Here is a 71,915-nt window from a genome sequence, read left to right on the forward strand (position 1 = left end):
TGGTGTATCTGAAGGCAGCTATAGTGTACTCATAAACATAAAGTAAATAAATCTTTTTAAAAATATATTTCTTGCCAGGCTGTGGTGGTGCACACCTTTAATCCCAGCACTTGGGAGGCAGAGGCAGGCGGATTTCTGAGTTCGAGGCCAGCCTGGTTTACCGAGTGAGTTCCAGGACATCCAGGACTACACAGAGAACCCTGTCCCTGAAAGTGGAGTTACAGGCAGTTATGCTCTACCATTGTAAGTGCTGGAAAACCAAACCATTTGTAAGAGCAACAAAGGCATTTACAGCTCAGTCATGTCTCAACTCTCAGCTATGGAAAGCACGGCTGGGCTACTGAGCTACATCCCAGCCCACAATTTAACCATTATAAATAGTATTTGTATAACCCTGCCACAGTGGTTAAAGATTTAACTGTTCCATAACACCACCTACAATAGTACTTCTCCTTTTACCAGATAGGTTAATAAACATATGGTGGCATAACCATACAACAGAATCCTTCTCAGCAATAAAAAGAAACAATGGCCAAGGAAGTAGTTTATTGGAAGAGTACCTACAATTGATGAGGGGGTGGGATCAATCCTGAGCACTTCCAAAAAGTAAAACTAAGTCAATAAAAAGCCAAGCATGGGGTAGGGGGTTACAGAGATGGCTGAGCAGTTAAAAGCCCTGGCTCCAGGCTCTCAGGCTGGAGAGATGGCTCAGGAGACATGGCTCAGTGGTTAAGAGCACTGTACTGCTCTTCCAGAGATCCTGAGTTCAATTCCCAGCAACCACATGGTGGCTCACAACCATCTGTAATGGGATCTGATGCCCTCTTTTGGTGTGTCTGAAGACAGCTACAGTGTACTCATACATAAATCTTTAAAACAACAACAACAAAAAAGAGCGCCGGGTAGTGTGCACACCTTTAATCCCAGCACTTGGGAGGCAGAGGCAGGTGGATTTCTGAGTTCAAGGCCAGCCTGGTCTACAGAGTGAGTTCCAGGACAGCCAGGGCTACACAGAGAAACCCTGTCTCGAAAAACAAACAAACAAACAAACAAAAAAAAAAAAAAAAAAAAGAGTGTACACTGTTCCTGCAGAGGACCTGAGTTTGATTGTCAGCATCTAAGATTTATGGGTAAGTATGTGCCCTGTTCTGAATTTCACAGGTGTTCACTCACACACATAGACTCACAGACACACATCTATACATATAATTTAAAAATAAATAAAAATAAGAACAAAATAAAAATAAGTGAACTGTCACTACTGTTGGAGAAGTGCCACAGTGGATCAGAGAGCTTGCTGCAGGATCATGAAAACTGGAGTTTCCATCCCAGCACCCATGGAACAAACCTGGCATTGTGTGTATGGCTGGAATGTCAGCTTTGAGCCCTGCAGAGACAGGAGGACAATGGAGCCTGGCCTCCAGCCTAACTGAGAAACCATGAGGCCAGGTTCATGGCTACTCACAACCATGAGTAACTTCAGGCCCAGGGGATCTGATGCCCTCTTTTGGCTTCCATAGGCACTGCATGAATGGGGGTGCACAAACATACATCCAGGCAAAAGATCCATATACATCATGTGTGTGTGTGTGTTATAACATGTGGTACATGTTTATCTGGGGCTAATCGGATATAGTGGCACACACCTGTAATCATAGCACTTAGGAAGTAGAGGTGAAAGGTCTGAAGTTCAAGATTATTCTTCACAGTATGTTTCAGGCTAGCCTGGGCTACATGAAACCTTATCTCAAAATTAATTAATTAATTAACCATTACATCTGGGTTCTTCTAACCAGAGTTCCTCGGGCATCTTCAGATAGTAGTTAACCCAGTTGTGAGTGGTTCCTCTCTGCAGATTAGGCTGCAATTTCCTTCTGTTGACATGGGCAGTTACACCTCTTTCATCTGCCTCCCAATTTCCAACCATCTCCAGGCCTCTCTGGTAGTCTTCTGTGCCCTTTCATTCACCGGTGTTTCTCCTATTCCTTATTCTAACGTTAAATTCCTTTACTATTATTTGACAGATTTTTGGAAAGTAGGAAAAAAAAAAAAAGACAGCCAACTCCAAAAGGACCCTAAGATCTAGATTAGGGGTTACTTACTTCCTCTAAGAAATTGTTCCTGAAATCTCTGCACAGCTAATTTACCTCAGTCACAATTCTGTGGTTTAAACTTAAGGTTTCTGAGCTTCCATTGTACCTGACGCATTATGTTCACATCTCCACTTATGTGTGTGCTGTCGTGGATGGACTGTGAAAGCAAGCAGAGGGCCCCCTACTGGTTTTGTTCCCAGTTGCTCTCTAAACATTTTATGGGTAAGTATGTGCTATGTGTGCTTTTGCACAGTCATATGATCCAGCCTTTACAAGTAAGCACTTTGACATTGTCCTTTCCTGATGGCCAGTTTAAAAGAGAAGCAGTAGTTTAGAGATGTTTACTTTGGGTGGTTGGTTTTCTGTTTGTTTGTTTTTTCTTTTGTCACAGGGTCTATGTAGTCCTGGCTGTCCTGGAACTCGCTCTGTAGACCAGGCTGGCATCAAACTCACAGAGATCTGCTTACTTCCCGAGTGCTAGAATGAAAGGCATGCACCACCACCAGACTTACTGTTATTATTCTTAATTATGTGTATGAGTGTGTGTCTGTGTGTAGTATGTGCAAATGTCTGAGAAGGCCGGCGGCATCAAATCCTTCTGCAAGTAACGAGGGGCTGGGAGCTACCCTACACATAGGCACTGGGAACCAAACTCAGTTCCTTTGCAGAGCAGTATGCACTCTGCACTGCTGGGCAACTCTGGAGTTCCTCTTTTTAGTTGTTTTTGTGCAGTGCTGAGGGGGTGGGGACATGTCAAACCAAACGGAGGGCCTTGCACATCCTAGGTGAGTCCTGTCACCAAATTGCTCCCATGCTCAGAGATATTTAAACAGTATTCTGTTACAGTGCTCTTCCTCTCACCATAGTCGCCGCTCTTCATAACCCTTTCTCTTGTCCTTTTGGTGTCAATGCAGTCCCCTGATTGTCCCACTTACATGGGGAAGGCTAATTCCATCTGTTCCTCTGGACTCTCCTAATCTGTGCCCTGTTCCATAGCCAGCGGGCATCTGCCCTTGCTGCTCCTGGACTCTCTTCCTCTCCTGTCCCTCTAGCAACAAGATGATTCACTCTTTAGAAATTTGCTCTGTAAGGTTGAAAATGGCAGGGCCTTCCAGGTGTGGAGGCACAGACCTTTAGACCCTGCCAACACAGGGCAATCTCTGAGTTCATGGCCAGTCTGATCTACAGAGTGAGTTCCAGAACTGCCAACGTTATTATGGAGGGAAGAAGGAAGGGGCAGAGGAAGAGAGAAAAAGGAGGCAGACAGACAGATAGACAGACGGACAGTCTCTGCCTCAAAAACAAACAAAAGCAGGGTCCAAGAGTGGGTAAAGGTGCTTGCTGACAAGACTGATAGCCTGGACTTCATTCCTTGAACTCATAGGGTGGAAAGAGAAAAACTGACTTCTGCAAGTTTTCCTCTTATTTTCACACATGACATATATAGAATGTGTGTGTGTGTGTGTGTGTGTATGTATAAACAAATAAGCAAATAAATTAATATAAAATAAAATTATAAAGTTCAAATAGCAATGCACTCCCTAATCTCATGTCTGTGCAGAGGGGTTTCTCAAGATTTCATTCAGGTGCTATTTTTCATGTTCTCTCTCTCTCTCTCTCTCTCTCTCTCTCTCTCTCTCTCTCTCTCTCTCTCTGTGTGTGTGTGTGTGTGTGTGTGTGTGTGTGTGTGTGTAGTGAGGATATCCTACATACAAATTTTTGCCTTCCATCCCTATATTAAGAAAACAGAGGCCGGGCAGTGGTGGTGCATGCCTTTAATCCCAGCACTTGGGAGGCAGAAGGAGGTGAATTTCTGAGTTTGAGGCCAGCCTGGTCTACAGAGTGAGTTCCAGAACAGTCAGGACTACTCAGAGAAACCCTGTTTAGAAAAAACAAAAACAAACAAACAAACAAACAAAAACAAAAAAAAAAAGGAAAGAAAAGAAAATAGAGGCTGGAGAGATGGCTTAGTGGTTAAGGGCACTGTCTGCTCTTCCAGAGGATTGTGGTTCAATTCCCAGCAACCACATGTCAGCTCACAGGTGTCTGTGACAACAGTTCTAGGGGAATCTGACACCTTCACACAGATGTGATTGCAGATAAAACACCAATGCACATAAAATAAATTTTTAAAAAAATTAAAAGAAGGAAGGAAGAAAGGAAGGAAGAAAATAAGACAATGTTGGCTAGATTTGGCAACTAACACCTGTAACTTCAAGTGACAGTGGCAGGAGGATTGTCTCAAGTTCAAGGCCAGCCTGGTCTACATATTAAGTTCCAGGTCAGCCAAGGCTATATGACTTAGAGGAAAAAAAATCCCAAACACAAACATTTAAATAGCCCTGGTTTTTGCCAAGTTTATTGCCAAAGCCCTACTATTCTTTTGGATCGTTTAACTAAATTTTCCTTTCTTTTTAACTGTCAAATCTCACTCGTGGCCACCATCCTAATTCAAGCCCCTCTTATCATTATCATAATTATATTAATGCCATGGGCTTTTTCTTATTTACCCTACCCTTCATCTATCATACCTATTCATTTTACTGAATAAAAATTGAGGATTTAGTGTATGCCAAGCTCTTCATTATCTTACATTAGATAAAATGGATCCTTGTCCTACTTATCATTTATTTCCTAAAATATTGGTTTCTAAATGACAATGCACATTCCTCCCCCATGCCCTTCTGTGTTTGTATTTGCTGGTGTAGGTATTGAACCTAGAGCCTTAGACATACTAGGTGGGGTGGTTTGAATAAGAACAGTCCCCACAGGCTCAATTATGTCAGTGTTTACTTCCTAGTTAGTGATACTGTTTGAGAAGGGTTAGGAGGTGTGACCTTGTTAGAGGTGGTATGTCACAGGAGGTGGGCTTTGAAATTTCAAAAGCTCACTCCAGGCCCAGTGTCTCTCTCTGCCTGCAATTTATGGACCAGATATGAGTTCTCAGCCACAGTTCCAGTCCTATCACGGCCTCCCTGCTGCCACATTTCCCTGCCATGATGATCATGGACTAGCCCTCTGAAAGTATAAGGAAGCCCTTTTAAAATGCTTTCTTTTATAAGAATTGCCTTAGTCATGATGTCTCTATGGCAACAGAACAGTAATTAAGACACTAAGCAAACACTCTATCTCTGAGCTACATTAGTAGCATGACTCTTGGCTGTTTGAAATATGATCTTAGTGGGTAGTTCAGACTGGCCTTGCTCTATCTATCTAGCTTTCTATCTATCTCTCCCAGGCTGGCCCCAATTGATCCCGCTACTCCAGCATTCTGAGCTCTGGAATTACATGTTTACACAAACATGCCTGGCTAAGGCAATACTCATCCCGAACTCTGAGGTTCTGAGGTTCTTGCTCCTTTTTTTTTTTTTTCCTTCAAGACAGAGTTTCTCTATATAGCCCTAGATAGCCCTGGCTATTCTGGAATTCTCTCTTTGTAGACCAGGATGGTCTCGAACTCAAGAGATCCACCTGCCTCTACCTCCTGAGTGATGGGATCAAGGGCATGTACCATTACTGCCTGGCTGGCCCTTTCGCACTAAAACACGATTTTTATTTGATTTTACAAGTGTTTTGCCTGCATGCATGTATGTGCACTATGTGTATACTCGGTACCCTCAAAAGCCAGAAAAGACGATCGGATTCCCCATGACTGGAGTCATAGACAGTCCTAAGTTACCATGTCAGTGCTGGGAACTGAACCTGGCTCCTCTGGAAGAACAGCTGGTGCTCTTAAACACTGAGCCATCTCTTCAGTCTTCACCTTCAAATATAGTATTCTGTTCTATTTTCCCAGCAACACTCGTCTGTATATTTATTAGAGTGTCTTTCTATTCCTAGCCTCAAGTTTGTTCTTTTCCATTTTGTCCTATCTGGGATAGCACTGTTCTTTCCTACTTAATTCATTTAGCAGATACCAACTATTTACTACAGGCCAGGCTATGTTATCTTTAGGATAAAACCAGCTCTCCTGGCCACTCTCTCCATTTTCTTTCCAGAGGGCTTTCTTCTATTTTCTTTGCTTTCTTATTTTATTTGTTTGTTTGTTTGTTTTTAAGACAAGGTTTCTCTGTGTAGCCCTGGCCATTGTGAAAGTCAGTCTTTAGACAAGGCTGGCCTCAAACTCAAAAGATTTGCCTGTCTCTGGCTGGGATTAAAGGTGTTTGTCACCATTGCCCAGCTGCTCTCCTTACTTTCAAGTGTTCTTTTATTTCCTCTTTTCTCCTCTCTCCCTTCCCCTCCCCGATTTGACAGCATTTTGTATCACTCACGTTGCCCCAAGACTCACTAAGTAACAACCAGATTACTATTCTGAGTCCCAGATCTTCCAAAGAGATGAGATTACAGGGTATGCCCCTACGTTTACCCCAAACGTAGGAAGAATAGTCTGGCCCAGAACATCTTCGATCTGGCCTGTCATACAGATTCATTGCATAATCCTGAGACAATCCTGTACCGTGTCTGGTCCTGCTGAAGACAACTTACATACCTTGGGCTCATTTAAGGACTCAAATGAAACCAGTTTTTGTATGGCTTTTCAACAGATCATTTTAACCGTTTTAAATAGTTTGGGGAAAAAATACAAAGGCCATGTTGTGAAATGTGAACATTATTATGCCATATCTAAAATTCAGTGTTCAAAGGTTTATTTTTACATCCTTGTTGTCCAGTCTGCCCTCTAGCTCCCCGTTCCAAGCCATCTTCCTTCCCCAGCCTCACCAATAGCTATAACTACAGGAGCAAGCGGCTCTTGTTTTTACTATACATGGTCACACCCATTTACTTAATACAGGGAAACACACATTTTATCACGTGCCGGCAGATATATATATCGGGTGGCCTTACAGCAAAAACGTACCATCTTGGACTTTCAGCCAAGATTGCTGTACAGCTGTTCATCACTTGCGCCTCTCTCTTACCTCCCTCCTAAGAGTATCTAGGTGGTGGTGCCTGGGTCAAGTATCCTCCCAAAATGCCCGCCTCAACTGGCATTTACTAGGGAGGTAATACAGCGAGGATTTAAAGCCCATAGCTGTAGCCTCGGCTCTAGAGATCATGCACTGAGTTTAGGAGAGTAGATTCCCCCTCTGTGTCCCTCCACTTCCTCCTCTGTGCAGGACAGATAAGTAGTGCTAGAAGATAAGAAGTGGGAAGCACTTAGCGACGTGCTCACGTGTTTCTACTCATGCCTCCACTTGTTTCCTGAGGAAGTGTCCAGGCGGGCGCAGCACAGAGGCCGGAGGAGGAGCTGAGCAGGCGGCGCAGCAGCTCTCACTCACTCAGACCAAAACGCCATTAGTGCACGTCCATCCCCACCCCACCCCCATCCCCACCCCCATTCCCCACCCCAACCCCCGGCGTCTGTCAATCAAGCCGCAGCGGGGGCGGGGCGTGAAGGACAGGGCAGGGCGGGGCGGCGCTTCCGCTGCGCGAGGCCGCTCGGGGTCGCTCGCGGGAACCCGGCGCAGTCGGCAGTCCAGCGGGCCGCGCGGCCAGATGAAGGGTGCGATGGAGCCGGAGCCTGAGGTGCTGCTGCAGGAAGCCCGCGAGAACGTGGAGGCGGCGCAGAGCTACCGGCGGGAGCTGGGCCAGCGGCTGCAGGGGCTGCGGGAGGCGCAGAGGCAGGTCGGAGGGCCGCTGCGGGCCTTAGAGGGCGCGGGCCGGAGGGTGGGCGCGCGCGGCGGGGGCGCCCCGAGGCTCTGAGGAGGAAGGAGGTCGCAGACCTGTTGGGGACGTGACACGGGGAGGTGGATGCAGCGGATTTCTTGAAGGGAAAGATAAGTTTGGGGGACCGAGAAAGAATTCGGGGAGCGCTCCAAGAGCGGGGCACTTGGTGAGAGTAGGGGTGGCGTCCGAGTTTGAGCCACCGGAGCAAAATCCGAGGGATATCCGAGTGATGATCGAAGAAGAGAGTTAGGAGGAAGAGGGCACAGCGAGGGGAAACCTGCCGTAGATACTCGGTTTACAAAGCCTGAGGGCAGTGACCAGGGGACAGTAAAGGTGGAGACGAATTCGGTAGAGGGAGAGGGAAGAAGTAAGGAGAAATGGAGCAGTTGAGCAGCAGTAACATTAATGCCGAATGAATGGGGGCGGGAAGGGGGGGTTAATAGTTGAACATCTCACATGATCGCGAATGCCTTGGACAATCATTTAGAGTAATCTGTAGACAGGCTAGAACTGAAGGTGAAGGATGTTGAAGGGCAGAAGGAGCAAAACAAGATGTTTCAGGGAGGGTATACAAAGGTGAAGGGAAATGGAAAAACAGATTTAAAGAGAGGACTGCTAATAGAAGAGGTACATACACTTTCAAGTACTGCAGTTATCTCTCCACAAGGAAAGGTCGAAGAGAGAGAGAGAGGGGAAAGTCACATGGCTCCTCTCCACTCTCAAAGGTATTCAGAGAAAGATTAGAAGCCTCTGCTAATGCTAGGTAAGATATATAATCCTCACGTTACTATTAAGTGCTTAGTTAACGTTTTTTGAGTAAATGGAATTACATTAGAATTTCTCCAGGCCTAGTTTGCCACGCATATCATCACACTGGTAATCCCAATGCTGCTGTGCCGAAGCTGAAACTGGTGAAATAGTGCTGTGATAATCTTTTAGTATTGCCATCGTTAATATTTAGAATCTCTGTAGAGCTGGTGTAGGCCAGGCATCAACAGTTTAGCAAAAGCTGGGATGAGAATCTAGATATGACTTATGATTTAAACCTGATTTGGTGAATACTTTCAAGGTCTATCAATGCACACATCTGGATTTCCTATCGAAAGAATTTGCATTATTCCTTCTGCTATTTTGAAATAAATGTTGAAAATCTAGAACTTTAAAAAAGGTTTAAAATACTCCCTTTTATGTAACACTGTTTAGTCTGTGTATGCATCCAGTGTATTTTATCTTAGTTACCTCCCACTCCACCTTCTCAAATGTTTTTAAATTTTAATTTTTTATTATTCAAGACAGGGTTTCTCTTTGTAGTCTTGGCTGTCCTGGAACTTGCTTTGTATATCAGGCTGGCCTTGAACTCAGAGATTTGCCAGCCTCTACCACTCACCTTTTTTTTTTTTAAATGAGATTTTGCTAAGTAGCCAAGGCTGTCCTGGGACTGACTCATTCATTATGTAGCCCAGGCTGACAACAAACTGGAAATCCTCTGACATCAGCCTCTGGAGTTCTAAAATAACAGGCATGTTTCCACCATTCTTGGCTAAAGTACCCTGTAATAAATGACTAATGTTTCAGCCAGTTCATATATCTTACACATGAGCATGGCTGTTGTTCAACTCCTTATGTGATTAAGAGGCATTAGAGTTGGCACTAGAAGAATGAGGTAAGCACCTGGGTGTAGTACTTACTAATGTCTTGTGTGATGTGTTGAGTGCATTTTTTTTAATGCGATTCTCACCCTAGATAGTTAAATGTTCAGTTGCTAAACCTAGATATGTGGATATGGCTCAGTGATACTTGCCTAATAGATCTACAGCCCTGAAAAGAAAATGTTCTTTCATTTTATATTTACTTATTATTTATTTATCCATTGTGTTGGTGATGGAACACGGGGCTTTAGACATACTGGAAAACTGCCCTACCTCTTGGAAAATTAAGTTTTGAATTCAATAATTTAAAATCAGAACATATTCATTATAATTTGTTTGGCTCACTATGGTTTTTATTTGTCTTATTTTTGAAAGGCCTTGTCTCATGCTTGACACACCAAACCCTAAGAGCACACTGATCACAGTTTAGATTTCTGGTGACATTACTGACTGTGCTAAGGAATAGTGTCAGTCTCCTTGTCAAATGGAGTGTGTTTTGTTTCAGTTTCAAGTTACCACAGCTACTTCTAGCCTATTGTGCTTGTTCAGATTTGTAGAATTAGGCCCCTGTCAAGTTGAGTTTAAAGAAAGATCTGTGTTACAAAAATGTTATCAAAATAGGCAGGTGCCTTTGCTTAGTGGTTAGGATATTCTTAGAGTTCCAGTTCTTTGTAGATCGTGTATCATCAGATACATGGAGTTTGAGTAAAAATGTTGCTTTGGGAAGAATGAGAAGAGCAGAGAAGAAGGGTTGTTGCACTGGAGATGTATATATGTGTGTGTATGTGTGTGTGTGTGTGTGTGTGTGTGTGTGTATATATATATATATATATATGGATGTATGTGTGTGTATATATATATTTACTTGCTTTTACTTTTTTTTTTCTTTTTGAGAGATGGAATCCAAGGCTTTATGCATGCCAAGCAAATGCTTTGGCACTCTCCAATCCCATCCTCACAGACACCAGTAACTCCAGTTCTACACCCTCTTCTGGCCTCCATTGTCACCAGACACACACATTGGACACATACACACACACACACACACACACACACAGAGGCAAAATACCGAAATCCATAGCATAAAATTACAATTAAATAGTTAATTAAAAATTATTAGCAGGGCAGTGGTGCCGCATGCCTTTAATCCCAGCACTTGGGAGGCAGAGGCAGGCAGATTTCTGAGTTTGAGGCCAGCCTGGTCTACAGAGTGAGTTCCAGGATAGCCAGGGCTACACAGAGAAACCCTGTCTCAAAAAAACAAAACAAAACAAAACAAAAAACCAAAACCAAACAACCAAACAAAAAACTTTTCATGATTTTTGTCACGTGTTAAGAAATGGTATATATTTGGGCAGTGGTGGTAAATGCCTTTAATCCCAGCTCTGGGGAGGCAGTAGCAGGCAAATCTCTGTGAATTCAAGGACAGCCTGGTCTACAGAGTGAGTTCTAATACAGCCAGAGCTACACAGAGATACCCTTGAAAAACAAAACAAAGAATTGGTGTGTATGAAAGTCTGGGGGAAGAAGGATAAAAAATCTTTTAAAACAAGTAAAAAAAAAAAATCTGTTAAAAACATGTAGCAGTTTCTCTCCTTTGTGGTTAAGTTCAGGCCTTACCCTCTGTTTTCAGAGAAAAGGAAGTTCTGTGTAACTTACTAGTTTGTGCTTTTTGCTTTTGTTTTGTTTGCTTTGAGACAAGTTTTCCTGTTGTCCAGGCTGGCTTTAAACATGTTTTTTTTAGCTGAAGATGATCTTAACTCCTGCCTCCACCTCTGAAGTGATAAGAATACAGACATGTCACCCAGCTGATCCTACTGCTTAAGTTAAAGGCTAGAGATATGTTCAGTTTTCAGGAAACCAGATAATGTTCACAGCCAGCCTATTCTTACATGGAAATCATCAAGAATAGTTTTCTATATCTCTGGAATTCTTGGTACTAAGAACTGACTGTTAGGTCTAGAGAGATGGCTCAGCAGTTAAGAGCACTGCCTGCTCTTCCACAGGTCCAGAGTTCAATTCCCAGCAACCACATGGTGGCTCACAACCATCTGTAATGGGATCCGATGCCCTCTTCTGGTGTGTCTGAAGACAGCTGCAGTGTACTCACACATAAAATAAATACATAAGAAGGAAAAATAAACTAACCTCCATTCCCTTTAAATACTCACTTGTTCATTCACTCAGTAAATATTTATTGTGTTTCAGAGATAGTTCTAAGTCCTGTGTACTGAGGGAAATAAACCTTCATGAATTTACTCTGACCTGATAAGTATGTTGTCGTCCTTAAAAACAAACAAGAGAAGCATAGTCATGTATTTCATTTGAGTATTATGTATTTAACTTTTGCAGTATTTTTCATTACTTGTGTTATTTCTAGAACATTGATGTTTCTGCTTGTAAGCAGAGATTGCAGATCAAGGATGCCAGCAGTTCACTCAGGCCTGAAGCAGCAGTACCTTCAGGCCACTGCTAGAGTCTTAGGCCTAACACTTGAGGTTTGCAGATCCAGAAACTCCATCTTTCATCACTGAAGGGGGGGGGGGGTCAGAGTGAGGTACCAGAAAGTGTGTATAGTGAGAAATGCCAGTGTTTTAGTCTGTATGCAGACTGTGTGTTTTAGTCTATGTGCAGCTCACCCTATAAAATGACAATCTTGCCTTTCCTGTGTCTTTTAGTAGGGTGATTCCTTTAGCCTCTAGGCACTCACAAATTCAAGTATTTATTCCCTCAGAGTATATGTGAGATCCTAACTGAGGTACTATTTGGTCAAGGCTCTACCTAGCTCTGGCCAGCGGTGACCCCTGAGTACTTGCTACTGTAACTGTGGCCCATGACTTGCAGCAGTGACTTCATCTTGCCAAGAATGCAGAACCTTGGGCTTCAGACCAGACTCATTAAATCTACTTGCGCAAGATCCCTAGGTATTATAAGAAAACACATTATAAAGGGCTGGAGAGTTGGTTTAGTAGTTTGGAGTGCATACTTCTCTTTTAGAGGACTTAGGTTCTCTTCTCAGCCCTATGTCAAGTGGCTTACAGCCATCTCTAACTCTAGCTCCAGGGGATATAATGCCCCTGGCCTCCATAGTGTCTGCATTCACTACATAATACCTGCAACTCGCTTATATATACCAACTACATACATACATACATACATACATACATACATACATACAACTAAAGTAAAATAAATTCATGAAATAAAAAGAATACACATTAAAGACTGAGGTGGAAGTGCTCAGAGTCACCACCTCACTTCAGCAGGTCTTCTCTGATCTCTATGGTTTAAACTAAGATGATTTTTATTCTTTGTACTTTTTTTTCCCTTCAAGATTGAAATATTGTTTGGGCATGGTGGTGCATTTTGGAAATTCCATCAGTTAGGAGGCTAGAGGAGGAGGGGGATGATAAATTCTACACTTGCCTGAGGGACCTAGTGAGACTGTCTCAAAACAGTGTTGGAAATATCAGACATTTGTATGTTAGATAATTTTACCGAACATGCAACTGAATAAAATAATCTTATTATTTTATTTTTGGGGTTTTTTGAGACCAGGTCACTCTAAGTAGCTCTGGCTGTTTTGGAATTCACTGTGTAGACCATGTTAGTCTGGCCTTGAAGTCAGAGATCCACCTGCCTCTGTCTTTGGGTTTGGGACTAAAAGCTTGCATCCACATTATCTCCAGATGAATACTGCTTGCCTAGCATGTCTTTTTGTGATAGTAAAGCCTATAGCATGACCTTGAACTCCTGCTTGCAATTCTGCATCTGCCTCTAGAATAGTTTATATTATCATCCCATGTCAGCATTCTGGTTAGCATCTTTCATGTGTCTAGTCAACGAATATGTTTTCTGTATACTGTGTTTTTACTTAAAATTTATTTTTGTTTGTTCTTTTTCTTTGGTTGGTTGGTCTTTGAAGTATGGTCTCATTGTCTCTCTGATGGGCCTAGAACTGTCTAGTGCAGTGGGTTCTAATGTTGTTTTTCTGTCTCAGTCTTAAGAGTGCTGGCATGATAGACACCCGGTTTTCTTTTGTGTTTGAGGCAGGGTTTTACTGAGCTGCATTCCTGTGTTCAGAAGATCCTCTTGCATAGTCCTGTTAGTGACTGTGTCCGACACAGAGTTATATCTATATTAGTATTTTTTTTTGTTTAGATAATTGATTACAGATTACTTTTTGAAGAGTTAATTACTATCCTTGGGTTTTTTTCCCCCTTTTGTATAATACCAGGTTCTCTATAGCTCTTTATTTCCACAGGATTTGAAAACACACAGCAAACTAAAGACTCATGAAGAAAAAAATAGGCTATTTCAGAAAACCAAGACAGGAAGTCTTAGTAGCTCAGTGAAGAAAGGAAAGCGATTGTTGCCGCTTTTATCTTTCACTTCCCCTTCTGTTACTGTTTTCAAGACAGTGCAGGAATCTGTTTAGATGTATCTTGGTACAGTGTAACACTGTTATCGTGTCCTAATGAAACATCTAAATCTAGATCTAGGGGAAGCTAAAAACAAAATCATTTGAAAATAACCTATAATTACAGTCACAGATAGCTGTGGTTAATTAATATTTTGATGTATCTGTTAGTGCATATTCAACAGAGGTGAGAAACTGCTGTATATATAACTATGTATCTTATATTTTTCTTTTGATTAATAGTATAAGCATTTATTAAGAATATTTTCCCATAAGAGAGCTTGGGATATTGCTCTCTTGTGTATGCTATGCAAACAGTCTACCAACAGAAACTCATTACCAGCTCACAAACTGTCTTTATTTCATTTTATTTTAATTTATTTTAAGACAGTCATGATGACATGTGCCTTTAATCACAGCACTTGGGAGGCAGATTCATGTGAATATCTCTGAGTTCAAAGCTAACCAGGTCCACATAAGAGATCTTCAGAGAGCATTGGATCCACAGGTAATTATGACCTGACTCTGGTGTGTTCTGGGAATTGAACATTAGTCCTTTGCAAGACCAGCAAGTATTCTTCTTAATCACCGAGGTTCCTCTCTATCCCATAGTTTTATGAGTTATAAGTCGTATAAGTCTGCAAGCTATTTAGAGTTTTTTTTTTTTTTTTTGGTTTGTTTATTTTGTTTTTGGTTTTTTTCCAGACAGAGTTTCTCTGTGTAGTACTGGCTGTCCTGGAACTCACTCTGTAGACCAGGCTGGCCTCGAACTCAGAAATCCACCTGCCTCTGCTTCCCATCCCAAGTGCTGGGATTAAAGGCGTGCACCACCACTGCCTGGCTATAGTTTGTTTTTTATATGGATTATAATATATACATACTTTTTTTGTTGTTGTTGTTGTTGGTTTTTCGAGACAGGGTTTCTCTATGTAGCCCGGGCTGTCCTGGAACTCACTCTGTAGACCAGGCTGGCCTCGAACTCAGAAATTCGCCTGCCTCTGCCTCCCAAGTGCTGGGATTAAAGGCGTGTGCCACCACTGCCCAGCCATACTTTTTTTTCTTACTCTTGGTTTTTTTTTTTTTTTTTTTTGTTTTGTTTTGTTTTGTTTTGTTTTCTCTTTCAAGACAGGGTTTCTCTGTGTAGCTTTGGCTGTCCTGGAACTCACTCTGTAGACCAGGCTAGCCTCGAACTCAGAAATCTGCCTGCCTCTGCCTCCCAAGTGCTGGGATTAAAGGCGTGCGACACCCCACCCCACCCCACACCCACTCTTGGTTTTTTTTTTTTTTTGAGATGGGTTTCTTTGTATAGCCACCATGTCCAGAGAATTAGTTTTGGTTTTGTTTTTTGTTTGTTTGTTTGTTTGTTCTTGGTTTTTAGAGAATGAGTTTTTTAAGGTCAAGATCATGACATTCATTGTCTTTTGTTTTTTTAATTAATTAACTTTTATGTGTGTTAGTGTTTTTCTTGCATTTATGTCTGTGTGAAGGTGTTGGATTCTCTGAAACTAGGGTTACAGACAGGTGTGCTCACACAGCTGCCTTGTGGGTGCTGGGAATTAAACCTGGGTCCTCTGGAAGAGCAGCCAGTGCTCTTAACCACTGAGCCACCTCTCCAGCCCTGCTTCATTCATTTTTACAACCCCAATTCCTAGCACTTACTAAACCTCAATAAACATGTAAATGAAAACCTTTATAAATGTGTGGGTGTAGTTTTGCATAGATCCTTCTTAGATTGTAATTTTGATTATGTGTATTCTTTTCATTAATGCAGCTAATCAAGAGTTAAACATCTATCAAATAATGCGGTTTAGTTATCTCCTGCTGTGTAATAATTACCAAAGTTCAACAGCTTAGAAGCAACAGTGTTAGTCCTCTGGTGCAACACATTCATAATCTCATCACTAAGGCTGGGGGAGGAGGATTTCTAGGAGTATGAGGCTAGCCTGTGCTACATAATGAGTTCCAGGCCAAGGCTACATAATAAGACACTTTCTTATTATATCTGCCTCTGCCTCCTGACTTCTAGGATTAAAGGTGTGGTCTTAATTTAGATTTAAATACATTTTATGATTTCTTTAAATGCTGTATTTATTTTATGTGCATTGGTATTTTGTCTGCATGTATAGCTGTGTGAAGGGGTCTGAAACTTGGGAGCTGGAGTTACAGAGTTGTGAGCTGCCATGTGTTTGCTGGGAATTGAGCCTGGGTCCTCTGGAAGAGCAGCCAGTGCTCTTAACTGCTGAGCCATCTCTCTAGCCCCAACTTTATGACCTTTTGTTAACTAAACTCTGGAGGAAAGTGTGTCAGTTGTGTGTTGTTTTATATCAGTGGGTAATATTTTGTGAGCTCATCATCTTGTTAACTTAAAAAAGTTACTTAAGTTTAAACTCAGCTTCAATGAGTTTAAATAATCTTGCAAGGGTGACAGCAAGCACTTAATTCCAGCACTGAGGAGGCAGAGGCAGGCAGATAGATCTCTGTGAGTTCCAGAAAAGCTAGGGCTATGTAGAGACCCTCTCTCCTAAATAAATAAATAAATAAATAAATAAATAAATAAATAAATAGAATAATAAAAAGTTTTAATGATCTGTCACACTGGAGGTTTCAGTAGGAGTTCAGAATGTAGCTGATGAATATAAAGTGTATACATTACAGTTTCCTGCTGGAGTCTTTGAGTTGTCTGCCATTTATACTTTCTTTCTCTCTTGGCTGGCCTAGAACTTGCCTCATAGACCAAGCTGGCTTTTGAGTTCACAGAGATTCGCCTGCTTCTGCCTCCTGAGTACTAAGAGTAAAGGCGTGGTGGCTAAAATTCTCTCTCTCTCTTTTAAATTATATATATATATATATTAATTAATATTAGCTGTCTTCATACACACCTGAAGAGGGCATCGGATTCCATTACAGATGGTTGTGAGGCACCATGTTGTTTCTGGGAATTGAACTCAGGACCTCTGGAAGAGCAGACAATGCTCCTAACCACTGAGCCAGCTCTCCAGTCCTCCATTTATATTCTTAAATCTGTTTTGTTACAGAGATATTGTTGTCCTTCATCAGTGGTTCTAAACCTCCCTAGTTCTTCAACCCTTTAATACAATTCTTCGTGTTGTGGAGACCCAATCATAAAATTATCTTCATTGTTAATTCATAATTGTAATTTTTCTACTGTTAGAATTGTATTGTAAATATCTGTGTTTTCTGATGGTCTTAGGTGACCCCAGTGAAAGAGTTATTTGACCACCAGAGGGGTCTTGACCCACTGGTTGAGAACCTCTGACCTAGTTGGCTAGTTATCATTTGAGATTGAGGATTGTTAAATACATGATGATTTGTTCAGGCACAAGGAATATGTGATATAGGAGCTGAGAATACAGTCCAGTTGGTAGTTTATCTAACATGCGTGAAGCGTGGGCTGGATCCGTAGCACTATAGAGTGCTTGTGTAATCCCAGCACCTGTCGTGGAGGCAGGATCAGTTCAGGATCATCTTTGAGTGAGCTGTATAGCAAGTTCAAGGCCAGCCTGGAAAACATCTAGGAGGAAAAAGATGGTATAATAGTGTCTTCAGACACTACTAGACTTACTGGTTTTCCTGGGAACCATTTATTTATCAGCGTTGTTTCATAGTATAGCACTGGCTAGTCTGGAACTTACTCAGTACATCTCTGGCTTTTGCCTCTACATTTGGGTATTTGGGTTACAGAAGTGTGCCATCATGGTTGGAACTTCTTAAAATCACGTCTGTAAGTAAAAACCACCTCAGTATCAAGAACGTGGCTCCTGGACTCAGATGTGGGGCACAGTGAAGTCTTTGTAACTAGTTGAGTTTTAGAGCTGCCTTTCCCTCTGTTGTAGACAGTGCAGACTCTGAGAGCTATGGTGCTGCAGTGAGATAAGAGGAAACACATTCGACCACCTCAAACAGGGAGACTCATCAGTGCACTGTTTTCATGAAGCCAAGAAACTTCATACTTGATTACTTATATGGTTGGATTAATGTTGACTGAGCTTTAGATTGTGAGCTATTTTGAAGAAGAAGAAGAAAATGATATAAGGGAAAAAATATAGATTTAGAAAGGCAGTAGTTGGTATTCTGTGAACAACAGACACCAAATCCATGCATGATGAGTACCTGCGAGGTGGGTTTAGAAGTGGAGTCTCCCTTCCACAGCCCTCACTGATACTTCTGTACTTCTCCTTTCCCCTGAGGGTCTGAGATAAAAACAACATAACATGGGCTTGCAATTTCTGAGGGAGCTTTTGGATTCTTTCTAAAGAGGAAATTGACTTTACCTAACCAGGGCACTTCCTGCATATGCTGTATCCGTTAAAGACCAGGCAGGACCTTGTTGGTTCAGTGCTCAAGTGCAGAGTTTCCTCTTAGAGGAAGGTCTGAAATGTGGCACAGTGCGCTGGCTTGATGACTTTATTCTATCGATATTGCATTTGTAAATCAACCATGGTCTTAAAAAATTCAGGTTCTGAATTTTTTTTTTAAAAATTTTAAATTAAATTTAAATTAAAAAAATTTAATTTTTTAATTTTAATTATTTAATTTTAATTTAATTAAATTAAAAAAATTTTTTAAAAAATTCTATTCTTAGCTCACTTGGGAGTGTATTTGCCTAGCATGCATGAAGCTGGACACGGGAGGCCTACCTGTAATATCAGTATTGGAGGGGTGGAGGAAGAAGGATCAGAAGTTCGGGGTCCTCTTGAACTACATACGAGTTTGAAGCTTGGTATCCATAGATCTTGTCTTTCAAAATAACAACAACAACAAAACCCATACATTAGGTCTAGAGCCTAATACTGCACATTGCTAACAATATAAAATCAAAGGGCATTCTTTCTGTAGTTTTTTTCTTTATGTTATTTTTTGGTTTTTCAATACAGGTTTTCTCTGTGTACCCTATGCTGGAATTTGCTCTGTAGACTAGGATGACCTTGAACTCAGAGATCCACTTGCCTCTGCTTCCCAAGTGCTGGATTAAGGGCTTGTACTGCCATCAACCACCACCTTAAAACTGAAACTTATTTTGGATATATTCATCCTTGATAGATTTGTGTGTGTGTGTGTGTGTGTGTGTGTGTGTGTGTGTGTGTGTGTGTCTGTGTCTCTGTGTCTCTGTGAGTCTATGTGTATTTGTGTATACACAGGTACTTCTAACACTCTGGTCAATAGAAAGCTGGCAAGAGGATTAGGTTAGTATATAATATGTCATAAAAGCAAAATGTTGGTTTTTGGAGCCCAAAATTTTTGTTTTATTGCTGGAGATTGAATCCAGAAGCTTGCACTGCTGGGCAAGTGCCTTAGGACGAGGTCATATCCCAGTTCATGTGCTTGTTATAACTTAACTGTCCAACTTATAGTTAATATTTGAGAGAAAATGGACTGTTTTATTCATTACATTTTAAACAACATCTGGTGACTGTACAAACAGCTACTTGCTTTCAGAATATATGTGAGAAGATACAAAGACTTTTCTGTCATAACACCTGGCACAAAGATTTTTAAACTTGGCTCTGTGGACTGAGGACAGTGTATCTCAAAATTTGGGCAGAATCACCAATGTGCTTGTGACAAGTGAGAGTTATGAGCATACACCTCTCCTGCTCCTCATAAGCTGTGTTCAGTTAGTCTCAACCCTAGCAGTCTAACAGGGAGCACACAGAACCCTTTTGCAAAGAACATTTCATAATTACAACTCGCTCGATTATCAGCCAGCCAGTCTAGCCAATCACCGAGGTTCATGATCAGTGAGAGACTGTGTTTACCAAAATGAGATGAACTGTGATCTAGGAAGACATTTGAGCCCATGCACGTATCTGTATATGCACACACACAGACAGACACAAAAGTAAAGCAAGTTTGTTAAAAAAAAAAAAAAATGACAGCAGCAGCAACAACAAAGCTGGTTATGGTGACATATGCTTGTCATCAAGAGGCCACGTGAAACAAGCAAACATGAGGGAAGGATTACACGATCTCACTTCTGTGGAATCTGAAAATGGCCCAATTCATAGGAGCGTGCAGTAGAATATTGGTTAGCAGGAGTGAGGTGGGAGAAATAGTGATATGGTGGCCCCAAGGCGCAGTGCTTCTGTGATGTGATGAACATATTCTAGGGCGCTAATCTATAAGATAGGGACTGTGGCCTATGCTGTATTGTATTTTGCAAATTGCCAAGAGAGAGCTTCAGTATTCTTAACACAGAAAGTAATCATTGGGTGGCAAGATGACTTGTTGGATAAAGGTGCTTGCTTCAAGTCTGACAACCTGAGCTTAGTCTTTGAGGCCCATATGGTGGAGGGGGAGAACTGACTTCCAAAAGTCATCTTCAGACCTCAACATACAGGTGAAGGCCCAGGCGAGCGCCTGCATACGAGTTCCCTACGTACGTTCTCCCTGCCCCACTTCTCTCTTTCTCTTTATGTAGTTTTAAAAGTTTTCTTTAACTACATCAAACCAGGCATGGTGGCTCCCATCTTTCATTCCAGCACTCTCGGATCTGAGTTTGAGGCCAGCTTGGTCTACAGAGTGAATTCCAGGAGAGTCAGAGGAACACAGGGAAACCTTGTCCCCCCAAAAACAAAGGAAAAAAAATAAAGTATCTATGTCAAAAGATGGATATATTGATTAGCTTGACAGAAGTATCAACTATTTATATGTGATTCAAAACACAGTGTACCTTGAGAGTATATAATTCAATTAACAAAATATTTCTCTGTGAGACAGGGTCTTCCTATATAATCTGAGCAAGCTTCAAATTTATGAGGCTTTAGCCTCGGCCTCCTGAGTGCTGGTATTACAGGTGTGTTCTCCCATGCTTAGCTACATTTAAATTGTCTGCTAAACTGAAGTCAGAGGATCATAGGATCAGAGCAAGCTCTAGGCCAGCCAGAGCTATGCTGAAGACCCTGTCTCATTCTCTACCCTGCTTTTTAAATAACTGCAATCTGGGTTGATGATGTGCCCTGTAATCCTAGCACTTGGAAGGTAGGAAGATTATAAACTTACTATGTAATGTGGGTTACATAGTGGGATCTTGTCTTAATTTAAAAAAGCAAGGGAAGGCAGCATTGTGGTTTTTTTAAATAACTCAGCAGTAGAATGCTTATTCAGCATGTATGAGGCCATAGATTGAATCCCAGCACAGCATACAATCATTTTTAATGAGTGGAAGATGGGAGTTGTGTGATACAATTAAGTAATTATGAATGATGTAATTATGAATGATGACTCTAACTTTGTGCAAAGATTCTGAATTTGAGTTTTTATGTTCTTTTTAGATAAAGGAGAGTGCTTCACAGACAAGAGATGTCCTCAAACAGCATTTTAGTGATTTAAAAGGAACCCTTGGGAAGCTATTGGATGAGCGATTGGTGACCCTTTTGCAAGAGGTGGACACCATTGAACAGGAGACCATCAAACCACTAGATGACTGCCAGAAGCTCATAGAGCATGGGGTCAACACTGCAGATGACCTGCTCCGAGAAGGTGGGCCGAAGGAAACCTGTTAAATCCTTATACTCCGATTGATGCCTGGGTGATTTCTTAGGATGCTAGCAGACTTCTACCATCTGAAGAGTGCCTGGGATGTTTCTGTCTTGAAATAGTTTATAATACAGGTCCATAGATAAGCTGTGAGGAGCTCTGTATAATCAAAATAATGATTAGAATCATTTAAAAAACTAAGAGTGATTGTTTCAGAAGGTTCCATGATTTTGGTATCTAATTCACATTTTTTGAGGGTTCCTCTATGTAGCTCTGACTGTCCTTGAACTCAGAGATTTGTCTGTCTTCACAGATTTTGTATATTTACTGTTTTGTATTTTTGAGACTGGGTCTCCTGTTACTGTGCAGACGGTCATCAGTTAATTCTCAGCAGTCCATTTGACCAAACAGCAGGAGCGCTAGGCTTACTGCTATGAACCATCACACCTAACTTCAGGTTTAGTTCTGTCCCAGTATTTAGGCAGATGTTGTTGTGTTGTTAAGACACATATAGGTCTTAGTGTGATCACTATCTTCCTTCTTGGTGTTAACCTTCCTACTTCCAGGATGGACATTTGTTAGGTATTTCAAATAAGAAGGTAACAGTTCTGTTCTTTAGAGTTTGTAATTCATGGGAGTAACGCAAAATCTTAAGAACAAAGGACTCTGTCTGGAGAAGTACAGGACAGCCCTCTGTGGGAATTCCACAGAGGCTTGAAGAAATTCATGAACAAAGGAGAAAGAGGCCGCTGTGATTCTGAGCAGAAGTAACATCAGGAGTGGAGTGAATGTTTCCAGTGAGAGTTATGTAATGAGATTTGCCCAGGCCTTACAATTGCTGTGTAGCTAATTGTAATCCTCAGTGAGCCGTGTTTATCTTTTACTGACATAATGGTGCCTTTGAGAAAATTCTTTTTAGCAGAACCACAGACCGTCTTCCCCTGGAGGCTGTGAATTTGGAAACAGACCCAGAAGCAGGTCAGCACAGGGCAGGAGTGTGCACACCCATCACATTGAGGACTGTGCTTTCATTTTTAAAAATAAATCCTTTGAGAGACATACTTGTTTGTCCTAGCACGTAATGCTTGAGGATTTTTTTATAGTTGAGAAATATTTTAAATTTTTAATTCTTCACTCTTCCTCTCAAGGAATAAAAGCCCCGCCCCCATGTGTGTTTATTAATTTTTTTTGTTTTATGAATATTTTGCCTGCATTTATGTATGTGTACCATGTGTCTATGGAGGCTGGACCCCCTGAAAATAGAGTTATAAATGCTTGTGAACCATGTGGGTGCTAGGAAACAAACCTGGTTCCTCTGCAAGAGCAATTGCTCTTAATCCCTGAGCCATGTCTCCAGCCCCTACTTTTTTTTTTTTTTTTAAAAGACAGAGCCTCATAACACAGGCTGGCTTTGAACTTCCTGTTAGCTAAAGGTGCCCTTGAATTTCTGATCACACTGCCTCTACCTCTCAGGTGCTAGATGCTTTTGAAGAAGCATTCAAAGTGTCTGTTTTCTTTCAGTTTTCTTTCGGTGGTGGCGCACGCCTTTAATCCCAGCACTTGAGAGGCAGAGGCAGGCGGATTTCTGAGTTCGAGGCCAGCCTGGTCTACAGAGTGAGTTCCAGGACAGCCAGGGCTACCCTGAGAAACCCTGTCTCGAAAAACCAAAAAATAAAAGAAGGCAACAGGAGTATCTTGTGATTTGAGGCCAATCTGGTCTTCATAGCAAGTTTCAGGCCTGTCAAGACTATATAGTGAAAAGTTGAGTAAAAAGCACTGGCCAGGTAGCTCAGTGGATGAAGGAGCTTGGTGCCGAGCCTGGCAGCCTGAGGTAGGTCCCTGAAACTCACATGGTGGAAAGAACTAACTCACACAAGCTGTCTTCTAGCCTCCACATGTGTATATATCTTTGTCCAGTAAATTAATGTAGGAAAAAAAAAAAAACAGGATAAAAAACCTTAAAGAATCGATAGGAATAAGGAAATGTCCCTGGCCTTCTGCTGTGTATAAAACTGGTTGTTGGACTAGATTTTCAGTTATAGAACAGAATCTTTGGTGTCTGGCAAAATTTTGCCAACCCCCCTTTCTCTCTGGCTTAGCAAGTCATTTTGAGACCTTGTTGGTGTGTCACTCGGGAATTAACTTTCAACAATGCTGGAAATCCACTAGACACGAACCGTGTTGGTTATTGGATTTGGTTATTTGGTACTGACTTTTAAATGTGGCTGGTTTTGTACTCAGCTGGTTTTCTTACCCTCAATTGTAGGTGAGATTGCCATTCTTGGTGGTATCGGAGAGCAGAATGATAAATTGTGGAACTTTACCAAAAAGGCCTCACACATTCAGTTGGACAGGTAACAGAGCTGTTCCCTTGGACTTGTTTTTAAGCACTTAAAGTATTTTGCTTTCCTCCCAATTTTTCTGCCAAAAAAAAGCCTGATTCTAGGAAATAGAGAATCTGTTTTTCAGAATTATACTGCCCATTATCATTACTACTAGTGTTAGACAGTTGTGGTTGGAATCTTTGACATAGTATTATTATAGATTCTTTTCTAGTCCAGTAGAGAAGAGAATTGTTAAATTCTAAAACTTGTGGTGCCTGCTTTCAAAGCAGCACACAGTGAAATTGGAGCAGTACATAGACGATCTTTATAGTTCCTATACAAGAAAAAAAACATTTTGAATGCCTTATTAAAACCAACTCTTATTTCAGCACACAAGATTTTTTGATATAAACTCGATAGTTGTGAGTTATTAATTTTGTCTTTTTTTCTTTTTTCTTTTTTTTTTTTTAAGGCAGAGAGTCTCACTGTGTATATAGCTTAGGCTAACTTCTGGCTTACAATTCTCCTGCCTTAGACTCTGGAGTGCTGGGATTGTAAGCATGTGTTACCACAGAGTTTCCAGTTTTTTTGTCTTGCTTATAATCATCGGGGAAGAGAATCTTTATGTAATGTAAAGATGAAAGCCTCTCACAACAAATGCTTCAGCATTTTCCTTATTTGCTGAGGCCTTTAGTGTTCTTCTAGCACATGACCAGTCTAAAATAGTCCTTGATTTCCATCTCCATGTCAAGCATGTTTTAAACACTTGAACTTTGTTTCCTCAGCTTACCAGAAGTGCCTTTGCTAGTTGATGTACCTTGTTTGTCGGCTCAGTTGGACGATTCCATTCTTAACATAGTGAAAGACCACATTTTTAAGCATGGAACAGTAGCTTCCCGCCCACCAGTACAGATTGAAGAATTAATAGAGAAACCTGGAGGCATCATAGTACGATGGTGTAAGGTATGTGCCAAATTGCAGAAGTGGTTTCAACACTATGGGTTTGTGATTGGAGGCTTTTACAATTCTTTTTCTGAACTAATACATTTTTCTTTTTTCAAACAAAAATCTCTCTCTCTCTCTCTCTCTCTCTCTCTCTCTCTTTCTCTCTCTCTCTATCTGTCTATCTATAAATATATAAATAAAATTAAATTCACAGAAAATGTAGACCAAGGTAGTTCTTCTAGTATCAAATAGAGCTCAAGTTTTATTTGTTTTGTGTGCTGGCAGTCAGAGCCCCTTGAAAGGACTTCTAACATCAGTGAGACCAAATAACAAGTATTTCCTTGTGTAACACTTAATGAATTGACGAATTCTCCCATTCTTATTGCTTCGAAAGCCAGAAGAGTGCATTTTCAACATCTTAATATTTGTTAAGATTTCTAAAGTATAGGCCTGTTGTGGAGGTGCACACTTTCAATCCCAGAACTCAGGAAGTAGACAGAGGTATATCTCTGATTTTGAGGCCAGCCTTATCTATATAGTGAGTTACAAGCCAACCAGGACTACATACTACTGTGTATCAAAACAAAGCAAATAGTAACAAAATAAATATTTCTGTAGTTTCCTTATCTTTGGTATTGCCCAGTATTCTGTTTTTTATATTATACATTTTTTATAAATATGTATGTGTGTGTGTGAATATATTCTTTAAATATATATGTGTGTGTGTGTGTGTGTGTGTGTGTGTTACTATATTTTGGTTTTTAGGTTTTTTTGTTTGTTTGTTTTCTTTTGTTTTTTCAAGACAGTTTCTCTGAGTAGCCCTGGCTGTTCTGGAACTCACTCTGTAGACCAGGCTGGCCTTGAACTCAGAAATCCACCTGCCTCTGCCTCCCAAGTGCTGAGATTAAAGGCATGTGCCACCACTGCCCAGCGTGTTACTATATTTTAATTAGAAACCATGTCCTAATTAGCCATTGTACCTTAGCTGTTGATAAATCATTCAGACCGAGCAACAGCCCAGTAGGTAAAGCACTTGCCACCAAGCTTGGTGAGTTTGATCTCAGGCATTCAAATGTTGAAGAGAGAAAATTGATTCTCAGAAGTTCTCCCCTGACCTTCACTTGCACACTGTACAATATATACAGAAACACATGTATACACATATGTCTGTACCAGTGTATACAAGATGGCTTCTATAAGCTAGTTCCTTAAATTAATTTTTTTAAATTGAAGCCTTCATATAGAAGAAAGAAAAAAATGCATTTGCTCGATTAAAACAAGGACTCTCTTAGTACCCACATTCTCTACTGCTGTCATCATCAAAAGTTCCAACAACAAAAACCCACAAAGACTGTACTTATTTCCAGGGGTTTTTTGCTTGCTGATTGCTTTGTTGTTGTTCATTGTGTCTTATTTGTGTTTCTTTGTGCACACATGTAAGTTTTATGCTAAAGTATACCTCACTGTAAAGTGATGAGATCTTAGTGTATTGGACCTGTATTAGGTAATGACAGATGTTTACTCTAAATGGTTTGTGAATTGGTTTTGGAGGGAAGGTCAGAGCATTGCTATGTAGAACAGGCTAGCCTCAAACTCATCCCAATCCTCCTATCTTGCTTTCCCAAGTGTGGGATTACAGGTGCATTTTACCATACTTGGTGTGAATATTGTCTTCACCAGTACTTAGGATTGTCAGACTTATGCTTTGCTCAAATGCTCTCATTCTGGTTTTTCATTGTATTTTCATATTTGGCTGAATATTTCTTTAAAATGATTTATTCATTTAATTTATATGAGTACACTGTAGCTGTCTTCAGACACACCAGAAGAGGGCATCAGATCCTATTACAGATAGTTATGAGCCACCATGTGGTTGCTGGGAATTGAACTCAGGACCTCTGGAAGAGGAGTCACTGCTCTTAACTGCTGAGCCATCTTGCCATCCCTTGGCTGAATATTTTATATTCAGACTTTTATTCATATCTTTGGCTTTTTTTTCCCTTTAAACTTTGAGCTTGAGCTTGTCATATAGCTAAGGTTGGCCCAGAACTTTCTGTGGAGCTGAGGCTATGACTCAGTGGTAGAGTGCTTGCCATACAAGGTACTGGCTTCAATCCCTAGTACTATATACACACAAAACAAATAAAGTGTTCAGTGTGTGGCTTAGGCTAATTCCAGATCCGTGGTCACCTTGCCTTGCCCTTCCAAGTGCTGAGATTATAGCTATGTTCCTCTGTTCAGCTGTTCTTCCCCTCATCCTTTCTTTTTAAGTTACATTTTATTTATTTTTGTGTGCATGGACATGTATGCCATTTCACGTGTCTGGAGGGCAAACTCCTGTAGGAGTTGGCTTTCATTCTTCAGTGTGGGTCTTAGGGCTTGACTCACGTCTCCTGGCTTTGTGTCAGGCACCCTCCTGCTGAGCCATTTTTGAAACAGAATCATTTATAGTCCAGAGCAGCCTTGTGCTTGCTATGTAGTTAGGATGGAGCCTCTTTTCTACTTTCCCAACTGCTGTGGTTAGAGGCAGTGTTACCATTCCCAGCTCCAGCATGGATAATGTTAAAGACACTTTTCTTTTTTTTTTCTTTTCTTTTCTTTTTTTTTTTTTTTTTGGTTTTTCAAGACAGGGTTTCTCTGTGTAGCCCTGGCTGTCCTGGAACTCACTCTGTAGACCAGGCTGGCCTCGAACTCAGAAATCCACCTGCCTCTGCCTCCCAAGTGCTGGGATTATTAAAGACACTTTTCAAGTCTGTTAAAAAAGGAGAACGCTGGTAAGATGGCTGGCAGATAAAGGCATTTGTGGTGAAGCCTGACAAACTGAGTTCAATCCCTGGAGCTCACGTGTAGGAAAGAACTGGCTCCCACAAGCTGTCCTCCAACCTTCATGTGTGCATTGTAGTAAACATAAGTATGTGTACACACATACATACCACACGAAGAAGAAAGGAACCAGGCATGGGAACATAAACTTGGGATGCCAAAGCAGGAAGATGGTCAGTTCAGGGCCATGCTGGAAGGTAGAGTAAGACTCAACTTTCAGAAAAGTAAAGAAGGAAAGGAGAAGCAACCGGATATGGTAATGCAAACCTATGATCCTAGCCTTCGGGAAGTTTAGGTAGGAAGATCACCATGAATTAAAGGCCAGCCTGGGCTACGTACAGACCCTATCTCAGGTAAAACAAAATGAAAGGAAAGGACGTACTGCTAGGGTGTTGCCTGTACCTTCCCCCAGAGTGTTCCATATCACCCCTGTTCAGCACATGGACCTGTGTGTTGGTCTCAATGTCCCTGTTCTGTGGCTTTTACCTAAAAATCCTTCTCCGTAGGTGGACGATGACTTCACAGCACAAGATTACAGGCTTCAGTTCCGTAAATGTACTGCAGCTCATTTTGAAGACGTGTATGTAGGTTCTGAAATGGAATTCATAGTGTTGCACATAGACCCCAATGTTGATTATCAGTTCAGAGTCTGTGCCCGAGGAGACGGCCGGCAGGAGTGGAGTCCTTGGAGTGTTCCCCAGACAGGTCACTCCACACTGGTGCCTCATGGTATGTATGCTTCCTTGTCACACTGGAAGCTCGATGGCATGTAGGAACGTTTACCTTCTGTGCTAAGAGTTGTAACCACTTTTCCTAAGGATAATCCTGAATTGAGAGAATATGGAACCTGCCTTTATTTAGATCACTCATATAAGTGGTTTTCATCAGATCTGGGTTTTAAAATTGAGCATCACCTAAAACCACACACTGAAAATGGTACCTAGGACCCTGACTTTTCTAGACCCTCATAAAAGTCTTATAACCTTAAGTTGGTCTGTCTTTTCCATTATTACTGATGTAAAGGGCATACTCCTTTTCTCTATTTCCTGGAAGAGTTAGGGTCTTGCTGAGTTGCCCAACATTACCTTGAACTCAGGAAGTCTCATTTCAGCTTCCCAGGTAGCTAGGCTACAGCCATGTGCTACATACTTGGGTGTCTATACACTTGGTAGTTTTGTTTCGTTTTTCTTTAAATATATATTGGGCTGGAGAGGTGGCTCAGTGGTTAAGAGCACTGACTGCTCTTCCAGTGGTCCCGAGTTCAATTCCCAGCAACCACATGGTGGCTCACAACCGTCTGTAATGGGATCTGATGCACTCTTCTGATGTGTCTGAAGACAACTACAGTGTACTCACATACATAAAGTAAATACATAAATCTTAAAATAAGTATATCTTGTGCATGTATGTATGTATGTATGTATGTATGTATATGTGTTCACATGTTTGCTGGTTCTATGGGAGCCACTAGAGTTATATAAAGGCTGTCATAAGCTGACTGAAATGGGATATTGGGAACTGAACTTTGGTCCTCCACAAATGCTCTTCACAGCTGAGTCATCTCTCCAGCTGTTTTATTTATTCTTTTTTTTTTTTTTTAGATTTATTTGTTTTAGGTATTTGAGTACATCATAGCTGTCTTCAGATACACCAGAAAAAGGCATCAAGATTTTTGTGAGCCACCATGTGGTTGCTGGGAATTGAACTCAGGACCTCTGGAAGAGCAGTCAGTGCTCTTAACCACTGAGCCATCTCTCCAGCCCTATTTATTTATTTGTAATGTGGTGCTATGGATTGAACTCAGCTCCTTGTATGCACTGATATATATATATGCTCTATTACAGAGCCTGTTTCTACCCCTCAGTAACTCATTCTGATCAGGTTGGAATAACCTCGAATTAATTAAATTTGAACATAACTTTTTTTTCAGATAAAAGATAACCATTATTTAATTTTTCAAATAGAAATTTAGCAAAATCTTTTTTTGTAATTTGTGGGTCTAAGCCCAATTCCCAGTTACTAAATCTTTATTAAATTTAGTCAAGACCCCTCTAAGTATTTACTTTCACTCAGTTCTGTTTAATGTGTCTGTATTCTGTATACCTTTGAAAAGATTGTTATTCTTTGTGTTTCTTTTGAAAGAGTGGACAACTGGCTTTGAGGGATACAGTCTGAGCAGTCGAAGGAATATAGCCCTGCGGAATGATGCCGAGTCCTCAGGCGTTCTCTACTCCAGCGCCCCAACCTACTTCTGTGGGCAGACACTGACATTCAGGCAAGTGGACTGGGAAATGCCTGGCGTGCCTCTGGCTGTGCAGTGGAGTGTGTGTGGGGTGTGCCTGTGTTTGAGCTCGACATACCCCAGCTTTAGTCCATCACTTACAGTGTCAGTTCGCCAAAGTTTTTATTTTGTTTTATTGAAACAGGGTCCCTCTGTGTAACCCTGGCTGGCCTGGTACTGGCAAAGACCAGACTGGGCTCAAACTCAGAGAAATCTGCTTGCCCCCTTTTCCCAAGTGCTGGAATTAAAGGCATCCCCCACCACATCAGACTTTTGACAAGGCTTCAAAATTTTTCTGTTTCAGTCATCTGTGTCTGTGGGGTTCTATATAAAAACTTGGTATTTGATTTGTTTGTCTTTTGCTCTGGTAAGTAAGGATGAATAGAATACCTCATAAAAGTGTTTTTAAAAGTCAGAGGAATGGTGGTGCAAACCTGTCACTCCAGAACTCAGGAGATGGAGTAATTCAAGATGGCCTCAGCACAGAACAGGTCAACATGGGCTGTATACAACCCTATCTGTACAACAAAGCAAACTGACTGGAGGCTAAGAATTATCTTTCCCTTTGTCTCTGAAAAGCAGCTTACTCTTATGAACATGGGGTGTATGTAACTCTGTGAAATACAGCTGAAAGCAAGCCTTTCCCACCGTCAGCTTTCCTTCACCTGTTCTCCTATACAGGAAGTCAGGAAATTCTTTCTTGTTAGCAGAGCAGTGTGTTCTGTGCTCATATTTCTAAATAGCTCTTCATAGAAAGCCAAAGCCCAGATGCTTTGTTTTGGTTTGGTTTTAGCTAAGCCTAGTTTTGATTCGAGTGATTGAGTGTGTGCCCAGTTTTTACCATGCTTACTTCAATGTAGCAGAATCTCCTCTTAAGTATTGAATCTCAAGATTATTGAATATTTTTATTTCTTTAAAAATGTTCTTAATTGGGCTGGAGAGATGGCTCAGGGGTTAAGAGCATTGCCTGCTCTTCTAGAGGTCCTGAGTTCAATTCCCAGAACCACGTGTGGCTCACAACCATCTGTAATGGGATCTAATGCCCTTTTCTGGTGTGTGTTGACAGGGTGCTCATACACATAAAATAAGTAAATAATAGTCTTTAAAATTTTTTTTTCTTAATTAAATGTGTGTGTGTGTTGTGGGACACAAATTTGCAGGAGTAAATTCTCTCTTTCCACCACGTAGGTCCTAGATTTCAAATCCCATTCTAGGCTTATGACCAGTGTCTTTATCTGAACCCTGAGCATCTTACCAACCTCATATGGTAGGGATTATTTTCTGTTCTGTTTTTGTCTGAGCCACTGTTGCTGTTTTCCCCTCCAGCCACATCATTCGAACTGACCCCCCACTGTCAGGATGTGTTATGCTTTGTCTTTCTTTTGACACCTCCTATTACTCATTAAGTCATAAAGAAAGAATGATTGAATCACCAGAAGAATGCCAAGAGGAGAGAATGAGTCTGTGTTAACTTTCCACTTCTACAGTAGACACTTGAGATAATGGGCTCACAGAGAAGAGGTCTGCCCCACTCACCCCTGGTGCTGTAGCTCGTGACAGGTCAGCTTCGTTTCTGTGGGCTCATGCCAGCTGTTACATTGGCAGGATTTTCTCCCATCCCTAACAATGCTAACAGAGGACCAAACCATTGATACTCGAGCCTCTCAGGAGCATGGAAATAGTTCTATATATAAATATGACAGAGCCTGAAGCTCAAAACCTATTTATGCCCCGTGTAGTGACTTTTCTATACTAACATACTCCTGTGTCTGTGTACAGAAATACCTTCATTAGTGAAATTCCAGAAAACCAGGTGCTTATGCACATCAACAGACTTTCAACAACCTGATAGATGGTGGCCAGAACTCAACTAAATAAACAATTGCACTTTTCATCTAAATGGTGTTTATTCCATGCCATGTCCTGGTGCATATGGTTTCATGTACCCAGGCTATGTAGCCTTGGACTTCTGACCCCTCTGCTTCCACTTCCCAAGAGCAGATATAAGAGCTGTGCCCACTCCGCTGACTTATTGGTGCTGAGGACTGAATCTAGGCCTTTGTCAATGCAAGGCAAGCACTCTGCTGCCTGAGCGCAGCAAGCCTCATTGTTGTCTTAGAGTAACCTAAGTTGATAAGTGTAGTTGACCATTTTAGGAGGGAGGAAATTGAGACACAAAGAAGTTTATTATTCTGTGTCTCACAGCTAGGAAGTACCAAAGCTGGAACTAATGTCCAGGGAGCCTGTCTTCTGAATCCAGCGGTTGCGACTGCTTCAGCCTACTGAGTGTGGGATAGACATGTGTTACCACACCCAGGGAAATGGGCGATGTTAGCCACTAGCCATTGCATCTCCTTTGTCTTTTTTGTGAGGAAGTAAGTGTGGTTCTCAGTACTTTGGAGGCTGTAGTCCTGCTGCCGCCTCCTTAGTTCGTTGGTCTTGGTGTTGGTGTTGTAGCTGCACGCCAGGCCTTGGGCATGTAAAGCATTTGTTCTCCCACAGGGCTGCCCCCTTTCCCTTTCCGATTTTAGTTTCTTTTCCTCTCTATTTCTTGATCCTAATGCTGTCTTATGGTTTAAATTCCCTCTGGATACAAAGGAATATTTGATTGATGGTTTCCATACTTGGCAGCGATACAGTTGATCAGATCTCACTGCCTACTGTCCGCTGACTGGTCTGATGGTAGGCCCAATCAAACTTTTCTCTGTCCTCTCCCAGAGAAGCCTCACTTGGGCCACTCTGGGCAGGGGGATGAACTAAGACTCAGTTAAGCTCAGTCTCAGGCAGACTTTGCATGGTTGTCATTAAATGTGGGCTAAGAATTTTCTACCCTTGTTCAAAGGCAGCAACAGTTAAACCAGAAGGTGAATGGGAGGGCCAGATGAGTGTACCTGAATGACGATTTTCTTGGGAAGGGCGGCTGTACACTCCCAGGCACTCCTGTTGTTCAGCCAGCTTGTCTCTGCTGTGGCTTCTGGATTGCTTGCAGGTATGGCCAACCTTCTGGCATCGTGACTTGGTTTGTCATCTAGAAAATGTGCACTTAAGGACTGAGCAGTGCCATTATGGGGGTGTAAAGTCAAAATATAAATAAAATAAAGTATAAAAATAAATAAGAATGCAATTCTATGTTTGGATGAATTCATAACTATCCTTGGCTACATGTGGGCTGTGGGCCACGGGTTGGACATGCTTGGTAGGGTCTCTGCAGCAGTGAAGCCGTGTTTCTGGCTGAATGCTTAGCTTCTCTGCCTTGGTTCCCGAGTCTGCTGACAGCCCTTCTCTGGACTTTTCCAATCTTCTGGGTGAACATTCCTGTTTTTTTTTTTTTTTTTTAATGCTTTTAACTTTTCTTGCCATCATCATCAATTTACTTTTTAGTTATGTGTGTCTGTGTGTTTGCCATGTGAGTGCAGGTGCCCTGGGAGGCCAGCTGATCCCCAGGAGCCACAGTTACAGGCAAGAACAGGACATGTTCTTAACCCATGAGCTGTCTCTCCAGCCCCTTATTAATTTTTAAACTGTATGTTAGCCTCTTTTCTGTCATCTGTTTTTTAGTTTGTTTTGAGATGGGGTTTAGTGTATCCTCAAACTCACTATAAAGCCAAGAATGGCCTCAAACTTCTGATCCCCTTGCCTCCACCTCTCTGCTGCAGAGACTGTGAGCATGCCAACACTCCTTTTATGCTGAGCTACCAAACCAAGCCCCCTCACCTGTTTTTTAAGCAGCTTCCTTTTCTTTTGGTGCTAACAGCCGTTAATCTTGGGAGCCTTGGGGGTAGAACCTTGGGGGTAGAAGAGGCTGCTCCTCTTCTTTTTCAAGCTAAGGGACAAAAGCACATGGGGATCCTGTGTCAGGCCTCAAATCTTGCAAGTGTAGAATTAGTCCAGGCTCTGTGCTCACAGCACTGTCTTCTCTGTCCCCATGTCACAGTTTGCCTTTTGTTGCTGGGATAAAACACTGACCAAAAGCAACCTGGGAAGAAGGATTTATTGCATCTTACAGGTCACAGTCCCTCTCTGCGGGAAGCCAGGGCAGGAGGTCAGAGGAACCCTGGAGTCAGAACTGAAGCAGAGAAGATAGAGTAAGGCTGCCCACTGTCTTCCTCTGGCTTGCTTAGCTGTCTTTCTTGTATACCCCACATCTACCTGCTTAGGAATGGTACATCTCATGGTGGGCTGGGCCCTCCCACATCAGTTACAACTTAAAAAACAAAAATGCAGTCATTCACTTGTATTTCGAAACAGGTTCTCACTGTGGTACTCTGGCCGGATAAGAATTCAATATGTGCCCTTCCTGGTCTTGAATTTGCAGCAACCCTCTTCCCCCTGTCTCCAGAGTGCTAGTGTTATGACAGTACTACCACACCCAGAGGTTAATAGCTGTGAGATAGTGAATTTGATTCAGTGCTTGCTTTGGTGCCTCCCCCATCCCCCATCCCCCATCCCCAGCACTCCACAACAAGGGTCTCTACAGTCTGGGTAGAATTCATTGTGTATCCCAGGCTGACTTCAGAGTTTCAGCAATCCCACTTTTACCTCCTTGGTGCCAAGATTACATGTGTCACCATACCTGGCTTGTTTTACTTATTACTTCATATGTGTGTATAGGTGTATATACATTTGTGTGGTTTGTGTGTGTGCCTGTGACTGTAGGTGTACTCATCATAGCATGCATGTGAAGGGCAGATGACAGCTGTCAGTCAGGAGTGGGTGCTCAGCCTCCACAGTGTGAGTTCTGTGGATCCAACTCAGGTTGTCAGAGTTGTAACACTGAGCCTTCTCTCAATTCCTTGTTTTTTGTTTCTGAGACAGTCGTGTTGTTATGAAGCCCAGGCTGGCCTCAGACTCTCCTCCTAACTGCTAGGATACAGTATTCACCAAATGAGCCAGGTAGCGGTGGTGCACACCTTTAACCCTAGCACTCCAGAGGCAGAGGTAGGTCAGCCTCTGAGTTCGAGGCCAGCCTGGTCCATAGAACAAGCAGCCAGGGCTACACAGAGAAACCCTCTGTCTTGGGGAAAAAACAAAAGCAAGTATGCACCAACCATATCTGACTTTTTCTTCTGACAGTACTGAGGATCAAACCCAGGCCTTTCATATGCAAGCTAGGCCCCTTTTCATTAAATATTAAGATTGTTATCATTTCTGAATGAATTTAAGCTCAAGGAGATCCTAAGTTTCTGTACAGAGTTCATGTCTGCCATTACCAGGTATATCTTGTTAGCTTCTTATATTCAAAAAGTAGTCTAGGCTGGGGCTACACTTAGTGGTATGGTGTACAGTTAGCATACGCAAGACTAAGTTTGATCCCCAGCACCAAACAAAATGCACAAACCCGACAGCACAATTAAATATTTCCTAGAAAAGCCCTGTGGAGAAGCTGCTAAGGGGGGTATTTTTTATATAGGGGTAGGATGTGTCCCTTGGTAGGTTGCCCTTGCTCCAGTTGATGGCCCTACACCAGGGCAGCATTAACTGGATTCTGGGATATAAGAGAAAAGGAAAGCCTAAAACTGAGAGGGGGCATGTGGAGGGCAGTGTTGGGAGGAGCTGGGGACAGGAAGGAAAATGGGTATATATTAAAATATATATTCTCCTACATGAAACTTTCAAAGATACATAAAAATACTGTTTTTTAAAAAGTTGGTGTTTGAGTCAGGCACAAGCACCAGAGAGGCTGAGGCAGGAGGATCATGAGTTCAAGGTCATTTCAGGCTCCGTAAGCAAGACCTTATCTCAACACAAAACAGAAATTAGGTTAATTTGTTTTTAAGTAGGATCTTTGAATCTTGTCTGCTCCTCCATATGCTGTGTGGAGACACTGCATAGTCCCAGGGAGAGTGCAGCTGGGCCAGGGTTTTGTGGTTTTGCTACAAGGGAACCCCTAGAGGTGCAGCAGCCCTGTGAAGCAGGCTCATGTTACAGATATGAGGAATTCTCCCAGACACACTTTATTCTAGTGGGGAAGGTAAGCTGACAGCTTGCCCGTAGTCTCTCCCTGGCTTTTAATTTGTTTGCACAGGTAGAATTAAATGAAGTCAGTGAACATTCCTGCCCTGGGTATTCATGCATAGTCCTGGTTATGACAGAATTAATAGGCTTTCTTCTCTGTGTTTCTCAATACTTTTCTAAAATGGAAAGCCAGTTCTCTTGATTGACTGCAGTCGTTTGTTTCTGTGTGAGCCACATCATCACATTGATCTTGTCTCCCACTGTGGGTGTACGCTACTGGGTATCATAGGGAATGGGGGGTTAAGAAGAAGAAGACATGCCAGGCGTGGCACCTTATACCTAGTACTTGGGAGAGTGAAGCAGGAAGACAACCAAAAATTCAAGCCAGGGAGACTATATAGTAAGTTTCAAGTTCTTTAAAAAGAACTATGAGATGCCTCATGGTATTGTTGCATGCCTTTAATCTCAGCACTCAGGAGGCAAAGGCAGGTAGGTTCTCATTAAGTTCAAGGCCAGCCTGGTCTACAGAGTGGGTTCCAGGACAGCCAGGGCTACCCAGAGAAACCCTATCAAAGGAAAAAAAATAATAAAAATCAAGCTAGCAGCTGTGAACATGGTCTGTGGGTAAAGCTGCTTGCTGAACAGGTAGGAGAGTCTTAGCTGAATCCCAGGTCACCCATGCAGACCAGACATGTCAGACGAGTCTTTAATCCCAGTGTCTTAGAGCGACTGTGCGGGGATGACCAGTGGCGTCACTGGGGAGGAAAGGTTTTATTTCTCTCACAGTTCCACCCAACAGTTCATCATTAAGAGTAGTGAAGGCAGAAACTCAAGCAGGGCAGGAACCTGGGGGCAGGAGCCATGGATGGGTGCTGCTCACTGCCTTGCTCAGCCTGCTTTCCTACAGAAGGGAAGCCTAGGTATGGCATCAGCCACTGATTAAAGAACGATATGGCATCAGCCACTAAAGAAAGGTATGGCATCAGCCACTAATTAAAGAAATGCCCTATAGGCAGATCTTATGGAGACATTTTCTCAAATTAAAGTTCCCTCCCTTCAGATAACTCTAATAAAACTAGCCAGCACGCCCTGTGTCCTTATGAGGGGATGGGAGCAGAGACAGTAGAAGCTCTGGAAGCTTTCAGGTCAGCTAGTCTCCTACACACACACACACATATGGGCACGCTCGCCCACCCACCCTGGGGGAGGGAGAGGGGGAGGGGGAGGGGGAGGGGAGACAGTCTCAAACAAGATAGGAGAAGGCCTGTTACTCAGTAGCAGCTGAGTGCATCCTACCTAACATCTGAGCAGACTAAGAAGCAGAAAGCAGGAAGTGTTGGCGTTTTCAAGAGTTCTCCATTTTCCCCACTTTTTATCTGGACTGAGGTGAGCCAAACATGTGGAAGGTCCTCTCCTTATTTAAATCTCACTAAAAGCCATCATTTGGGTTTGGGGTTTCTTTTTGTGGTTGTTTTGCTGCTGTTGTTGTTGTTTTGTTTGTTTATTGTGTTTGTGAGTTTTGACACAGTGTTTCTCCATGTAGAGCTGGCTGTCCTGGAACTCACTATGTAGCTCTGACTGGCCACAAAGTCAGAGAAATCTGCTGCCTCTATGTCCCCTGCCTGCCCCTCTGAATTCTAGGATTAAAGATGTGGATCCTGGATCTGGCTTCCTGGGTGATTGAAAATCCAGTCAAGGTGGCAACATGAACAGATGTTATCTTTTTTCTTTGTTTTGTTTGGTTTTTTTGGGGGGGGGGTTGTTGTTGTTGTTGTTGTTTTTTTTGTTTTGTTTTGGTTTTTTGGTTTTTCAAGACAGGGTTTGTTTTGTTTGTTTTTAATTTAAAGTTTTTATTATATGTGTGTGAAAGTTTTTGTCTGGACTCTATGTGAGTCCAGTTTCCATGGAGGCCAGAAGAGGGCATTGGATCCCTGGAACTGGAGTTACAGAAGTTTGTGGACTGCCCTGTGGGTGCTAGGACTTGAACTTGGGTCCTCTGGAAGAGCAGCCAGCCAGTTCTCTTAACTACTGAGCCATTTTTCTGGACTTTAAGAGATACTATTATGTAGGGTACATTCTGTCACATATTAAAGCTGCATGGGGCACAAGTTCTTAGTCATTAGCTACTATTATTTGGAAAAAGTTAGTTGGGTAATTGGTCCTTTAAACATAGTGACTGTTAGGAATAGTTTGTTTGTTTGTTTGTTTGTTTATTGGGTGGTTGGTTTTTGTTTTGTTTTGTTTTGTTTTGTTTTGTTTTTTTGAGACAGGGTTTCTCTGTTTAATCCTCAGTGTCCTGGAACTTACTCTGTAGACCAGGCTGGCCTAGAACTCAGAGATCCTCCTGCCTCAGCCTCCCAAGTGCTGGGATTAAAGGTGTGCATCCCCATGCTCAGATAGCATGCTTTTTTTTTTTTTAAGATTTAGTGTGTGTGTGTGTGTGTGTGTGTGTGTGTGTGTGCACGTTATATGTGTGCAAGTGACTGAGGAGAGCAATAGGTACTAAATCCCTTGAAACTGGAGTTACAGGTTGTTAAGACACTTGATGTGGGTGTTTGTAGTAAGAATTCTGGAGGCTGGAGAGATGGCTCAGCAGTTAAGAGCACTCACTGACTGCTTCTCTAGAGGTCCTGAGTTCAATTCCCAGCAACTGTGTGGTGCCTCACAACCATCTGTAATGGGATTCAATGCCCTCTTCTGGTGTATCTGAAGACAGCTACAGTGTACTCATTTAAATTAAAACACACACACACAGAGAAAGAGAGAGAGAGAGAGAGAGAGAGAGAGAGAGAGAGAGAGAGAGAGAGAGAGAGAGAAATAGACAAATAGACAAATAGAGAAATATTATAGGAGTATGTTTTCTTTTTAATTGCAGGTGTAGGGATATGGGGCTGCATTTGACTGTCTGCAGCGGCTGTGATTTGCCCTGTGCTCTAGCAGAGGCAGGGTTTTGCCAGCTGTGGGTAGTTTCTGTGACTGTGTGATGTGTGGAATTCTGGAAACTTTTTGGAGGGTATATAATGCTAGAGCCCTGATAGGTGAGGTTGGTGGTTGGAGGTCATTAAGGGGCTTGGTTGCCATTTGTTGGTAGTGGTGCTCAAAGAAGAAAGACATTGGATTCAGGATCTCTCTCTCCTCCTTCTGTCCTTCTTTCTCTAGATCCTGTCTAGTGATATGCAGTTGAATTGGAGGTGGGGATAAGAAAGGAATTTGACTCAGGAATCTCTATTTCTTCTTCCTTTATCGTTTTTCTCCTATCTAGTAATAGGGGGTAAAAGTGGGGAGGGGCAGGTAAAGCTGGGAAAACCACGAAGTAGCAAAGAGCAGGCCGGGTGCTGGGGCCTGAACTTCCGTATGTACTCCTAACCACTGAACCATCTTGCCCATCCCATGTTACATTTAAAAAGAGAGAAAAATGAGATGACCTTTCTACTTCAATAACAGAGTTGAAACTGTGGGACAGCCAGACAGAAGAGACAGTATAGGAGTGTGTGCTGAGAAGCAGAATGGCTATGAATCTCTGCAGCGGGACCAAGCTGTGTGCATCAGCACGAACGGTAAGGCTCGCATGGCTGTGCGCTTAAAACGGACCACTGGCCGGAGCTGACCAGCAAGCCTCCTCCATAACGTCTAAGTACTGGTGCCAGAAGGCACCATGCAAGCCCTCAAAGGAGGGAAGCAGCACCAGTCCTACCCAGCTATGAGAAGAGAAACCACACACAGACTACTGAGGGCACTTGCCATGCAGATCCCACAACCCCCACCCACATAAAGGTGAGACAAGGGAGCCACTCCACAGAGCTGTCCTCAGCTTCCTTGTGTGTGTGCCACAGTGTACACAAGCCACACATACGAACCACACATTGTTATCACTCCATATTCCATAGTATTTATGCTTTCAGAGTCACTTCCCAAATCCAGACATGGCCGCCACCCACCTCTGATCCTAGCACTTGGGAGTTTGAGGCCAATCTGGGATTTTTTTTTTTCTCTCCATCTTTGGATGAATAAAATAAATAAGTCACTCCTAAGTCAACAGTTAATTTTTTTGTGGCACAAAATAAAACATTAGATAAGCAAGATTCCTGTATGTCACACAGACTGTTGCTGTTGAGGGCTGACAGAAACAGTGTCTCTTCCCATGCACTTCTCATACCAGAGTTCTGAAATGTGATTAAAGCTCTGATTTTTGCTTCACCTGTGGGAATGGGGGTGGGGGATGCAATCTCCATTTAAATCATACCAGAGTTCTGAAATGTGATTAAAGCTCTGATTTTGCTTCACCTGTGGGAATGGGGGTGGGGGATGCAATCTCCATTTAAATCCATTATTAACACACAGTTTTCTGGAATCTTCCTTTTTCTGAACTAATAATCTAGAAGCTGTTTTAACTTTCTGTCATTGCTCAGGTGAATGAATGACTTTAATGTTTTAGGTGCAGTCTTTGTCAATGGAAAAGAAATGACCAATCAGTTGCCTGCTGTCACCTCTGGCTCCACTGTCACGTTTGACATCGAAGCTGTGACTCTAGGAACTTCTAACAGCAGTGAAGGCGGGAATGTCAAGCTCCGAGTGACCATCGGCTCCAGTAACCGGGAGGTGGTGTTTGACTGGCTGCTGGAGCAGGCCTGCGGCTCTCTGTACTTCGGGTGCTCGTTTTTCTACCCCGGATGGAAAGTGCTGGTATTTTAGCATTTTGGGGGCTTGGCTTTGGTGTGAGGGTTTGCTGTTTCTGTCCTTGGTTTAGTTGTACCTGACTTTGAAAAGGTGAGCTTACCTCTCTGTCCACCAGAAATGGTAAGTATTGCTGGGTTCACCTTGTAAGATTTCAGTAAGAAGTGAGCTGAACACGGTGGACAAAACCATAGCTCAGTTTTGTTTTTAGTACAAATATCAAACTAGCTCTAAAAGCCTGCATACTTTTTTCCACTGTTCTTCCTAAAGTTTGTTAGAACAGAAAATGTCACATTAGTAAATCTTCATTAAGGTTGAAGGCCAGAAGTAAACAAGGAGAAGACAGTGAGAGGCCAGGCGCCTCAGTGCTTGTCCGGTCCTGAGCCTCTGCTCCCTCTGTCCCACCCGCGTGAGTGTGCTGACTTTGCTCCTGTGCTCAGTAGACTCTGCATCTGGGAAGCTTAGTGAACTCTGCATCTTTACAGTGTCTGAGCAAGCATCTGTCATAGCCAGTGTTAGCATCTTTTCTCTGTACTGGCAGTGTGACACGTGAGGGCAGAAAGTCTGTATTCCTCAAAGTGAAGCCACTTTTGGAAGAACACAGCAGTGTTAGCAGGTCACATGTGCATCCGCCTCAGCCACGCACACAGGCTGTGCGGAGTGTTAAGTCAGTGTAATGTCAGGTTGGAAACTGGTCTTTCAGTGGACCAAAGAAATAAAGGATAAATACTTGACCTATTTTTTTAAAAACTTAAATTTCTGTAAAATATTTATTTGACTTACTTAATATGTAAAAAAACGTGGTCTTGTTATACCAGCGTACAGATAATTTTTAATGTGAATTTTTTTGTTTGTTTTTACCAATAGTAAAAAAAAGTGGAAAAGCAAGTGTGATATTTTTGTAAGATAATTTATTTGGGGATTCATGTTCCCTGTTTGACAATCATGACTGTTCCTCACATTTTATGTATAAGTAAGTGTTCTTCTCATGTTAAATAGAGGTTCTAGAGTGTAAGTGCCTTATCCAGCCTTCTGAAACAAAATAAAAAGAAAAGTTCACAGTATGTATTTTGTGGTGTTTTTTGTGAGTATAATGAATCCAATCTTTTTTTAAAAAATATTATTTATTTATTTATTTTTATATGAGTACACTGTAATCACTATCTTTAGACACACACCAGAAGAGTGTGCATCAGATCTCATTACAGATGGCTGTGAGCCACCATGTGGTTGCTGGGAATTGAACTCAGGACCTCTCGAAGAGCAGCTGGTTCTCTTAACCACTGAGCCATCTCTCCAGCCTATGGATCCAATTTTAATATGCTTTTTATTATATATTTAATAGGGAAAAAAAAGGTTGTTGTGGCTCCAGGCATTTTTCTTAGCTATTATTATAACTTGTAAGAGGATGCTTATATATTGTTTACATTCTGTATTTCATCTCACACCAAGCACAGTACCTTACACATAATATGTGTATAATACATGTTGTAATATATAATTGAATTAATGGAGATGAGGCATTTTCTCTATACTTCTTCATATATTTTTCTTTATTAAATGTATGTTTAATGTGTGGGTTTTTTTTTTTTTTTTTTTTTTTTGTGGTCTCTAGCCCTGACTAGCCTGAAACTCAATATGTAGACCAGGCTGGCCTTGAATTTCGAGATCTTCCTTGTTTGGTTCTTTGTTTATTGTCTGTCTGTCTGTCTGTCTGTCCTTATTTCCATTTGTTTGTTTGAGACAGGGTTTCTCTATATAGCCCTAGCTGTCCATGGAGGAATGCTGCTTTCGGGCTTGCTTGCCCTGGACTTAGCCACCTTTCTTATACAGCCTGGGATACTCCCAAGGATTTCACAGCTCACAGTGGGCTGGGCCCTCCTACATTAGTCAAGACAAGAAAATGCTGATAGCCATCCCCACAGGCAAGTCAGTTCCTCTGTGATTCCCTCTTCCCAGGTCTCTGAATTGATGGAAATTGTGCCCAGAGAGGATGAAGCTGCCTTTTTTTTTTTTTTTTTTTTTTTTTTTTGGATTTTCAAGACAGGGTTTCTCTGTGTAGTCCTGGCTGTCCTGGAACTCACTCTGTAGACCAGGCTGGCCTCGAACTCAGAAATCCGCTTGCCTCTGCCTCCCAAGTGCTAGGATTAAAGGCGTGTGCCACCACCACCCTGCTGAAGCTGCCTTTATAACCTGGCTGACTGATGGCTTCAAACTGGAGCAGTCATAGTCCAGTCTGTTCTCACTAAAGTGAAACATAATGCTTATTTACATTTTAGTTGTACTTCTGCAAGGCATCAGCAGAATGCAGTTAGTTTGGAAAACCTCTGGGCCAAGTGTGGTAGGTGTACCATCACCAGAATTAGGACTTAGGCCGGGCAGAAACCCTGTCTCAAAAAACCAAAAAAAAGAGAGAATTAGGAATTAGAAGCCATCCTGTTCCACATAGGAAAATGTGCTATCTTCTCTGGGCTTCCTGTTTTCTCTTTGTCCTGTATGAAGGAGAGGGTTTCCCATGAATGTGTCCATCTTCATCCTCTCTGCACACAGCTCTCTATACTTAATGATTTGGTCTTTACAGATGTTGGTATTTTCATTCACAGAGCTACCATTTTCTAAATGGATTCCAGGGAGTTTGTAGTGATTACTTGCAGCTTTTCATAGCTCAGAATCTCACATAGAAAGAACAGCTAGCTAGGTAGAGTGGTGCATAGCTTTGATCCTGGCACTGGGTAGGCATGGGCTGAGGCCAACCTGATCTACAAAGAGAGTTCCAAGACAGTCCAGGTTACATAGTTAGGCCTTGTTATAAAAGAATAAAGAGGAGGAAAGGAAGAGGAAGAGAAGGAGGAGGAACTAAGGTGTGGGGTGTAGTTTATGGCTAGAGTGCTTGCAGGCATCCATGAAGCCCTGAGTGATTCCCTGAGTGATTCATACAACTACATGAGGGAACAAGCCTGTAATCCCAGCACTCAGGTAGATGAAGGCAGAAGGATCTCAATGTCAGTCAGGGGAACATACTTAGAAGCATTACAAGTAAGAAGCAAGCCTGGAACACACCCTATCGGGGAGAATAAGAGAAGCCAGCCAGATTGTTTAACAGGTAAAGGAAAAAACTTGCCACTAAGCCTGCCTGGCATCCTAAGTTCTGTCCATAGGACCTACATGGTAAGAGGAGAGAATGGACTCCCCTGAATTGTCCTCTGATCTCTACACGTGTGCATATACACAAATAAATGAAATAGAGTGACTACATAGATGTAAAATTATATAGGAAACACTGGAAGGCTGTGGCAGGGGATTCCCGTGAGCCACGAGTCCAAGTTGGTAGAGAGAAACCACAGATACTGCAAGACCTGTATGATCTTAGTGTCTCCACAGAAAGAAGAAATTAAAGATGAACAGACATGAGAACAGGATGAACCCCAAATCATCATCAGATGTCCCCCGGAAAGCACCATGGAGCAGTTTGGAAATAGTAGTAAAATTCAGGGGATTTCCCAGCAGTGCTAACTGAGCAGGAGGCCCTGACGGGTGTCTGCAGTTCTCTGGCTGCCCCAGAGCTGGTCACAGTTGTACACCTAGAATCCCAGCAAGTAGGAGGTCAAGGCAAGGGAATCTGGAGTTTCTGCCCAACACAGGCTAAATAGTGAGGCTCTCAAAAAAATACAGGGACCAGTAAAGTGGCTCTAGTTAAGAAGATCGTAAATTGCTCTTTGCTGAAGACATGAGTTCAGTTCCCCTCAGGCAAGTCAGCTCACATTGAACAGTAACTCCAGCTCCAGGAGATCCCATGCCCTCTTCTGGCCTCTGTGGGTACCTGTATTCACAAACATGTCAGTGCACGCAATTAAAAGTAAAACGAAGAAAGCAGGCCACCCGGAGCTTCAGTGACTTACCAGAACACAGAACTCAGAAAAGCTGCTATTGTGTTGGGGAGATGGCTTAAGCAGAAATGCTTGCTGAGGGATGACCTGATTGCAGATTTCCAGATATCTGCATAAAATCCATTAAAACAAACAAACAAACAAACAAAAAAAAAACGAACTGTACTGTAAGCATGTAATCCAGGGCTCCTCCAGGGCCAGTCTGCCCTGTGTACCCAGCAGAGAAACAAGGAGACCCAACAAGGTGTATGGTGGGACTGACACCGAGGCTGTCTTCTGACCTCCATGTGCAGACATAGGGATGTGTGAGCACACATGCTTTCACTCTGTACACACACATAGATAAGCTGTTAAAGTCTACAACAAATCAAATCTGGAAGAAAACAAGACTGAGTGATCATGTCTTCAGTCAGGCTCGGGTTTGTGTCTCCGAGTGCCTCTTTCCCTTGACCCTTATACTTAGAATTTGTATTGAGATATCTTTGGGGCTAAAGAGTTAGCTCAGCAATTAAGAGCTCAGCTGTGGGCTGGTGAGATGGCTCAGTGGTTAAGAGCAGTGATTGCTCTGGAGGTCATGAGTTCAAATTCCAGCAATCACATGGTAGCTCACAACCATCTGTAATGAGATTGGATGCCCTTTTATGGGGTGTCCGAAGACAGTTACAGGGTACTTACATATAATAAATAAAAACCTTGGGGCCAGAGCAAGCAGGGCTGGAGCAAGCAGGAAAAGGGAAGGGGGTGGGGTTGGGGGGAAGAACATTGGCTGCTCTTGCAGAGGACTTGAATTCAATTTCCAGCATCCATGTGGCAGCTCCCAACCATCTGTAACTCCAGTTCTACCAGATCCAACACTCACCTCTGGCCTCCTTGGGCAACAGACTTGCACATGGTACACAGACATACATGGCATAGGCAAAACATTTCTACTTATAAAAATAATAAATCCCAACTCTTGCTTCAAACAGCAAAAAGTCCAGAAAAGGCACACACACAAAGCAGTAGTGGGGTCAAGGGAGGCCAGGCACATTCCAACTTGAATGTGTGTCTTTCAGTGTGAGGTCTTTCTAGGCACTGATGTGGAAAGTGAGTGTTTACTGAATGGGGGCATTTGCTGGTCCTGGTAATAGAATCTTCAGAAAGATGCCTGAATGTCCACCTTTTTCTATACACATATACACACACGCACACACGTTTACAGGGATACGAACAAGCAAAACGTAAGTAAGTGGATGCTTTAAGTTATGAGGTTCTAGACCATACTAAATCTGTGACGTGTCAATTGGATGGGCTCTCTTTCTTTGCCTTGCTCCGGTGAGGCAGATTCCCTCCCTGACCCTGAAGCTCCAATGATCCCTGTCTCCGGACCCTCCCGGCCCTGGGGTTACAGGCATACGAGGCCACACGGCTTATGTGGATGCTGAGATCCACACTCAAGTCAAGGGTTGTGTGCATTCTCACCCTTTGAGCCATCTCTCCAGCCCCCACATAGTAACCCTTGTAGCTGTTGATGGTCCTGCAGCAGAAAGGAGTTAGGGGAGGGAATGCCTGCCTATTCCTAAAGCAGACCCTGAAGGCTATGCTGAAGGCAATCTTCTGGATCCTAATGATGATCCCCTTTAGTGGCCCACAGCTGTGTGGGGGTGGGGGAGCTGCCTCTTCCTGGGGGTAGCTTTGCTAAAACTTTAGTAGACCACAACTAAAGTACTCAAGCTGTTAGGCATCTTCTGTGTCACAGCATGATGGGTACTGGATTCTGGACTGGGGTGCCAATGTTGGGCCCTATAGGTCTTCACTGACACTTCTAGGTTGTCACTCTGGACCTGTGGATTGCCAGCCCTGCTTCTGCCTGGGCTTGTCACTCAGCAGTAGAGACTGAGGGCGGTGTGTAAGCCTCACTGTCATAGAAAAAACTTTCTCTTGGGGCTGGAAATATGGCTGAGCAGTTGAGGGTACCGACAGTTCTTCCAGAGGACCCAGGTTCAAATACCAGCAACCACATGGCAGCTGGAAACTGTAACTTCAAGATTTGACACACCTTCATGAGACAAAACACCAATGCACATAAAATGGAAATATATTATTTTTTAAGATTTATTTGTTTTATGTATATGAGTACATAGTAGCTGTCTTCAGACACACCAGAAGAGGGCATTGGATCCCATTACAGATGGTTGTGAGCCACCATGTGGTTGCTGGGAATTGAACTCAGGACCTCTGGAAGAGCAGTTGGTGCTCTTAAAAGTCTTCCCTACTTGAACTGCTTTCATGCCATTATTACAGAGATAATTGATAATTGAGCACAGTTAAGTGTTTTGTTTGTTTGTTTGTGGGGTTTTTGTTGTTGTTGTTGTTAATTTAAGAAGCTGGAGAGATGGCTCAGCCCTGGCTGTCCTGGAACTCACTCTGTAGACCAGGCTGGCCTCAAACTCAGAAATCCACCTGCCTCTGCCTCCCAAGTGCTGGGACTAAAGGCATGTGCCACCACTGCCCGGCTGTGATTAAAATCTTAGAGTAAAATAAATTTTGTTAAAAAGCAACCACACAGAAGTGGCTGTTGATTGACATTGTTTTTATTAGGTGACCTGATGCTGTGCATGGTGTTGCTGCTTGACCTCAAAGTCTCACTCATCTTTAGAGTATGTGTTGTGATGCTGGACAGATGGCTCAGTGGTTAGAGCACTGGTTACTCTTGCAGAAGACCTGGGTTCAGTTCCTAGCACCCCCATGGGAGCCAACAACTCTCTGTAACTCCTGTTCCAGGGGATCTGACAACCCTTTCTGACCTCTGTGTCCACTCACTGCACACTCATGGTACCCCCCCCATACATATTTGTATGCAAACTCAAAATTTTAAATGTGTATTGGCCAGGCTATGGTGGTGTACATCTTTGATCCCAGCACTTGGGAGGCAGAGGCAGTCAGATCTCTGTGAGTTCTAAGACAGCCTGGTCTAAAGAGTGAGTTCCAGAACAGCCAGGGCTACACTGAAAACCCCTGTATCAAAACAAAAACAACAAGTGCTGTTGTTCTTCTCCGTTCTGGCCAACCAGAGCCTCTGACACACTGGAGGTTGGTGTGTGGGATGAGCTCCAGCTTCTTTCAGCTTCCATGAATTTCTCATCTGTGGCCACGTGACTCCTCCAGTTATTGCCTGTGTCTGTACATGGTTGGTGTTCACACTTACTTACATATGCATGTGTGCCCGTGTGTGTGTGTGTGTGTGCCCGTGTGTGTGTGTCTGCTTGCCAATATGTGTGCCATATCATCTCCGTGAAGGCCTGAGGGGTTAAGAAAGTGGGCCCTGGAGATAGAACCCACATTGCCAGGCTCAGCAGCAAACATCCTTACCCACTGAGCCATCTCAAATGCCCTTTCTGTTTCTTATAAATTTAAGACACACACAGATAATCCAGAATGAGCGAACCTCAAACTACTTACAGGTTTGTTTTTATTTTCTTTTTACTCCTTGTTTGTATTTTTTTTTTCTTTTTTCTTTCTTTTTTCTTTCTTTTTTTTTTTTTTGTTTGTTTTCTTTTTGAGATAGGGTTTCTCTGTGTAGCCCTGGCTGTCCTGGAACTCACTGTAGACCAGGCTGGCCTCGAACTCAAATCCATCTGCCTCTGCCTCCCAAGTGCTGGGATTAAAGGCGTGCGCCACCACTGCCCGGCCTTGTTTGTATTTCAAAAACCCTTTCCCAAAGTATGGCCACTACAATACAAAAGTATTCCACATTTGAACCTGTGCATGTCGTAATCAGTGGCCATTTGTTCCAGAACAGAGGTGTTTGGCTGGAGTAAAGCAACAGGTAAGGCTGTCTTTCTCAATGCTTTAGTCAGAGATTGGACTTTATTATTTTATTTTTTTCTTTTTTCAAGACACGGTTTCTCTGTATAGCTCTGGCTGTCTTGGAACTTATTCTGTAGACCAGGCTGGCCTCGAACTCAGAAATCCACCTGCCTCTGCTTCCCAAGGGCTGGAACTAAAGGCGTGCGCCACCACTGCCTGGACACTGATTGGACTTTTGTTGGCTTGTTTTCTTCAGTTCTGTCTGGAGTAAAGACAATTAGGATAGAAGGAGTATCACATTGTGTTGTTTACATGTTCTGAAGTCCCTAGCCAATCAGTTCTTTTAAAGAAGAGGAAGAGGAAGAACAAGAAGAACAAGAAGAAAAATAAGACATTTTAAATGTGTATATTTATGTACATATGTGAGTGCAGTGCCCACAGAGGCCAGAAAAAGGCATCAGATTCCCTGGAGTTGGAGTTACAGGCAGTTTTGAGCCTGCTGTGCACTGGGAACCAAACTCCATCCCTCTGCAAGAACAGCAAGTGTTCTTAATTGCTGAGTCATCCCAGCCACTCTTGATTTTAATATAAAAATTGACAATATAGAGACAGATAAAAAATATAGGTCTCATGCGGATTTGCTGTGTAGTATGGAAATAGATAAGCACTCCTATTAAGTATGAGTGACTAGGTCTAAGAAAGTGAAGTGAGGTTTCCTGTTATTGACAGCAGTAAACTGTAGTGACAGCTGTGGAAACACTCATTTCACATCTGTCTTTCATCTCACATCAATCAGTCTTTGCTCTGCTCAAACCCAGGGCTGTGTCTTGTTTCCAAGACATATTGATCTGCAGCACTGGAATTTGTGCACTGGGCCAAACGTATGCCTTGTTTTCAGGAAAAGCTTTCCCCACTGGAGAAAGGAAAGGTATCTTAACTAATTTTTTCTTTCCTTTTCTGGTCTCCTACTCTGAGGAGGTGGGGGCCCCCCTGGGTAGTCTCTGCGAGGCTAAGCACTTCCTCACCCACTGAGGACAGACAAGGCTAGATGAACATATTCCACATACAGGCAACAGCTTTTGGGACAACTGCCCAGGTGTTTGGGACCCACCTGAAGACCAAGCTGCACATCTGCTACATATGTGCAGGGAGGCCTAGGGCCATGTGACTACAAATTTGTCACTTCAGAATTTGGATGTACCTGTGTGCCATCCTCTGCTACTGGTGTCGAACTGAAGAAAGCAATGGTGTACTCATCTTGTCATGTAGCCTAGACTGAGCATGATGCAGCCAATGGATTTGGGATCCTCCTGCCTCCATCTCCTAGTGCTAGGATAACAGGCTTTTACCACCAGCTATGTATATTATACTGGGCACTAAGTAAAAGCATCATGCATGGTAGGCTAGCCAGCCAAGCACTCTACAGACTTAGCTACAACACTTAAATATTTTTGTTCACTGTTTGCATTTGTAGTAGTCTTGTCAGACTGGCAGCTTCATGGACTCCATGTGCAAGGATGTCATGGAGAATGGTGATCAACCCATTTTGTAATGTAGTATTAATGCATATTACACCTCCAATAGCCATGAAATTAAGGGGGATGGGTGGGTTATTAATGGTGAAACTGAATTTTGAATGCCACCAAGCTTCTGCAGAGTTCATTTGTGGCAAGAGAAAATGTGATTTTTAACAAAAATACCAAATAGCTTCCACTAAAGGTTGTTTTAACAGTGTTCTCTGTCCTATAAGAACCTTTATAAATGTTTTGCTTACCTATGTCTGTGCATCATGTGCATGTCAAGTGCCCAAGGAGGCTGGAAGAGGGTGTTGGGCCTGTAGAACTGATGGTTTTGAGTCACCAAGTAGGTGCTAGGAACTGATACAGGACACTGTAGCCAGTGCTCTCAACCACTAGGCTATCTCTCCAGCTCAACTATTTTAAGAGATTTTATGTGCGCACATGTCTCAGGCCATGTAGGTGTCAAGTTGGAAGAGTTGGCTGTGAGATGCTTTACATGGGTGTTGGAAACCCTCTTAACTGCTGGGCTGTCCCTCACTCCCTTACTGACCTTTTACAGACCATGCTGGAGTTCGGAAGAGGATACGTTCCAATAAAACCATTCTTCAGCTGAAAACATGAAGAGGGAAACATTACTATACCCAGTAAATGCAGGAGTGTACTGCAGACTGGTGATTACCAGCTGGACAGACGGTTGGTACCAGGAAAAAGAGACTAAAATCAAACTGCTATCTACTGAATCCAGCCTAACAGTATCATACCATAGCAAAAACACAACAGTTAACCAATCATTTCATGTGTTTACTTGAATTGCTACTCTCTTAACCTTTTACAGAGAAACCCTGTCTCAGAAAAACAAAACAAACAAAAAAGAAGAACAAGATAAGTTCATTTTTATTTCAAACATTGAAAAAAAGCCACATGTGGCCTGGAAGTGGTCCACATGCCTTTAATTCCAGCACATGGGAAGCAGAAGTGCATCTTATTTGAGGCCAACCTGATCTACAGAGTTCCAGTACATCCAAAACTACATAGAAAAACCCTATCTCAAAACCAAACCAAACAGAAAACAAAACACATACGGGGGGGGGGGGGGGGAGAGGGGGGGAGGGTGGGCAGACTGGAAGTGGCTCAGTGGTTAAGAGCACTGACTGCTCCTGAGTTCAATTCCCAGCAACCACATGGTGGCTCACAACCATCTGTAATGGGATCTGATGCCTTCTTCTGGTGTGTCTGAAAACAGACACAGTGCTCTAACATATAATAAATTAAAAAAAAAAAAAAAAGAAAGAAAGAAAAAGAAGCCAGGTGTAGTGTACACCTTTAATAATCCTGGATGTGAAGTGCTGGTGAGGGTGGACAAAGGCAGACAGATCTCTGAGGCTAACCTGGTCTACAGAGCTAGCTCTAAGACAGGGCTACACTGAGAAAACCTTGTCTCAAAACAGTAAGCATAAAAGATGACAAACCAAACACACACATATTAAGACAAAAACAAAAATATAAACAAACGAAAACATCTACAACTGGAGATACCAGTTTGATTTACTGGCTTTGCTCTGAACTATGTACTTAGAGAACAATTTGGGGCCAATAACAATTTTTCTAAATGAATTTGAAGAATGGCATTTATCTAAGTGGTAGAGCCATTGACTAGCAGGACAGGCAAGGCTCCAGCACCCCACACAGTACTCAGATTCTCTCTGTAAATGACAGCACCTGTGAGGGTTCAAAAAAGATTTTCGTTTTTGTTCTTGTTCAAACCCTTCCTAAGCTATCTAAGCAAAGCCTAAATGCACACATTAACAATGCAGACCATGAATGAAGAAAAGCAGAATACAGCTTTATATTATTGAACTTTATGTACAAAATCATTTGATTTCAAATAAACATTTAATGTAAAAACAAACGTTTCTTTTAAACTGAATTTTTTTACATCTATTGTACCATTCAAATGCTTTATCATCTTACATGATTTCTTCAAAATCTGTTCTCAAGGGCACATATAGAAAAGCTTTTTTTTTTTTATAAATAGAAACAAAGGGCATTTTCAGCTTTTATTATAAGATGACATAAAAAGTTTACTCAACAGAAGTAATTTCATTACTATTCAGGGGAGGGAAATCACCAATTTTTTTTTCTTGTGCAAACAATGCTAGCCTTCTTTTAAGCATTAAGAGCATAACTGCTTTAAGAAATGACATAAGCAATAATTCTACACCTACATCTTCCCTAAAATAATCTATTTTTTTTTTTTTTTTTTTTTTTTAACATATGTGCACAGCTTTAGCAAATTAAAGCCCAGGAGAAATGCTCAGAACCCACTACCAGAGGCAAAATGAGAGTTCAGTGAACTCATGAAGGGAGTTTACCAGCCAGGGAGCCTACAATGAAAACTGCAGCTTCCTCTTTCTTACTTTTTAAAACAAAAATCAGTAACTAAGAACTTAATACTGGATGACAAGTCACATCCACACTATTTAAATAGCCTCACAGTTAAACACATCGTAAAGACCAGCCAAATCAGTATTTACACTTATAAATCTCTGAAGACACCATGAGAAAGCTTATGTCCCTTCACTAAACCAAACAGGGAACTGCATCTGATGGTGGTGGAATGAAATTAAAACATTAAAAATACCAGTATTTACAGCAGCATTGATCCTTTATAAATAAAGAATATGAAAATGCAATATCTTTAAAGGATAATAAAAAATTGAGGTGATGTTATTCAACCACAGTGCTTGGAGTTGGAATAAAAACCTATTCGTGCTTATTAATATGCCAGTAGTGAAATCACTTTCTGTTGGAGAAAACCCAACCGCAAATATGTGCATTAAACACAGAACACAGGGAAAATTGCTCAAAACAATTCAAGTCAGCTTATCTGTATGGATATTCTAATCATGAAGGACACCACAAAGGAAACAAGGTGTGACACCTTCTGGTTCATACTCAGGGACACCCTCCGCCACAAAGTGGCATCTTTTAACTCCCCAACTGTTTCTGTTACTTTACCATCCTAGTGCAAAAGATGTGCACAGAACAATTTTCCATGGGATTACCTCATTAAAAAGGAAAAACTAAAAACATGTTCAAGTAAAAAACTAAATTGGAAAAACAAGCACTAAAATCAGTCACTTGAAAACAAACAGTAACTTCCATCAGTGCGTGTGGCACTGCATGGCTGGCTGCATGGAGAGGCCACATGGCCTCCAGCAGGAGGAGACCAACGGGTGCTGTTTTAAACCTATAACATGAACTGATGCAGAACTCGAAGTGTAACTTCTCATCCCAAATGCATAAATGGTTTCTGAATCAAGGGTGAAAGTTGGGGGAAAAGTGGCAAGGTAACAATTTCACAAAAACTCTCCATCTCTAAGACATAACATCCCAACTTTCCTTTCCCAGAAAATGTCTCATAATTACAAAACAGAAAAACAGTCAGAAATGAAACAAGCATTAAAATTTAGGTGTGAAATTTCTAGATTAACCCAATATATTTAAAAACATGACTGTTACAGCTAAGAAAAAATTTAACTATTTGAAAAACTGCTTTTCAGGCTAAAACGAAATTTTGAGGACATCACTAAAGCTGATAAGCACATGAGGAGAAGAAGCGAAGCAGACCCACAGAACCTCCGTGCTGAAACCAATGATATCATCTAACATTGCCTGTTCCGAATCCATGATTAAAAACCAAACAACCTAAAACCAAAATTCTTCCTAGAGGCTGAATTCCCTAGAAGCAACTTCAGTGTCTGTCCACAACACGGGCTAGTTCTCATCAGAGTTTTTGTTTCTTGCTCTGTTTTGGAACCCCTGAGACGCCGTCTGTTTCCAAAGCTTTCTCTTTTGAGTTAGTTTCACTGAATCCATTTGCTGTCCCATTTTGTTCCTCGGCTATTTCTTCATTTGCAGGGGCTGCACATTCTCCTTTTTCTAGTTTTTGCTGCATTTCTCGGAGCTTGGTAACAGCTTTATCTATTGACATTATGCTAATAAGATTAAAGTCATGCATGCTGACTAGATGAAGCATGAAGTTTCGACATAAATTCTTCTTAATTATTTTCTGTCCATAATTTTCTACAAACAGCATACAGGCATGATTCATTTGATTGTCAGCAATAAATCTATTCAAGAAAAACAAAGCATTAATGATACAAATTCTTTGAGAAAACAAGAGATAAGCAATGTGTAACATGACAAACACGCCCAAGCAAATTACTTAATACAAAGTTACTACTATTAAGACATGGTATTTCAACCATGAGTCAAACTTTAACCAGAAGCCTCAATAAATAAGCCTTAAGAGCTGTCATCCTTATAGATTTAGACCAGAAAATTGACTAAAATCTTGACTTCTGGGATGTGAGGGATGCTGGCTGCTTTATACATTTTAGGTAAGCAAACTACTTAAACCATTGACTACATTTAAATGGGCATATCAAGGGGGGGGGCGGGGTAGAAGGCAAACATTTAATACAATCCCTATGAATGTATATGAATTTTTTAGTATATATGTATATAAAATTTTTGCCTGCACATGTCAGCATACCACATGTGCCTGGAATGACAGACAGGTATGGACCACTGTGAGTGATGGGAATTGAACCTGGATGCTTTGCTCTTAACCACTGAACCGTTTCTTTACTCTTCCATCATTTCTTTCCTTTTTTTTTTTTTTTTTTTGTTTTTGTTTTTCGAGACAGGGTTTCTCTGTGTAGCCCGGGCTGTCCTGGAACTCACTCTGTGGACCAGGCTGGCCTCGAACTCAGAAATCCACCTGCCTCTGCCTCCCAAGTACTGGCATTAAAGGCGTGCGCCACCACTGCCCGGCCCATCATTTCTTTTCTAAAAATTTATTTTTAGTATTGTGTATGTGCATGTGTGCACCAAGACATCTTTGTGGAGTTAACTCCTTTTTTTAAGTTTCTGTAGGCTTCAGGGCTTCATCTGAGGCAATCAGAACTGTGTGGCAAGCATTCACCATGTGACTTTAAGAACTCTTAAGCACATCACATATTTTTGTATTCACTGGCAATATAAAGAAAAAATAAATCAAGGATGGTGGCACATCCCCATAGTTGTAGCTATTTGGAATGCTGAGTAAAGAGGATATGGTGAGGGACAAGAGAGATGACTAAGTGGTTAAGAGCATTTGTTGCTCCTACAGAGGACCTGAGTTTGGTTCCCAGCACATGTGGGGAGGATTAGAAGTTCAGGTAACTTCAGATCCAGGAATATTATCTGGCTTCTGGAGGCAAAACACGCCCTCCCAACCCCACAAATTAAAAACAAAACAAAAAACTGACCACACACATACACACACACACACTTACTTTGGACAATCTCAAGGCCCTTTAAAACCAGGGAGTCCATTCTGTAACAATCATTGGCTAATTCAAATATTTAATAAACTTTTGAATGAGGGTAATATTTAGAATATTCATCTAAAGTAAGTTTAAGATTCTGGCAGGTAATTCTCTGATCGTTACCACAGTCCCTTAAGTCTTTGCAAGGCACCATATAAAAAAAAGTGATCTTTGATGGTGTGTGGTATACATCTTTAATTCCAGTACTCAGAAAGCTGAGACAGGCAAATCTTTCTGAGTCTGAGGGTTGCCTGGTTTACAAAGTGAGATCCAGGATAGCTAGGGCAATGTAGAAAGACCCTAACACCAAAAACAATCTTCTTGTCTTTTCAAAAGGATAAGGGAAACAAGATGGCTCAGGGTAAAGGCATGTGTGCCAGGCTCTTTGAACCCACCACAGGAGACAACAGATTCCCAAAGACCTCCACATGAACAATACAGCATGTGTATGTCATCACCCACATAATAATGATGATAATAGAGTGAGCCACATATGGTCTTACACACCTATAATTTTAGCATGGAGGCAAAAGGAAGGTAGGTACCAGAGGATGTCTCAGTGATTAAGAGCACTTTTTCTTGTAGATACCCTGAGTTCAATTCCTAGCACTTATGAGGCAGCTTACAAGCACCCTTTAGAAGCACTAGTCACATAGAAAGCACACAAACATACATGCAAGCAAAACACCCACGCATATAAAATAACCAACAACAACAAAAAAACCTGCAGAGACTCATAGAATGAGAAGCAGCAAAAAGAACGAAGTAATGGAACAGAAACACTCTACCCATGCTTCATGACATGGAGATTCCACAGTTTCATTACTTCTTTCTCGCCTTCATTCACATCAGAAAATTCTTCAATTTGCTGAAAGAGAAAAAAAAAATCTATCACATTTATAACAGTAGTAGAATTTTTAAGAAAAATAGGGTGTCAAAGCAGAATATTCTGGAACAGAAAAGTAACAAAGATGCAGCTTTTCTTTTCAGACAGGGTCTCTCTACACAGCCTTGGCTGTCCTAGAACTCACTCTGTAGACCAGGCTGTCTTCAAATTTAAAAAAAAAAAAAAAAAAAAAAAAAACCTGCCTAAGGCCCCAGAATACTGGGACCAAAGGCATGTGCCACCACATCTGGCAGCATTTAATAAAATCAACTTTTACTTAAGCATTTATCTTAGAAGGAAAATTCTAAGTTACAAAACAGCAATAAAAAATTAAAATTAATGTATCCAATAAAAACTCACAAAAAAGTTTTTAAGTAAACTTTTCCTTACTTAAAAAGCTTTGTAAATGACAGTTATAAAACTTGTATCTGTGCTGCTGGGGAGGAGGAAAATAAAGGTAATTACAGTAATGGTTTTTTCTCTCAGCCATTCTGGATCTTTCTCATCTTCACTGTCTACTTCCATTTCTTGTGGCCGAAGAGGTAAGCAGGTGTCACTGTGGAAATAGAGACGATTGTGGCCACTACTGTATGTTCTTTGCTGTTCTACTTCTCCATCTTCAGATTCAAGAAACTCCGACATACTTGCTTTTGTTCGTTTTGGCCTAATGAAATCAAGAGATCAAACAAGACAAAGTTTACACCCATATGACTGAACATGAGATAATATCTGTAATGTTACTATCTTGTAAAACAAAGAACATAATAGTACTTGAAGCAGCACCCTCTTATACTGTTTTTTTTTTCAATATATAATGCAAAATGGACATAAAACATAACCCCTTCCCCAACCCCTCAAGAACCAGAGATTAAAACCTGATCTATATATAGCCCCAGTTCTACATATTAAACAAAGTTTCAAAGACAACAATGGCTTTCTGGGTATGAAAAACTTAAGACACAAACAAAAAGAAAAAAAAAAATTAAAGATGTATCCAAGAGCCTGGCAAGGGTTGTCCACACCTTTACTCCAAGTATTCTGGAGGCAGAGGCAGGCAGATCTCCAAGTTCAAGTCCAACCTGGTTTACACAGTAAGTTCTAGGACCACACAGAGCAACCCTGTCTTAAAAAGCAAATAAACAAACAAAAATATACATAAGGAAAATTAATAAATTGTTAGGTAGGACACATTAAAAAAAATATTTAAAGGGGCAAAGTGGGATGGGGCATGCCTTCAATCCCAGCATTCTAGAAGCAAAGGCAAGCTGTTCTCTGAATGCAGGGTCAGTCTGGTCTGAAGTGGAAACTTCTAGTTTCTTTGGAAAGTTAGTTATGTCAAATAATGTTTTGCTGGGGCACACAGGTGAAAGGGTGTCTCGCTAAAGCAAACTCATTAAGATGTTTTGCTACAACAAACTTGTGAAAGGACGCTTTACAGGACCCCACAGGAAGTGGGAGCTTTGATTTGGTTTGTTCTGCCTTGATATTATTCCCTAAATTCACCCATGTATTGGTTTGCCTTACATAGCTATGTTGAGATCAACTTGTGGTAAGGCTGCCATTGAGAGAAACTCGCCCAAGAACTGCTCGAGGGGTTCCTGCAGGACTTTGCTTCTTCCATGGCCTCACCTTAGGCAGATGGCAGTGAGCCTTGGTGTTTTCTTCAGGACTGAACTACAGCTGCCTGGTGTCTGCTTGCTGAAAGGACTGGACTACAGCTGCTGAATCATATTTGGGGTTTGCTATGGGACTGAAATGCTACCAAAGAAGATCAAGCCGTCAGCTAAAAAATACTGCTGAACAGGTCCACTTTCCCCACATCCTAATAACTTTTCCACTACCTCTGCTGGGTAGTGGGCTAGAGGAGATGTTGACTCCTTATTAAAAGTAGGTTATAAAACATTTATGTCTACACTGGTCTACATCCTGAGTTCTAGAACAGGTAGGGCTACACAGAAAAATCCTGTCCAAAAACCCCAAAGCCAAAGAAAATCAAACAAAAAAGACACAACAAAAACCAAACAACCAAAGGGAACATTTGAGGGAGCTGGAAACACAGTTCAGTGGTGAAGCAGGCTTGCAGAGGATCCAGCACCACACGAGGCAGATCACACTGCTCTTTCCAGCTACAGGGGATCCAATTCCCTCTTCTGACTTCTTGGGCATCCACATGTACATGGCATATACTCATATACATATAAATGCAGTGTGTTACATAGTGAAACTGTCTTAAAGATATGTAGTATTATATATTATTTTGGCTGTGAATCCAACCTTTAATGGCTGAACCATTAAATATCTTCAACTCAGTATTTATTATACTATAAATATACTAACACAAAGTAGAAAAATAGAATCCTTACAGATACACATTTAAAGATTAGACTACAGGGATAGAATCATTTACACCATCCAAATAGAGTATATCCCTTTTTTGTAGGTTACTATGTTTGTATGCACAGAGACCTAGGTCCTCTGCAAGAGCAACTAATTTTGGCCATCCAGTCATCTTGCCAGCCCTAATGAGAGAAATTCTTCCTCAAGTCCACAAATCAATATAGGAGTGGCAACATTAAAAATTGTCACCCAGGCATGGTGGCACACACACCTTTAATCCAGTGCTTGGAAGGCAGACGCAGGTGAATCTCTTTTTGAGTTCCAAGACAGCCTGGTCTACAAAGGAAATTCCAGGAATGCCAGAATTGTTATATAGAGAAAGCCTGTCTCAAAATATGAAGTATACTACTTCACCAACCAATACTGAAATGAAGATTCTACCAAAATACTTGAACCCCTTTTTTATTCTCACATCAATAAAAATAGGGCACATGCTGCTAAGCCTGACTGCCTAAATTCAATCCACGGGACATATACTAGAAGGGGAGAACCAACGTGAACAAATTCATCTGTTTCTTGCCTCTGTCTACACACACACACACACACACACACACACACACACACCAATCTATAAAAAATAAAAGAGCATAAGCTTTCTGCCTACCTGCACACAAGAATGTGTGTGATTGGTGTTCTCTTTACTGGTCCATTTCGACTAAAAGCAAATCCAGGTTGGCGATGTATATCCTGAGGATTTCCTGCATAGGAGCCATCATAACACTCATTGATAGAAACGTCTATCCTAGCACCTTTTGGATGATACTATAAAGAAAAAAATAGGGTGTTTAGAAAAAGAAGATATTAATAATCCTATATAAAATACCTATTTCTTATTTTAATTTAATTAAAATAGTTATGGATTTTTAATGTGAGAACTAAAACAAATCAAGTGTTAACAGCTTGATGGAAAAGCATACCTAACAACTTAAAGAAAAAAATATGCAGGGTAGGCTCTGTGGCTCCATATCCAATCCTAGTTCTTGGAATGCAGACAGGAAAAGAAGGCTAGGCTATAGAATAAGTTCTGGTTTCACAAAACCAAACCCCTGCAAAAAGTGAATTAAAATGCTAATGGTCTCATTTATTTGTCTGGAGATTTATTTTCTTAATCAAGAAGAAAATTCTCCTTAAAAATATTCAGTGAATATATGACATAAGCAAATATTATTATTCAAAATAAACACAAAGAACTGAATCACCCACTGTAACCTGGGCAGAACTTACTGTTTACATGCAAAGTGCCCTTTATCTAATGTTGTTATGTGTGATGTGTACTATTGGCAAACAAAATGAAAACCTACTTACTACATAATTGAAGATAAATCTGCTATGGCAGAGTTTTAGATGCTTGAGTAAGCTATATAGCTTACGGCAATTCAGAGTGCACCACGGGCAGTGCAGGTCATCTCTGGCTTCTGTTTGTTGTCTTGTATTATTGTTATAAAGGAACTAAAAAACAAAAAGTGTCAAGATCACAATTCATTTCTAAGCACTGTTTCCTTAGCACCTCTAAAACATAATATCATTGAAAAATATTCAGATACTACCTATAAAAATGTATTTCATGATACATTTATTAGACCAATCAGTTGTATTTACCTGATAAAATATTCTTAACTTCTGACGACTTTCATTTGAAGTATCCTTTTCTTTTCTTGTTTGTAGCTCTGTAGTCAGTGTCTCCTTAACAGCTGAAAATATACACAGGCTTAATTGATGAAAGACTCCCTTCTATAAAGTATATAATTGTAGTATTTCTGTTCACTTCAACTGATAATGAAAGGTCTTTATTGAGGACTTACATCACTGCAACCCATAGGGATTCTCTCTGTATATCCACCTATCTCTGACTCCCATGAGCTTGGATTAAAAATATACATCACACCACCCTGGGAGGACTTTGCTTTTTTTTTTTTTTCTTAAAAAACAAAAACCATTAAAAAATAAAACCCAAAACATCCAAAGAACTCCTTTGATATCCTAAACCATAACAAAAATATCTCAGAGTCACCACAAAGTTTTCTGAGGTCACAGGTATTTTTGTTTTCTTTTGGGTGGAACTGTGGTTGAACTCAGGCCTTCCCAAATGCCAGTCACCTGCTCTGTCACTGAGGTTCAAAGCTAGCCCTGACTGTGGTTTTGAATGGTTATTAAAAAGTAAAAACTGATTGTTTTAAAATCACCGCAACCCACAAAATAATCATTCTTCAAGATTTTAGTATTTTTCATCAGAGTTAATGTCAAATATTTAAGTAATGTGTGGGACAAAACTAATGATCGCACATATAATCTCCTGTCATAGAGCTTTGTTTACTAATTTTCCTGTAATTCTTTTACCCATTTCATTAGCTTAAGAATGCTTTGAGAAGTGCCCAAAGCACAAATTACTTAGGAAATGTTTCCAATGACACGGGTCATTACTTTTTTACCTTTTAAATTTAATTTATCTTTGTGTACAATTTTTAACACTTGTTTTTTGTCTTTTTTTTTTCTTAAAGATTTATTTTTGTATGTGAATCTACTGTCATCATTTTCAGACAGGCCAGAAGAGGGCATCAGACCCCATTACAGATGGTTGTGAGCCACCACATGGTGGCTGGGAATTAAACTCAGGACCTCTGGAAGAGGAGTCACTGCTGAGACATCTCTCTAGCCCATTTTAACACTTGTTAAATGAAGTGTTCTAAAGTGGCAACTACTTACAAAAGCTGAACTATTGGTATGTGGCAACACCTGACACATAACAGTCAGAATTTCAGGCTTCTCCCCTGAGATTCCTAAGTACCAAGTACCAGGGCACATGTGTGGAGGTCAGAGGACAACTTTCAGGAGTCAGTTCTATCTTTCTAGCATGTGGGATTTGGGAATCAAGTCAGGTTGTCAGGCTTGTGTAGAAAGCAGACAGGGTCTCAGTATCAGCTCTATGATGCCTTGAACTTACCTCTTCCTGCTGAGATTAAAAGGATCTACTGTGGGTCACACCTGATCTTTTATGCAAGTAACAGTTGCACATGACTATACAACATCAAAGAGAAATATTCCCTCTTCTGAGAGACAAAATACTTAGATGCTCTACAGTCAACAGCAGTGTTCTTAGGAGATGGATTCAAAATATCTTTTTTTTTTTTTTTTTTGGTTTTTCAAGACAGGGTTTCTCTGTGTAGCTCTGGCTTCTGGCTGTCCTGGAACTCACTCTGTAGACCAGGCTTCCTTGAACTCAAAAATCCGCCTGCCTCTGCCTCCCAAGTGCTGGGAATAAAGACATGAACCACCACTGCCCGGCAGATTTAAAATATGTTAAGTTAGGACTTAATACAGAAAAGCTGTTACCCTATCTGTATCTGTGCTTTAGACTCAGGATATAGGGGGGGGTTTGAATACAGGGCCTTGATCGATCACGATAGGCAAATATTCTATGCAGTTCAATGCTTACATTTAAAAAATGCATTGAAAACCAATCACTTTCTTATCTGGGGCAAACTGGTATAAAAATGTGTTCTAAATTGACACAAGGATAATTCCAGACACACCTGAAGGTAGTAAACACTACGTATCATACTGGTGAAATGTGAAAAACAAAGTGAAATTCCCAGAAACATCCATCACAAAGGTTCTAGAGAACTTTACATTTAATACAGGCAAACTCTAAGTTACTGGACAGCTAATAATATGGCTACTTTATAAGACAAACAGTATTTCCTGAATAACTAAACACAACAAAACCACAACTGAGTTACTCTAAGCCTAAAACATTAAAACCACTATTTAGATAGCAACAGTATTTTTACCAATAGTTTGTGTAGGTTTAACAGAACCAGGCTTATTTTCCTGATGAAGGCTCTCCGAATTTCTAGTGGCAAGGGGTTTGGCAACAGGAGCTGTAGACTTATCGTTGGTTTCTCCTGTCCATCGAAGAGTAAATTGCAATGTAGGTCCCTGAGAAAATGTTTCAAATGGAGGCAGCCTCTAAACAATGAATAAAATAGGGAAGAGTTATGATGACGTCAAAGAAGATACCCATTATGATATGCCAATGTGGATTTATTTAAAAATCAATACTTTAAAACCATTAATGTATATGTACATGTGTGCACAGCTGTGATATATGCTTCAGTTCAGTGCCAAAGAAAGCCAAGGAGGGCATGAGATAGATACCCTGGAGTTGAGTCTGGAACCCAACATTGGTACTGGGAACTGATCAGGTCCTCTAGAAGAACAGTACACACTCTTAAAACACTGGGTCATCTCTCCAGCCCAATACATTTAATGTTCAAGTCCAAAAGCCAACAAGAATAACCAAATAATGTATGGAATATGTTATCACTAGAGAAATGGAAAGGTTAGGCACTATGAAGTGGCAGCTATTTACACATTACTATGTGAAAACAACTTATATAAAACAGACTTTTCAGATTTTTTTTTCCTCTGAGACTCCTATGAACTGGAATTAGGCTCAGATTTCTCAAGAGGCAGAAAACAAATTTTCTCTTTTTCTTTCTTTTTTTTTTTTTTTTTTTTTTGGTTTTTCAAGACAGGGTTTCTCTGTGTAGTCCTGGCTGTCCTGGAACTCACTCTGTAGACCAAGCTGGCCTGGAACTCAGAAATCCCCCTGCCTCTGCCTCCCAAGCTGGGATTAAAGGCATGCGCCAGAAAACAAACCCGGCAGAAAACAAATTTTCAAGAAAAATCTCCCTCAACTATAATTTCTCAAAAACAAAGCAAAACAAGGCTGGGTTTCTGGTTGACCCCAGAGGTTAGAATATTAACACGTGGTGATTTCTTCTTCTTGACTGCTCCTGACATGCTTCTTTTGTTTGGAGGCAGTAATCACCTCAGATGTCTACTGATTCCCCAAATTACATAATAAGAGAAATCGATCCTTGGTCTCCATAAGCCTTAACTCATATCTAGCCACTTGCTGCAATCTTACACCTATTCTTCAGAAATTTATCAATTACAATGAGTGTCTCATAATCTCACGTCTCCAATAGCCTCTTACATACAGCCATTGATTATATTCACACAGTTTTGATGTACAATATGTTTAAAAATAAATCCATTAAGTTTTCTCTTAAAATATATACTCTTGCCTGGCAATGGTGACAGATACCTCTAATTCCAGCATTTGGGAAGCAGAGGTAGGTAGATGGATGAGTTCAAGGACAGCAAGGGCTACACAAAAATCTGCGTAGACTAAAACAAAAAATAATTAAACAAACCCACTCTTTCAAAGGTATGATTATTTTGCCCCGGCATGTATTCTCTTTTACCTTTCTCCATTGCTCTTATGGAATGTAACTGCTTCCCCTGATTTTTATTCTTAGAAGTAAAAGAATCTAGAAGCCTGCCTTTTATTTTTCTCAGAAAGTTATATTAGAAATATGTGTCTGTGTCTGCATGTGGGTATGTGCACATGAGCATAGTGCCCTCTGAGGACAGACATGCCAGATGCACTGGAGCAGGAATTACAAATGACTGTGAGCACCTGCTGTGCACTTGGGTCTTCTGGAAGAAGAGCCAATGCTCTTTAAACATTAATAAGCAATCTCTCTAGTCCCTTAAAGTCTTCTTTATCAATTTCATTTACACACAAGTAAAGCATCCATATTCATAAAAATTTAAGTTATTTTCATTTTTGCCCACATGCATATCACAGATGTCCGGGACTGGTGCACTGTAGAGACTAGAAGATGTTAAAGCCCCCTAGATACACTTTTTCCCTTTCATTTAAAAAAAAAGATCTATTTATTTTATGTATATGAGTACACTGTATCTGTCTTTAGACACACCAGAAGAGGGCATCAGATCCCATTACAGATGGTTGTGAGCCACCAAGTAGTTGCTGGGAATTGAACTCAGGAGCAGTCAGTGCTTTTATCCTCTGAGCCATCTCTCCAGGCCCAGGAAAAAAATTCTTAAGTTGAATTTTCTACTTACAAATTCTACTCATAGTCTCATGTATTAACAATATACTAGAAATTATAAATTAGATAGGCTTGGTAACACTTTTAATCACCACACTCAGGAGACAGAGAAAAGCAGGTATCTCTTTAAGACCGAGGTCACCCAGTTCCAGGCCAGTCAGATGTATATAGTAAGACCTTGTCTCAATAAATAGATAAAAACCATATTTGAAATTAATTCCCAATAACCTATTTGCAGTAACTTTAAGAAAATAGGTTATATGTAATAATCAGTAAAATTAAGAATCAGAAATCTTGCTGGATGGTGGTAGCACACACCTTTAATCCCAACATTTAAAGGGCAGACTTAGATAAACCTCTGAGCTTGAGGCCTGCCTGGTCTCCAGAGAAACCTCTTAACTCTTCCCCCCACTCAGAAAATTTATCAAACTATCCTTTTAAAAAAGATTTATTTATTTTATGTACGAGTATACTGTAACTGTCTTCATGCACACCAGAAAAGGGCATCAGATCCCATTGAAGATAGGTGTGAGCCACCATGGTGAACTCAGGACCTCTGGAAGAGGAATCAGTACTCTTAACCTCTGAACCATCTCTCCAGCCCCAACTATCATTTTAGGTATCAGTTTTTCCTGTTCTCCTTCTTCTTTTTTTTTTTTTTTTTTTTTTTTTTTGGTTTTTGGGTTTTGGAGACAGGGTTTCTCTGTGTAGTCCTGGCTGTCCTGGAACTCAGAAATCCATCTGCCTCTGCCTCCCAAGTGCTGGGGTTAAAGGTGTGCGCCACCACCGCCCGGCAGTTCTTCCTGTTCTTTACTCTCTAAAACTTGCTGGTTGATGCTGAGGTAGCTCAGTGTAAAAACTCCTGCTATAAAGCATTATTAATAGCCCAAGTCTGACCCCAGAACTGTTATGACAAAAGAGGTTCCCTCAAAGCACATTTCTAAAAATAATATTTCATTAAAATATATTTCTAAATAGGATTTCATTCTCATATTTTATCTTTTCAATTCTAGCCTTCATTCTGAGAAACAAGGCAAAAGAGTTAACCTGACAAAAGCAACAAAGCTAACTACCAGCAGAGATGTGCCTCAGACAGCCGGGTTCCTAAGCACCATGTCCTTCATTACTATTACATTATCTGACCAGGCCATTTTGCTTGCATTTTTCTAAGTATTAAAACCAAAGGAACTCTAAGGGCAAGCAATATGGCTCAGTGGGAAAAGACACGCCACACCAAACCTGATGACTTAAGCATACAGATTTAGTGTTGAATGGGGGGGGGGGGGGGTATGAATTTAATGCTGGCATTTGGGAGGCAAAGGGATCTTTGTGTCTTTGAAACCAGCATGGTTTATGGAATTCCAGGAAAGCCAAAGCTATATAGTAACATCTTATCTCATAAATAATTATTTAATGTGAAAAAACAAAGACTCTTTATTTCAAATACAATTTCCATTGAGAAAGAAAACAACCAAAATAAGAGTTGACAACCATTAAGTGTGTTCAGTGTCTAAGTCATCCATACCTTCCCATCAAGAATAGTCTCCCATGTTGCTCTTTTCTTACTTATTGGACATTCTTCCATTTCCTGCATGGCTACTTCATATTCCCCATCTAAAAGCTGTAAACGCCTGGTAGAAAAACACAGACACATTATAAAGTAACTTGTGTATTACAAAGTCTACACTCAAAAATGCATTAAATTGTTATACTAGCTTACATACATAGCAGGATTTTAAATTATCTACAATCCAGATCTGACAACAGCAATATTAACAAAAGGAAAATGTTAATCAGGCATTCTTTGATCAATACACACCCAGAAGTATATTCTTCAGCACATATGTTTATTAACATATACCAACATTTTTTCCTGAATTTGTGGAATGTTTATATTTATGTTCATAAACTTGCTGGAAATTTGGCTTTGTTTTTTGTTTTTCTGAAACAGGATCTCTCTACTATATACACTCAATGGAATCCAACTGTCTGAGTGCTGGGATAAAATAAATGTGCACACTACCTAACTAGCATTCTGGAACTAAGTGTCTATTTATCCTCACAAACACTATATAAATAGAAATTTGTACTACTATAACTACACAGACATAATACACTTGTCTCAAAACCTAGTTAATCTTATGCATTAAGTATAAACCAGCTGTGCAGATTTCATGCTTTTGAAATCAGGACAACAGCAGTGCTCCAATTCTCCCTATAGGGAATCATTAGAAAGTATGCATGTCAGTGAGTGTTTGAGCTGCAATAATTATTTTCATGTTGCTCAGTAAAGTGATGATATAAACAACAAACCTGTGAACTAAAGATACCTAAGGGAACCTGGCACAGGTGCTCAGTAAATAATGAATCAAATAATCAAGAAAGTTATACAGCATAGTTTTAACATATGTGGACTTGCTCATGTATTACATGATTTACATATTATTTCCATGTTAAAAATTGGCATTCAATATTATTTTTAAAACCATTCCTTTATTGTGCTAACAGCTGACTGGTAGATGATGATACCTAAGATGTACTGACTATTGTGTGACAGGCACTGGACTGAAAACTGTTACTTTAACTTCTCCCACCTTACATCAAGGTGCTACAGTTTTCAGAAAAGGAATACAAGACAGAAATATTAAGTATCCTGCCTTAAGAACAATACCAATAGCAAAACCTACCAAGTAAATCTAATTGCTAAGGCCTGATTCTTTAGTATCAAACAACTGTTGAGTGTTAAGGTTTTTTTGGTCTTCTTGTCTCCACACTCTACTACTTGAATTTAGGTATAACAAGAGTTAATTTAATTTTCTTTTAATAATTAACTTTGGACTTTGCAAAACATGTCACTTTAGTGAGAAATACATACTATCAAATTTAAAAGACATTTCCTTCATGCTCTTACATGGCTACACGATATTCTACATTATGGTTGCTCATTTGACAGCTACATCTAAACCACTCCTACCTGGAACGTGTTAGGAAGCCTTTGCCCCTCACTCATATGAATAGTGCTTTTTTGATTTGTCAATCTCATAGGTGACAAAAACACCTCAGTATACTTTTACTTCAGAGGTCTTATCTTTTAGGAAGCACAGGCTACCATCTAACTTGATCTATTTCACTTTCCTTAGGCCTTTAAGACCTACATAATAGTTTTATATCAGAGACATAAGAACTTTTCAACATATGATTTCAAAGTAATTTCCTCATTAGTTCCTTGTTATGAGACTAGCTTTGAAAACCTGTGTTCAAGAAAACCTACTTGTTTTAGTCTCTGAAGTAACTGGGACCATAGGCATGTGCTACAGCATCTGTGTACCATAGTTTCAAGGTGGTTATGGTAGCCTTTGTTCTCTCAAAATCTTTTTTTTTTGTTTTTGTTTTTGTTGTTGTTGTTGTTTTGAGACAGTGTTTCTCTGTGTAGCCTTGGCTGTCCTGGAACTTACTCTGTAGACCAGGCTGGCCTCGAACTCAGAAATCCGCCTGCCTCTGCCTCCCAAGTGCTGGGATTAAAGGTGTGCGCCACCACCGCCCGGCTCTGAAAGTCTTAAGTTTCTTACTTTTGCTCAGTATTTCAGACTCTCTCTACATGGTTTATAAATTTGGATTATTCTCCCAAAAGACCTCAATGTAAGATTATAAGAAAAAATTTGATATATCTAACCTTAAGATTGTGGTCCATAAAATATTTATTTACTAAAAGCAATACCATGACTCCTCAAATAATAGGAACTCTCAGATGAATTAGGAAAAGGAGATTTTAAGTCTTAAATAAGAAAAATGTAAAAGAAAAAAAAGAGAGAGCCTAGAATCTGCTTGAAAAAAATCCTCATACCCAAACTTGGGATAATTTGAGCAGCAAAATGAGTAATAACACGATCAGATGAACAATAACTCACTAAAAATATGTTAACGCACACTGACAAAAAGCCAATGAATTCAAAACAAAACATCACCTTCACAAGAAAAAATGTCAATGAACAAAAGATGTGAGAAATGAGGGAGAAAAATCATTCAGAAGGACCTTTGTTCAATACTCAGTATCATTAAAATAATAATAATAATAATAATAATAATAATAATGATGATGATGATGATGGTAACATTGTTAGATCCTCTGTGTGCAGGTAAGCAGCTGTCAGGAAATGCCTTTGTTCTTTGGAGATATATGCTAAAGCATAGAGCAAGGCAAAGATGAAGTATAGTTTCAAATGTTTCAGCACAAAAATGAAACAAAGAAGGCAAAGGGTGTGAAATGTTACAATCAATATAAAAGGTGTGTGCATGTTACACAAACAGTAATCTTTGTGCTTTTCTACACATTTAAAAATTTTCAAATTTAAAGCTCAAGGAAAAATTAACCTACTTTCTTCTTACCATTTTTCTTCATTGAAACAAAAGCAGTAATTTATTTCATACAAAGAATATCTTACCAAAATTTAAGAATCAAAACAAATTAGCCAGGCAGTGCCTTTAAGCCCAGCACACAGGAGGCAGAGGCAGGCAGATCTCAGGAAAGCCGGGTCTACAGAGATAGTTCCAGAACAGGCAGGGGAATTCAAAGAAACAGTCTCAAAAAACAAAACAATTATTTAAACACAAACACAAACACACACACACACACACACACACACACACACACACGCATATAAAAAAGAAACAAAAGGGTTCCTAGCTGCACAGAACACAGTATCATTGAAGACTTCTATGGGTACCTCCTCACACTTGGCCACTAGGCAGCGCCACTGCTTTCTAGTGTATTTATTGCTGTGTCTCTAAGCCTCTCCTAGTCATTCTATTAGGGAGGATCAATCCCAGGTCATACATATGCTATGTTAGCTCTCTGTGAATGAGCTACAGCCTTACCCCCAGGTGTTTTCAACTGAACACACTGATCTACAATCAAATCTGAGTTTAAAATTTATTATCTTCAATTATATTGCTAAGCACCAGCAATCAACCTAGCATAAGAAGTCATGGGGGTGGGGGGGGGAAGGGGATGGCATCTGAAGTGTAAATAAAATATCCAATAAGAAATTGGAAGAAAAAAAAAAAAAAAGGATAAAATGTTATTGTTCCCGGAGAGTTTTCAAATGCACAGCTGACATGAATGTACAATAAAGGGCTTGGTTTAGAGAAAAAAAAAAAAAAAAAAAAAAAAGTCATAGCACCTCAGGTACCATTCTTCGGTGTTTTTATTTTGCTTCAGAAAAAAAACATTTGCAGAATAGTATTGAAGCCTTATTTACCCATCACTATTACCTGTTTTTGTCAAACACTGTCATCTGTGCAACAAATGTTTTTTCCCCATCTTCACGATTTCGTTTTCTTCTGGCTGGAAGTTCTTCACTGACATCTGAATTAAAAAGAAAAAAACAAAAAACAACAAAAAGACCAGTTACTCACAGGAAGTACAAATTGCAAAAATGTGTTGTTTTATTTGTGACAGGGTTTCTCTATGTAGCCCTGGCTGTTCTGGAACTCACTCTGTAGACCAGGCTGGGCTTGAACTCAAGGAATTCGACTGGTCTCTGCCTCCTGGGTGTCAGGATTAAAGGCATATACCAGCACTGCCCTACTTTACAATAGTGTTTTAATACAGAGGCTCCTCTGCTTCACCTTTATACTTTTAACATATGTTATATCCATCTTTTGTCTACAACATGATCTCACAATATATCCCAGGCTGGTCTGGAAATGGCTATACACTGGCTGGCCTTCAATTCCAATCTCTATGACTTGGTGTATTGGGAGCTGGGACTACAGGCCTTAAAATTCAGCTGGGTCTGCCCTTACTTCCTAACATTACTGACTATCAGATTTACCTTTGCAAATGCTAACTTGTTTAGAATGACTCATGCTAGACAAGTTTCTCATCACCATTCAAGAGTTCGTTCGTTCGTTCATATATATATATATATATATATATATATATATATATATATATATATTTAAAAAAACTTAAGAGATCTGATTTTATATTATACGTAGGAGTGCTTTTGCCTGCATTTATCTTTATATACCACCACATGCATACAGTGCCCTTAAGAGCTTGAATCAGATCCTTTAAAACGGGAGTTATAGACAACAATCAACCCACATGATTGATGGGAACCAAACCTGGGCCCTCTGTATGACCAACAAGTCTCTAAACCAGAGCCATCTCTCTATCTCATTTTAAGTTTCAAACAATATCTCACATGTACCTTTTATTATACAACTGGTCATTTCAATGCAATTTTAAATTCTTATCTCTCTCCTAAACTGAGTTGTAAACCTTCAGAGAATAGCACTGCTTGTTTAATTATGTTTGTAATGGCAGCACCTATATATCAATTGAATGATTACCTCAAAGATGAATTCAGATCTGCTGGAAAAATAAAGAAATGGGTACAGGGATCAATATCTAATATGTATTATACTGCTCATGTTTAAAATAGCACATTGGCATGCACCTATAGTCCCAGCATTTTCAAAGCTGAGCTTAAAGGATCATGAGTCCAGTTTGAGACCAGCCTAGGCAATGATGAGACCATTTATCAAGGCAAAATGAAAGTAAGAAGACAAATATAAAGAAAGGGAGAGAGATGCAGGGAGAAGGGGGAAACAGGCAGGCAAAAAGGGAAAAAGCTCATGGTTAACCTAAGTGGTGAGTTGACATTCAGACTAAGGAAGGCCCCAGACCAATTTCCAGTAAAGTGATTAACAGTCTTTCCAACTTTGGAAAGACACAAGGTTTTGGTGAGCTGTTTTAATTTATTACTATTTGGTTTACTTTGTTCTTGAGACCATGTCTTGTTACATTATGTAGCCTAGGCTAGCCTCAAACTCATGTTCTACTGACTCAGCATTCTAAGCACTGGATTAAAGGAAAAAACTACCATGCCCAGCAGAAAGTCAAGAAAAACTTTATACACAATTCTAAATATCATGAAGAAATACTAATTCACACATTTTTGATGACCATTTAATCTCTGATAATAAAACCTAGTGAAATTACAGAAATAAAATTACCAATATTTTCATTGGTTTCTCCATTAATCATTCCATTAAATTCTCTTCTTCCTGGACGAGTTACTCTAAACAGTAACGAGTAAGACTTCACCATATGGCTGTTACTAGGTTCAAATTCATTACTGGAAACTGCCAGGGATGGAAAATTTCCTGGTTTTGTTTGATTGAGGTCAGGATTCAAAGGCACCTGCTTTTTACCAGTAGGAACTTGTCTTATTGGACAACTTACATCCTGTAAAGTAAAGATTCATAAATTATACTTATATATCAACAACAATCAATTATACTTAAAACTTAAAATCATAGCTATAAGAAACACAGTGGAAGCCACAATTACAAAATGGAATGTTAAAACAATATACTGATGAAACTAGGAAGCAAAATTAAAATTGAACAGGTAAGATTCCCAATATTAAAGCAACTGAAGACTGGTACAATATAATGAAAATGCTCATACAGTTTATCCAGTATTGCGCTAAAATTATATTATACTTTATATTACCAACATGGAATAAATGGGCTGGGATGGAGATATGGGGCCTAGAAGTACAGAACAGTGATTAAAGCACTTGCCTATACTAACAAGGCTTTGGTTCAACTACCAGCAATAGGGGGAAGGGAAAAAAAAAAAAAAAGAATAAAACAAGAATGGGAAGGTGGTGCAGTTGGTAGAATTTTCCCTGTATGCACAAGGCCACAAGTGCTGTGCTCAACCCCAAGCACTGTCTGAACAGGCAGTGGTGGCACAGGTGGAGGATAAGAATACAAGTTCATCCTGAACTGTAT

The 71,915-nt window shown here is 40.8% G+C and overlaps 2 protein-coding genes across 4 annotated transcripts in view; one reads left to right on the plus strand and one right to left on the minus strand.

Annotated features, from left to right (window-relative positions):
- The first annotated feature begins 7,486 nt into the window (after positions 1 to 7,486).
- Positions 7,487 to 41,392, plus strand: Crlf3 (cytokine receptor like factor 3). 2 transcript variants are annotated; one of them, XM_034507392.1, is made up of 8 exons: positions 7,487 to 7,718; positions 21,122 to 21,329; positions 23,593 to 23,680; positions 24,436 to 24,613; positions 27,925 to 28,147; positions 29,561 to 29,693; positions 39,099 to 39,211; positions 40,090 to 41,392. In XM_034507392.1, exons 1-8 carry the CDS (start codon positions 7,590 to 7,592, stop codon positions 40,344 to 40,346), a joined length of 1,329 nt encoding a protein of 442 aa, XP_034363283.1. In that variant the 5' UTR covers positions 7,487 to 7,589; the 3' UTR covers positions 40,347 to 41,392. The 2 variants fall into 2 exon arrangements, with proteins under 2 accessions (XP_034363283.1, XP_034363284.1); XM_034507393.2 differs by lacking the exon at positions 39,099 to 39,211 and having other exon boundaries at positions 7,518 to 7,718; positions 40,090 to 40,318.
- An 11,253-nt stretch (positions 41,393 to 52,645) lies between these two features.
- The window catches only part of Suz12 (SUZ12 polycomb repressive complex 2 subunit), a 43,267-nt gene continuing 23,997 nt past the window's right edge, over positions 52,646 to 71,915 (minus strand). For both annotated transcript variants that reach the window (XM_076936205.1, XM_034505768.2), the window contains 10 exons: positions 71,130 to 71,361; positions 69,378 to 69,471; positions 65,632 to 65,737; positions 61,971 to 62,148; positions 59,782 to 59,873; positions 59,488 to 59,631; positions 58,787 to 58,944; positions 56,251 to 56,449; positions 55,688 to 55,767; positions 52,646 to 53,657 (listed from right to left, as the gene is read on the minus strand). In XM_076936205.1, coding sequence (XP_076792320.1) covers positions 53,312 to 53,657; positions 55,688 to 55,767; positions 56,251 to 56,449; positions 58,787 to 58,944; positions 59,488 to 59,631; positions 59,782 to 59,873; positions 61,971 to 62,148; positions 65,632 to 65,737; positions 69,378 to 69,471; positions 71,130 to 71,361 — 1,629 coding nt within the window. In that variant the 3' untranslated portion in view covers positions 52,646 to 53,311. The remainder of the gene's footprint in view (positions 53,658 to 55,687; positions 55,768 to 56,250; positions 56,450 to 58,786; positions 58,945 to 59,487; positions 59,632 to 59,781; positions 59,874 to 61,970; positions 62,149 to 65,631; positions 65,738 to 69,377; positions 69,472 to 71,129; positions 71,362 to 71,915) is intronic.

The sequence above is a fragment of the Arvicanthis niloticus genome, chromosome 6, assembly GCF_011762505.2.
Source record: "Arvicanthis niloticus isolate mArvNil1 chromosome 6, mArvNil1.pat.X, whole genome shotgun sequence".
NCBI classification, from domain to species: domain Eukaryota; kingdom Metazoa; phylum Chordata; class Mammalia; order Rodentia; family Muridae; genus Arvicanthis; species Arvicanthis niloticus.

What these genes read in the sequence shown, in the direction of transcription:
- Crlf3 (XM_034507392.1), top strand. Translation starts at nt 7,590, where the DNA reads ATGAAGGGTGCGATGGAGCCGGAGCCTGAGGTGCTGCTGCAGGAAGCC. An exon ending in AGATGACCTGCTCCGAGAAG is followed by an intron (nt 21,330 to 23,592) that starts GTGGGCCGAAGG and finishes CCTCAATTGTAG; the next exon opens with GTGAGATTGCCATTCTTGGT. An exon ending in TCACACATTCAGTTGGACAG is followed by an intron (nt 23,681 to 24,435) that starts GTAACAGAGCTG and finishes TTGTTTCCTCAG; the next exon opens with CTTACCAGAAGTGCCTTTGC.